A 72,089-nucleotide genomic window follows, 5' to 3' on the forward strand; every position below is an offset into this window, starting at 1 on the left:
ATGTTATATTTAAATATAATAAATATTTTATATTTATTAATATGAATAATAAGAGCATGAGAAGTCGGCCACACATGTGTTGTTATAATGCCGTGCACTAATGCATATACGAAATAGGCTCCTAGGAATGTATATTCTTACGGAAGAGGTAATAAAACTCTGTAAAGTAGGTTCTTTACTGCTTTTTATTGACGGAACAAGGCTTAAACCTACGTTGTTATAATGCCCTGCACTAATGCATATACGAAATAGGTTCCTAGGAATGTATATTCTTACGGAAGAGGCAATAAAACTTTGTAAAGTAGGTTCTTTACTGCTTTTTATTGACGGAACTAGGATTAAACCTACTCTAAGCCCAGAAGGTCGCAATGCCACATCCCCTAACAATAATTATAAATATTAATAAATATAAATAATATTTAAATATAAGCATACATGTTTTGACAGGAGCTTATATAACATATGTAACAGTGACAACCTATTAATATAGGTTGATTTATTAATTGATGTAATCAGTAATAATGAAAGACTTATTTCGATTAATTTTGTTTGCAGTCTAACGATCAAAATAAAAATATATAAATTTGGATCTTCTAATTTCACACTATTTCTTAAACTAAAAAAAAACAAAAAACCATAAGGAGCTATGGAACATATTGTTGTAGATTTGTAGGCTCTTCTTCTGTTTACATGAGTCATTATTAATAATAGATTTGTGTATTATTAAAGATAACAGTTTGAAGAGATCCTTCCTGTGCAACCATTGGTATTTATATGTTTTTTAACATGACTCGTGTTAATGGTTCTAGATTATTATTCCTAATTCCATACTTCATTAGGAGTTTAAGGATTCAACAAAAGTTTTTCAACATTTTCTATTTCATGCTATTTATCTTAATTCATTTAACGATTTGCCAGTTTCGTGAAGTATTGTTTTCATTCAGGTCACTTTAGATTTGCCCCTGTGTCGTATTCCTTTGAGGGTTCCAGGTTAGCGCAGTGTGCGTGATGTCATCATTGGATTTATGTTATGTATGCTCTATCCACCCATATTTTCACTTTCGTATATCATCGTTAACGGCTCTAAAGTAATATTTTTAAAAAGGGTCACCAAAATCTAGGTTTAGAAACAGGTTTTTGATATTTACATTATTCAATTAATCTAAATATCTGATAAAATTTAGTTAAGTAAAGTATCTGATTTTGAAACATTTTAAATATATTGTGACTACTATAAATATCAACTCTCATTCATTTAAATTATGATTCTAAATGGTTTGCAAAAAAGTCTCTTTTGACAACGGGTTTTAATATAATTAGCTTTATTGAATAACTGTACACTATGCTGTATGCCCACATAGGTTACTTGTGGCGCCTCTACTTGTTGGTTTTTAGTTAAAAATGTCCAACTCGATATCTCAAAAATTAAACAATATTGATATATGAGATATTGGAAAAAGTTGTTGAGTATATCGTATTACGATTTTTGTATATAGCGGTTTAAAACGGAGTCTATACTTAACCAGTTTCTTTCACTGATTTTATATGTTGAACACCCGATATCTATATGTGGCGATATGATATTTATAATACCTTGAATGAACACTTGGATTATCCATTCTTGAATTCATTTTAAACTTTATTTTACGTAAAGCAAGTCAAATTTGGACTATATTCTTTCAAAATGAGTCTATGAAATGTATCGTATTTTGAAATTAAAAAAAAAATATGTTTCTACGTATATCTAAATATTTACTGTATTACTATATTACAAGTCTATTGGTATTATTTAGTTATGATATACTAGAACACTAAGGAAAGGAAATTAATTTTGCCGAGTTTATGAATTTTATTTGAGCGCCAATTATATAGGTAATATAGGTAATAAGATTGTCACATCATATTAAAATGTTACACTTCTAATGTTTATTAATATAACTATCAACATATTTTTACACGTGCCATTTAGACATTTTCATTAATTTATATTAATTTTTATTAATTTTCATTTACTAGTGGTTAGTTGTATACAATTTGAGTTAATACTAGTAATGTCCAGTTCCTAATCAGAAATCCCATATTTAAATGCGTAAATATAGAACTAAATAATATATAATATAAAAATTAAAGCAATCCTATGCAAATTTAAATATGTATATTTATAGAAGAAGTACATTGATATATCAATATTTTAATTAATATATATATATATTTTTTTAAATTTATTAGAAATATATTTTATAACATATTTCATATATTGTATTTATTTAAATTTTATATTCTAAATTTTAATATATATAAAGATATTCATAATATATTATATATAATTATATTATATATTATATTATAATACAATATATATATATTATATTTAAAATATATACAATATACATATTATATTATATATATTATACATATGCATATATATGTATACATTAAGTATGTATATCTATTATGTTCATTAATATAATAAATATTATCTATTACATATTACACATTAGTTTTGCTCTGAGTCCTTCGCTAATATTGATATAAAAAAAATTATCCATGAAACAATCATATAGTCCATTTAATTAAGTAAGGCCACTAAACAACAACAAATTACATATTAAAAAAAATAGAAGAAGCCGGTTTTACTATGTATTTTGTTGTTGAGTAAATGTCCTTTACTGTAATGCGCTATATCTCAATGCATTCACATACACGTATCAATTAATGAACGCTCATATATCTGCAGGCATATACCCGCATTGGTATATTTAAAACATAACTGACTTTTGAACAGATTCATATATATATATGAATATAATTACTTAATTTTAAAGTGTTATAATTTGCTAGTAATAACATTAACTTTATATATTACAAATTTGGTTGTTCTAATATGACTTGCACAAATACTACCTGCTACGTTGTTCTGGTGTTTTATTTGCTCCAATTTGCAAATGCTCACTGAGTTGTTCATTAATTTAGTTTGTTCTTATATTTAGCTTTATAATACTCTAAAACTCTTTTTTGCACATATTATTATTGCTTTATAAAAAAATAAAAATAAAAGAATGGTGGTTAAAAAAAATTAACCTCTCTATTTAATATTCAAAATTCAAAAATTAGGTTGATTTAAAATTTGATTTTATATAAGACAATAATTTTAAGTAGTCGACTTTAAGTTGATAGTTAATATACTATATATAATATAGTATACATATTTGGTTCATTGCATTTTTAAAGCAGTTGCATTTTAAGATTTCTGCACCAAAAACTAAAGGTCTTACTTTATTCGTAGTAAATTAAGCTAGTTCTAGTACAAAAAAATAATTAAGTATTCTTCACAATTCAAATAAACTTCACGCTTATATTATAGGTTCACTGTTAAGAAAGCTACAAGTGTTCGCCAGTCCCTATTCAATAAAATATAGGATTCAGACGAAATTATTATAGGTACATACATATATGTATTTGCATTGGCGTAGCCAAAATTGTATTAAGGGCTACAATCTTTTTAGGAATATACTATGGAATATTATATAAAATATTGTAAAAAAAAAAAATATTATTATCTTATTCTAATAAAAGTTAATGGAATGTACCAAACGGAAAAAGGCAGATATACTTCAAAATATATATATACAAATTCTTATATTCTTCTCCTTAACTCCTTTTTTTAAAATTCACTTAGGTAATTCTTGTAAGATTGTTGTTATTTATTTAAATACAGTCTTTGGTCAAAATCTAAATCTTACTTTTATAGCGTTACTTTTTTCATAGATATTTTCAAAAGTTTAAGAACCTCTACTATTACTTCTAACTTTTCATTATTAAAATTCGTAGCTAATATTAGTACTAAAATATAAATTCAATAATTTATTAGAATTGTATAACTTCTATTATCTTTATATAGTATTGTCGAAGAAATCCATCTTTTTGATCATTCTAATCATTAAATATGCTACGGCACATTTGATATCCAACCCATATATAGTAAAGTCATCTTACTCATAACGAGAATGGGATGAAAATATTGGACATTACATCTAATTCTTCATGTATTATATGAAAAATTGAACTTGGATAAAAAAAAAAATTTCACAAATAATTGGACACCGTCTATATGTCTATAACATATTATGCCATGTGTATATGAGGTGTTTTCAAATTTTTGCACTCGAGTTATATTATATATTATGTATTATTAATTACTTATTATATATTATAATATAGAAATAAACAGGGTACCGGTTTCTGATAGAGCGAAATACCGCGAGCATAGGTGATCTTTTGTGCTGATATATTATAATATATTAATAATATATTACATATTATAAATTTAACATTGTGTATTATATTATTAAGTGTTATATATTATATAGTATATAGCGTTTTTTATATATTAAATATTATAAAATATATATTCCATATTGTTTATATGTTATGATACGAAAAATGAACTTTGTTTTCCATATTTTGTTTTATATTATGTACTTTTCTTTGTTATAGAAAATAATAGTTATAGTGCTGAAATTTAAAAAGAATGGGTTTCTACATTTATACATGTTATAACATATAATAATATTTAATATAATATAATATTTCATATTATGTATTATATGCTATATATCACATATTATACATTATATAATATATATTTTTTATGTTGAAGTTATTTGAGGCAGTGCACTTGAGCACTTTTACTCTTACTTAACTCGAGGTATTTTCAAAATCCCTCTTTACGCCTTGACTGGATTATTGTTAATCACTTCTTCAGACTAAGCAATAATTGACCTCAGATCTGCATGCCTCCCCGAGGAGCCTGTAACCATTCTGAGATTTGATAACGCATGTTGGTAAGTCTGTCAGTTTTCGCAATATATGGTATATTGTTTATTGTATATTGTATATCAGTTATATTATGAATTAAAAATAATTATTTTTTATATTTTGTTTTATATTATTTATGTATTGTTCTCTATAATAGTTAGTTATATTGCTGATTTTTTATAAGAATGGGTTTTTACACTAAAAATTAAAATTTTCACTTGTAATATATATAATTGTTTTTATGGCTATTTTATGGGAATTTTGACTAAAACTGATATATGTATGCTTTGAAAATAATTTGTGTATTTCTATAGAAAGAAATTTCTCCCTTTACTTATATAGTATGTTAAGTATCCGTATTGCATAAAATATGTAATACTCGTAATATTCGCAGTTGTGTAGGCATAGTCTTGTGCTCCTCGGAATATCTTCGGACCAAATGCGTCCACCTATGTTAGTGGGGCTCTTTTTGTTTACTAAAATCAGCCAATAAGCAGATTAGCTGAGAAGAGCATGTAATGTATCTGATGCTTAGGCTGGCTGCACATTGAGCAACAGCAACAGCAACACATCGACACATCGGCAACAAAAACAGAGTGCAACAACACAACCTAAAGAATAAATCATTAAGAGCGATCTTCTTGCTTTTACTTGTCTGCAAATCCTCCAACGAAATGTATAACAGTATTCCCTTCCAGTCGTTATCGGATCGTGTTGAAGTACAGACGTGAATTACGAAATTGTATTTAGACTGCAGCATTTGTGCAAGTTCAGTAAGGAATCGGAATGTGTAAAAAGTGATTTCCATATAAATTATAATCAACGAATAAAAATATTTATTTGAAAAAAATAATTAAAAATTTTTTTTTATTTAATTAATTTTAATTTTAAAAAATTGAAATTTTATTTTAATTGAGAAAAATTTAACGAAGAAAAAAAATGTAATGAAAATAAATTTCATTGAAACCCGCAACCACAATAAATTCGAATTTTGTGTTTTTATTTTCAAGAATTTCTAATAGATTATTTCAAGTGATATCTCCGTGTCAAATGTTAAGCAGTAAATACACATTACTATGTGATGTACATACGAAATACAGAGCAAATGCATATAACACAACGCAAACGTTTAGAATTGTTTATACAACAATAATTTGAAGAAATATTGACTTCGGTTGATAATTTAAAACGTTTCACATTTCACATTTCCGTTTCATATTTCATGTATTTTTAAGTGTTTATTTTCGTTACTTGTGATACCGAAAGGCGTACCGCAGTGCACGCATTTTACAATATGGAAACCCCAAACATATGTCGTTATCGCTAAACTCTAATCTCGCTCAATGTGTGGAAAATATTTTCCCAAAAAGACAATTCTGTCTCCGGAGTCAACGTGTAGTCCTGTGCGTTAGGCAGGCGTCACCGAAAAGTCATAAAATTTTGAACTCAATAATGTAGATAAAAGTATAAAGTAAAAAGTAAAAAGGTCTCTAACTAAACCAGATAGATATTCACACATATAGACATTATTTTATTTATGATCCAATAAAATATCACAAATACTTTAAGTGTATAATAAATATAAAATATATATGGTAAATATCTATATAACAATTGTCCTCTTCCAGTGTCAATTTAAAGTGTCTAGTGTCTTGTAATGATTTCAAAGCAAGTCACTTAAGTGACTTCGTTATTAATTTATGTTCAAAGTGATTTGATTGATTGATTTCGAATTTTATTAAGTGTGAATTTGAAAACGTGAAAATATACATTTCAAGATGGCTTCGTTAATTTATACCGTTTTAAGTATTACTAATGTAGCGTCAGTACATTGTGCTGCACGTCCAGAAATCTCTCCATGCACTTGCGACTCAATTTCATTATACAACCTGAAATTCTTAGAACTAACTTGTGAAAAGGTCGATTCTTTTCATCAGATCGTCGACAAATTGTCTAATAAATTCGATCCGAACTTAAATATAAGTTTGAAAATAACGTATTCACAACTTGAGGACATGGAAATGTTATCGTTTAAGGACATGAATTTAAATGTGAATAAGTTACGTTTGCAATGGAATAATTTGAGGTAAGTTCCTTTTAAGGAGTACTATCTCTTCAATACAATAGATATCACAAACTTAATGTTATTGAAAAAAAGCAATCCTATGGGATTGAGTTATTGATCATTTAATTAATGTAAAAAAAAGTGAATGAAAAAGATTAATTAAATAAGCAAGCAAATTTGTGCGCTGACTCTGAGCTTCTCAAATTTGTCAGTGCACGAGTTGAAACATTGGTACTTATAGTTTCAAAAAGGTATTTACGTATAATTAAATATAAGAAATAATTCCAAAATCATTCGATTAATGTACAAAAAAGTGAATGAAAAAGATTAATTAAATAAGCAAGCAAATTTGTTAATAAAACTTTCATAGCAAAGTAATAAAACTCTAGAAAAATGTGCGAACATAAAAAGTCAAGTACGGCTTTGTGTCAGTTGGTTAAGGTGCGCTGACTCTGAGCTTCTCAAATTTGGCAGGCACGAGTTCAAACATTGGTACTTGTAGCTTCAAAAAGGTATTTACGTATAATTAAATATAAAAAATAATTTCAAGACCACTGATGATGGGTATACAGCCAAAAATTCAATTAATTAAAATAATATCAAATAAATTTTTGTTGTTGTAGTTCACTACTGTTCGAAAAAACCTCTTCATTAAAAAATATTTAAATGTTATATAAATAATATATAAATAAAATAATATATAAATAAATAATATATATATAAATTCAATTTTTATAATTTACTAAAATAATAAACTTCTACCAGTATTCCTTGACTCCCTCTCTGGCTTTGGAGTGCGATCAGAGCCAAATGTGTTTCATAGTCTGGTGGCTGAAATCCCTCCTCCTTTATAATTTTTTTTCTCTTCCCTTTATTTATACAACTGCCAAGATTTTGTATCTAGTATTTGTTTTAACAGTAGTGGAAATTACAATAATAATTCAAATCAATATTAAGAATTACATGTTGTGTGTGAAATATTAACAATAAATAATAAAAAAGTATTTAAATTAAATAAAATAAGATAATTAAATATTAAGAGTAGATGAGTCAATAAATAGATTAAAATTGTTTTATGTGTAGTTCCCTATGAATTGTTATATTGATAGTTCAGGTGGAAATAAGCGTTTCAAGCGTCTATTTTATGTGGTTTCGTCATTGGGTAGCTGCCTCATTTCTGGGATACGGTGACAGAGTACTCTATCTATTTTTACTATTTTTTGGATAACGTCTGCGACGAAGGATCTTTTTGACACGATGAATGTCATAGTTTAACACTCAAATAAAATAATTTAGTTTATTAAAAAGTATTGTTTTTAGAAAATATATTCCGGCATAGGGTAGGAGAGTAATCTATCTATTTTTACTATGTTTCGGATAACGTCTGCGAAGAAGGGTATCTATAAAACACGATGAATGTCATAGTTTAACATTCAGACTAACCTTTATAATTTAAATATTAAATATAATTAAAATTGTTAAAATGTAATGACTTTTTTTTAAAAATGATAAAAAAATGAATATATAAGTTCTTTAAAATATACAGTTTCTTTTAAACATGTATTTTAGGTTATTTATTAGTAACTTTATTTATTTTTGAGTTTTCTTTATTTATTTTTGAGTTTTCTTTATTTATTTTTATTATATTTATTTGATACTATTATTTATTTATTATTATATTTATCAATTTAACTAAACATAATTATTTTGGATAAGCTGTACAAGACGTTTTATATGGAGGGAGGGTATGGACTATGTCCAGTGACATATCCTAATATATTTATATGTAATGGTGTAAGCTAATCATTTATTTCAAGAGGGTCGTTGGAAGTCTGCTAATAACATAAATTGGTAAAATATATTCTTCAGTGATATATTATTAAAATTTTATTACATTTAAATAGATAGAAACTGTGTTATATCTATATTTATTTCAAGAAGGGAGTTCCATTATTACAAAATTCAGTAAAGTAGAACTTTCACTGATGTGTTATTAAAATTTTTTAATATTTGGATGGATAGCAAAGAAATTATTGGGTACTGCTTACTTTGGAATTCACTTTATAAATTTTTGTACTCTTTTCTTTCATTTTTATGACAATATTTTGCATTGAGTCATAAGAATCTTCCATTTTTAGTTCTCTGAACGTTACATACTTTTAGAAATAAGTGTTCGTAAATAAATGTATCTCAAAGGAAGTATATCATTTAAAAATTGTTATTTGTAGTGAGGTCAACTAATAACAATTGCATGGGTCAGTAACGGTAAACGTTCTATATACACCTCTGATTTGTTACGGTGTGACTTTAACGTTTTTGCAAGAATGTATTTCTCCATAATAAAAAATTCAAGAGAGAGAGTGAGAGAGAGATATATATAATAAAAAATATTTAGTTTTGATAATACTTTTGTGCTTCACGGAATTTTGGTGTTATGTTACATATATACTAAAGGAAGAGAATCTATATACCGTCTTCAAATATCCTAATATTCTGTGAAATATCATCGGAAACTAAAATAAATGTTATTGTGAAATGATATTGTACCATTATCATAGTATTATATCTATTGTATTTTATATCTAAATAAAACTTTATTTCATATCTAAATAAGAAGAAAATTAAAAAAAAAATTTTTTTAAAAATTTAACAAACAAAATGAATCACTTTTAAAGTTATTATCGTATCCTGGATCTTGCTACATCGATACATCTGAACTAATAATAAACATCAGTTCTGCTTGTCATATTTGATATTTAATAACATTCTCAAGCTGTAAGCATAAATCAAACTAATTTATTTAGGTGTTTGATAGACAGAGGACAGAGGAAAGTATCTTAAACACTACTCTAAATGCAATTATTAAGAATCGAGGGGTATGTATTTGCATTTATTGATAGTGAGTTCAATGTATAGACCTTCCTTTTTGAAATTACATTTTTAGAATATAGCCTAGTTTGAATCTTAAAAAGAAATACTTAATTAAAACTCAATTATGCAGGATCTCATAAGAAGAAAGGTCACGTGAGTTTCATATTTTTCTCTGATTATGATTGTGAAACAGGGAATACAGCCAGTAAAATCATAATTGCTAAATTGTTAGTACTATTTTGATACTTTTTTGTCAAATTGAGTAATATGCTTGTGTGAAATTTGGGAGTGTGAAATTGGGTGAATGTTGAGGTATGTTATGGTGGATATTGACCTAAGTTCGTCTAATGTTCTTTGCTTGTAGGTATACACTTTTGACTCCAAGAAACCACAGAAGGTGATTTCTTGGGTGAAATTGGGTAAATGTGGAGGCCCGTCGAAATCAATATTTTTTAGTATCAAGTGACCGCCGAACAATGAATTTAAGAAATCGATCGAGACATGAGATGTATGAGATGTAGCTCCTCTTTTGTATGAGATGTAGCTCCTCTTTTGTTGAAACCAAAAGTGCTAAGTATCATTTTCTCGAACCATAATATTTTACGATCAAATAATTGGTTTCAATAACAGATTGAATGTAGTTACTTTGTCACTATCTTCTTTGAAAAAATATGGTCCGACGATAATGTCAGCACAAATCCTGTAACACACTGTCAGTTTTTAACTATTAAGAGGCATTTTTTCAATAATTTGAGAATTTTTAATAGCATAGAAGAACCGACATTTTTGTTGTTTTAGGCTTTTTTTTAAGTCGGATGCCACTTCTGTGCAACATAAGTAGCTCCCTAGTTCTGATTTTTGATCGATACGGCATGGATTCTTTGACTTGTCTGCAGGCTATTGTATTATTCCAATCAGTCTGAGCTAATTAGATAGCATATGTTGTTTCTGTTAGTGTAATCTATACGAAAAAGTTCGTACCTTTAAACTTTGATGTCTCAAGAAGTATGCTATATCTGTATATAATTTTTTTTTAATTTATTCCATACTTCATTACGAGCTTAAGGACACAAAAAACGATTTCCAACTATCTCCATTTTACAAAATTTGTTGAAGTTCGTTAAACAATTTCTCAGTTTCAGTATTAATTGTTCTTGTTCTTTTACGTCGGGTTCCGTGGCGATTCCATGTCTTCATAAGGCCTACCCACCCAAATTTTCGCTTTTGAATTTCAACATTATAAAGATAGAGTTCTTCATTTAATATCGTTCTTGGCCATCATATCTTTATTATCACATGGACATATAGTGTAGTAAAATAAATAGCTTAAAACAGCTGAGTCTACTAACATCAATTATCGAAAAAAATTATTTTAATTAAAATTTGTCTTCAATCCACACAATTTGTAAATCCACACAGGGATTGACTCTGTGAAGACTTTTCAAAGTTCCATGGTACATTAGGACGAACGACATCCTTAGGGACATCAAGATTGATCCCATCAAAAAATACATAAAGCATAGAGCCCTTAAATTATTTGCGAAAACTGACAGACTTACCAACACCGCGTTATCAAATCTCAAAATGGTTACAGTCTCCTCGGGAAGGTATGCAGATCTGAGGTCAATTATTGGTTAGTCTGATGAAGTGATAGAAAATAATCTAGTCAAAGTGTAAAGAGGGGTTTTGAAAATACCTCGAGTTAAAAAAGAGTAAAGAGCTTCAACGTTATAACAATCTAAAAATATTTTAAAAAATTTGAAGTCTTCATATTACAAAAATTTGATTTAATTATTATTTCGCTGAAAAATTGTGTACTCTTAGAAGTGATATGATATCATTACAACTCAGACTAATTACACTTGTAATTTGGACAGTTGTATTGTAATTTATTTGTTTTTTTATTATTATTATTATTATTCTTGACTGTTTAATTAGGAAATTCCCCTTTGACTGTGGTTTTGAGATGCTTTTCTCATCTTTACAACGTCGGAAAAATTAAAATTATTTTACACACGCGTAGGTAAATTAAGAAAAAACAAAATAAATTTAAAAAAAAATGGGAAATAATCAAATTAAATTGTAATAACAAATTAAAGAATGAGTTTGTGTATTTCTTTTGCAATTAAAATATGTACATACATATATAAAAAATATAATTATTTCTTCTGTTTATTCATTTAATTACTTTGGGCTGATAAATCTCGTAAGTACAACAATTATTTAATGCGCGATTCCTACACCAAGCGGCATTTTGTTTTTATTGATGTACTTTCTTATCAAAATTAACAAAAAAAAATTATAAATGTTAATAACGAAAAAAAAAAATATGCAAAAATAAATAATAATAAAAAGTATTCCATTGAATTAATATAATTAATAAGAAAAATTCTGTTTTAGAATAAAATCAATATACAAGACAGCTTAATACATATAATATAATATTAATATAATATTATATTAATTAATATTACCAAAATATTGGCATTATCGTAACAATTAAATAATTTTATTTTAATATACATATTTGTAAAAGTATACAATTTAATTTCAATAAAAACTTTTAATTTTTATTAACTAATAAAAAAAAAAAGAAATAATTTTAGAGAAAAATCCCAACTTTAGAATTGCGCCAAATCAGTTTCGAATGCCAATTTCTATACGTATTGTCTTTAATTACATTTCTTGAGAAATGTAGTTTACTCGTTTTGAATCCGTTGCATATTTGTATACAGAAATATTAGAGATACAACACATTTAAATAAATAAGAGCAGAAAATTTAATTACGTCGTTAGCCTTAGACCCACAGTTGAACGATCAATCTCTTCTATTGATGCCAGCCAATTTATAACAATTGACCTATTGCCATAATGTGGCACTGACCAGTTCTCCACAAAAAACAACCAGCAACCCAAAAGATACTATATGTGTTCGTAATGATTTAATTTATATGTAATTGTTTCAGAATTGAAAGATAAATATGTATGTATGTATAAAAAAGAAAATATGTTTATTAAATAAATTTAATTGGTGACAAATTGAAATTGAAGAGTTGTTTTTATTATTGTTTTCGAATAAAAATTTCCACTAATTTGGCACAAAATCGCGGTTTTGTTTGTTTTTTAGTTTAGAGTATTTTTTTGAAAAACACAATATATTTATATATACAAACATATATTTGCGTTTACATATATATTATACAGTGCCGATTTTAGCACTACTTGCGCCCCATGTGAGATTACTTTGTTGTCCCCTATCTACTATCGGGATCCATGTCAACAATACTTAAGTTGCCATTCTGACGATTGAGCGATGAAAAATATATGCAATTCCCTACAGTAGTGCCACTGGTTATTGTACACTGCTTATTATGTTCTAAGTGTCTCACAACATCACAAGATTACTTTGTTGTTCCCTATCTACTATCGGGATCCATGTCATTAATACTTAGGTTGCCATTCTGATGATTGAGCGATGAAAAATATATGCAATTCCCTACAGTGGTGCCACTGGTTATTGCACACTGCTTATTATGTTCCAAGTTTCTCACAACATCACAAGATTACTTTGCTGTCCCCTATCTATTATCGGGATCCATGTCAACAATACTTAAGTTGCCATTCTGACGATTGAGCAATGAAAAATATATGGAATTCCCTACAGTGGTGCCACTGGTTATTGTACAATGCTTATTATGTTCTAAGTATCTCATAACATAGAAGCTTACGTTTTACGGACAGTAAAGACTTAAAGACTTAAAGGAAAAGAATTTTAAAACTTGGATCTGGCGCCCCTTCATTTCTATTGCCCGACCGTACCCAATGCGCTTATCCTCAATACCGCCACTGTATTTATATATACGGAACTAAATTCAAGTTATGTAGAAATAAATAAACTTTCTTGGAAAGTTGCTACATATTTTTATTCGATTAAACTAATATTATTGATGTGGAGAAACAATAGTCTTAGTTTTCTTCAGAAAGATTAAATGCCATGACGCAGTTTTATATTCCTTGAAAAATTAATATAGTAAAACTTTGCATTCATTATTATGTTGAGGCTAGTTGAGTAAGTGCACTTGAGCACTTTTACTTTTATTAACTGCGAGGTTTCTTCAAAACCCGCCTGTACGCCTTGACTTGATCATTGTTTATTACTTCATCAGACTAAGCAATAACTGACCTCAGATCTGCATACCTACCCGAGGAGCCTGTAACCATAGTTATTCAATATTTTTTGATGTATGATATATATCATATATATGATATAATGATATAGACTACTATATGGACTTAAATGTTAATCTGTTACATTAATGGATCATGAAGAAACCTACATTTATTGTTTCTACTAAAGCAATATGAAACTTAGCCATTACAGCGTTCTTATATGTATATATATTAAGCGTGCATTGTAAAGAAAATTATGTATTGTTAATATATTATATAAACCACGTTTCTTTTAAGAGTACAAGGAATCTTAAAAGATTTCAATACATGTCTTTTTTATGCCATTCACCTCATTTTATTACACAAGTTATTAAAAGTCTTTTAAAATAACCCTCTTTCAAATTTAATTGGTCAGTTCTAGTCAGTTTATACCTTTCCGATTCTATGTAATTGCATTTTGTCAACATTATTCTAATTTTCACACAGTACCTATTCCATATACATTTTTTCCGGATATGTACATTAAATTGAATTTTCATTATTTTACCTTTATTTAAGTAGTATTTCGCTTGGCTGTTATCCAGAATACCATCCGTCACAAGATTTTGTAAATGACTCCCATTTACATAGTATTTGAAGCTTTTTTTGTAAATATGTTAAGAAGAGATAAGTTGATATATTTTTGTAAGTTAAATCAAAACAAGGATTCTGTGAAATGTCATAGAGTTTTTCGAAAATCTTTTACATAGGTGCTCTATATGCTCTTTATCTCTATTGCATACACTACAATTTACTTAGTCATTTTACTAGTACTTTCTCTTTCCCTATAAGAAAGATGATAATCTATGTTAACTAGTATAATAAACATGGCTTTAATGTCTGCATATAATTTAATAATTTCAACTTAAATAAGTTGAAAGATTGACTTATTCTCCGCTTCAGATCCACAACCACGATAAAAGTTATTATAGGGTAAATCAAATGTCATAATATGTCTTTTTAGTACGCAATCATCTGTCAGCATCGATCTGTCAACCGCAGTGTTGAGTAGTTTCCGCTTTAGTTGCAGCAGTTGACAGGCATATTTCTTCACTAGTTTGAATCGAGAAGATCCTGAGAACAGAAAATAATGTATTCATACATATTAAATAGTGGATAATCTTAATATATTTACACGGATGACTCAAAACTCGGATAAAGTGGAGGCAGTATATTTTTGTACACTATTAATAGTCAATAAACTTTACATTAGCGGTTTATTGGAATATTTTTATATTTATTGAACTAAACTGTCATCAAATGACTTACAAATGTTAACATGTGGTCAAAAACACTGAATTGTTACGCTGAACTCTAAATGATATAAATAAAATATTTAGCTAATTTGGGTTCTGCATCCAAGTGATATCGTAGGAAATTGCACTGCTAATGAGTTAGTCAAACATGGCACTAATGTTTCGGTAAGAAAATAATATCAGATATGAAATTTTCTGTCTCAAAACGTTTTGTTGGACATAAACAATAAAAAGCAGAAAGTGACCGGTTAGAATAAAATGATCGAACATTTATTGTGCCACTGTCCGGCTCTTTCGAGACCCAAAGTTGATTCCTCAGATTTTAAGATGGGTTGGGAACTTGTCACCACGTTCATGCATCCTTTGAGGATTATTGAAACATTGATGTTGGTTTCTTAGGATATTTCTATTTTTAGAAACGAGCAGAGGTGGATGCAGTTGCCCTATTACACACAATTTCTGATTATTGAAACTAGATGTTTTAGTAGGTTGGTTATCATGCGTTATGGCTTATAGTATTTTCATTTTTAGGACTGCTAAGTCTAAGACCAATAACAATAAATGATATTTAAAAACTTCTTAAAGGTTAATTAAGGAGCTTTACATGTTCTTAAACATTGTAAATATTTTTATAAAATTCGAATAAATTCGGACGAATATTTATTTTTAATTGCTTTTAAAAATAATCAGATTAAATAAATGAAAATAAAAAAATTCTTTACTGAAAAAATAAAAATATTTATATTCTTCGATCGTAACAAAGTTTCGTAGTTGACACTCAAGTTTCTGAAGTAAATCCCCAAAGTTAACTACAAAAATTATCTGTGAATAGCGTGGCCGGTAATTCAACGATAATTTTAAAACGTTTTACAATTGGCGCCATAATAATTTTTAATGTTTATTTTAATGTATATTTAATGTTTTAAATTTAATTTCATCACTCAATATAAGTATATATTTATTTTATTTTTTTTTTTGTATTAAATAATTAAAATTAAATTGTAGCGGCAAATTGCACACCTAAAGCAAATGAAAAGTAAATATTCATTGATAACAATCAGGAGAAATTAATAATAAATATGTATATAAATAAATAAATAAATATATTGAGTTTATTTATGGTACGTTTGTGTATATGTGCTCTTCAGAGGAGAAAATCAGAAAAATTATAAATACGACTAAGTAATCGACTGCAGATTTATTTAAGCGTTCGCTTTGATTATAATTTCAAAACAAGTTCACTTAATGCCGAGAAGCGAAAATACTTTTATTCCTGCGAGATAAGAATTAGCAAAGTACGATAGTGGACTGAGCCAGCCCGGTTGCCTGCCTACCAATCAGCCCATGTCATACATTCAATCGCTTCTTTTGCATGATCATATTCTGTTCAATCACATAAGTTTCGTTTGTTTGTTTATTATTGTTGTTATTATTGTTGTTATTATTATGGCAATTATCAGGCTTAATGATCTTCAAAGTGCATAAATGTACGTACGTACAACAAAAAAAAAAATAGAATAAAATATAGAAACATTTCTCTTTTTTTAGCAAGACGACACTTTCAATAATTTATTGATGAGTAATTATTATGGAATATTTCCAACCGTTCACTATCACTTTAAACTTTGGATTTGCATTGTAGAACTGTAGAAATTGCTTTTTAGTAAATTGTATAGTGAAAGGCTTTCATTATGCCGCAAATTTAAGTAAAATATTTTAAAACCTCAATTTTTTTTCTTATACGACTATAGAATATAAGCAATGGGTCTTCAGAAAACCCATTCTTCAGAAGTTTTCACCACATTATATTAATATACCATATACCTGTGTATTTTTATGCTAGTAAATTATGCTCATTGCTATTTAATGAAGGATCTAAGTTTAGACCAGTTGATCTTTTCTTATAAAGTATACATTTAGCGTTGCATGGTCTCAACCCCAGGGCTTTGAACCTGAACTAAACCAAAAATAGAAACAAAAACAAATATATTTACCGAACTGAAAGTCGAAATCGAAACGAAAATAATATGTCGGTTTATATCGGATCAGCACTGTATAGTTCGGTATCTGTTCATTTCAGCACCTTCCACTTAATTTGTTGTTTTTTATATTGTTTATAAATATATACTTTTAATTAATTTAATAAGTCAAAAAGTCCCGTAAACCAGGAACCTTTTTGTGGTTAAGAGGAGGTAGCTTGCTTGCATCCATTTAAAAAAGATACAAAAAAAGGTACAACATACCAGGTTTATCTGTTACCATAAAAACGGAGAACTTAATATAATGAAGCGAATGAGACCTTGAAATGCTAGTAGTTTACCTGGTACTGATGCATATATGAACGAAAGTTACGGGCATCTTATATAAGATAACAAAATATGACTCTATAAAGTAGATGTATTAACCGATGTATAAAACAGTTTATAGAGGAAGTCAGAGATATATTTATTCATAAAAATATAAATATTGCTATATAATTATAAATCACTATATACCATATATATACATAAATGTATGATTTTAAAATTGTGCTTTAGTGCAGAATATTTCGTTTAGGGTCAGTATAGGCTATAAAAATTTAATTAAAATTTCTTATTGCATTCAATCAATAATCGCGAGGGCAACAATAGGTCGTGTGACAATTTTATACACTTTGTCTACACTTTCTTGTCACATATTTTTGAAAATATTTATCAAGTTCGAAAAAATATTGAATGTTTTTTTTTTGTATTTAAATACAATATTTTAACACGAGTACACAATAAAAATAACAAGAATTAATTAAATGAAATGATCCTACAGTCTCTAAAAATAGACTCAGTCCAATCGCAACCGCATAATTCTTTAGACATCGAACCATAACGGAATTCGTGGAATGCGCAAAGTGACAAGTTGACAAAGGACGTGTCTAAATTTTCCATTTAACGTGTTTGATGAGCGGAGTAAGATTGTTCACCTTGTTATGTTATTAATTTTTATTTTAACGCACAATAATCACATAGCGCCACATTCCCATATGAATTATTCATCTCGAAAGAGAGTAGCATCCGTCCTTGCTGACAGACTCGCTAGATGCAGGCGCCAAATGTTTTCTTTTAACAGCTTCATTAATTCAGCTAAACATGTTGTGATAAATTATCAGGCTAGACGCTTGCCATAAAAAGAATTAAAGATTCTTCCACTATAGAAAGTCAAATATTCTTAGAGTGATGCGTTCAGCGCCAACTGTAAGTGATGGAATTTCTAATGGTTGTGATCTATTTTTGTACGAACTAAAATAAATGTTCTGCTTAAATTAACTTGACGTAAAATTAAAACCAGTGCTACTGCCACTATATCAAGAGGAATATAAAATGCAGAAATATCTTTACTCAACTTCCCTACGCCCATGAATTATATAGTAACTTCACAGACACCAAATTAAACTTTCATAATTAATAAATTAGCTTAAGAAATAACATATTTTACAGAAATATTTATAATACTAAAAACTTAACAATTTGTATTAGATTGGCAGCACTTTTAGCAGACTGAAGCAATAAATTTAATGTTTCGATAGAAATCTTAAAAGATACGACACTTTATAAGGGGTTTATCAATCACCTAGTCAGTCTACTCTTACATATCTTTAAAACACAGAGACCACTAGAAAAATGCCTCACATACGACCTATATGTGTGCCTAATTTATTATTTTTCAGTGCCCAGGCAATAACTTAAGGGATGGGGTCTTTGTTTTCAAGGCGACTAGAGTTTGACATGTCTGCATTAACACTATCGTCTTGAGCAACCTTACAAAAATATTCTGATGTTTTGTGGTCCTAATCGTAGGCCCAGGTAGTTTAGTGACAAACTGCATGCAAGTGATTCATTTTCTTCATCATCATGATAATTAGATTTATTAAAATGTTTGAAGAGGTTTTTCGAACAGTAGTTAACTACAACAACAAAAATTCATTTTATATTATTTTAATTAATTGAATTTTTGGCTGATCATACAGCTGTTTCGAGTATTGCCAAATACCCATCATCAGTGGTCTTGGAAATAATTCTTGTATTTAATTATTCGTAAATAATTTTTTAAGACTGCAAGCACCAGGAATCGAAATCGTGCCCTGCCAAATTTGAAGCTCATAGTCAGCCCACTGTAACCAACTGACCCAACTACGGTTGACTTTTATGTTCGCACATTTTTCTGGAGTTTTGTTACTTCGCTGTGAAAGTTTTATTAACAAATTCACTTGCTGTGTTTACATTAGAATGAAATCATAAGATTAGCATAATTGTTATTAGGTCCTAAATGAACCATATAAGTTTTAAATGGACCACCTAAGTTTAAAATAGTTTTAGATAGTCCATTTAGATCTTAAGCTTGTTTCAGAACACTCTTTCATTCTTCTCTATTTTTAGCCTTCGTTTCCTTATTGGAGATATTTATCTCTCTGACATCGTGCCGCACGCTACCAGCCCATCTATTACTTGGTCCTTGGTCAAATAAAATAATATTTCCAAGAAATTTCTTGACTTATTGAAATCATATATCTTCAATATCCATATCTTTAAACTCATGCCACAAACGAAATTCATATAAAATGTTTGGTATTTTTAGATTGTATAGATAAATTATTGTTATCACGAATATATAGTCTCTCATTATTTTTTTTATAAAAGCAATTAAATAGATTTTATCGAAAGCGTCCTTTATCAGGCGTATTTTTCTACTTTTCATAGTTCAAGTTTATATTGAACACAACGAATTCACTTGTTTCAAAAAACACATACCGTAGTTTCTACCATCTTTTATAAATTTATTATTTTTTGCTCGATGAAATGCGAGTCAGTGTCTAAATCACATTTACTTGATAGTGTCTATGGTCACTTGGGGGATCCACTGTAACAACAGCTCCATTGAATTCTAATACTAACATTGTCAGGTGAATTTAAGCAAGTATAGTTTGAAGCTCAGCATATCTTTCTGATTCAGTATATAGTGCATTTTATATAAGACAATGAAATTCTGAATTAGTATGAGGATACACAACATCAAACAATTTCAGCGCTCTATCTTTGATATACCTTCTTCGCACACTCTTAACTCTCAAGTCTTTGTGTATATCTTCATTAAATTTTATATAACATTTAATACCACATTATTTTTCATTGGTGAGTACTTTAACCGACTTGGTCTGTTTCTTAAATTATGTTGATGTACCATACGTCATAGGATTTTTGGATTATTTTGGATCATTTTTTATTAATGCAGGCTAGTTATTTTACTATTTTAGCACTGTTAGCTTTTAAGTATATCAACAAAATCTGTTTTTTCTCTCCATTATTTTGAATATAGAGTTGAAAAGGTTTTGTGATCGTCTATATTAATTATATCAAAATATTTACTCTACACCACTTTAAGTGTTTGTTGAGCTAATAGAACTAATCTCTGGTTTAGGCAATTATGACATTATATTTTTTATCTGTTCTACCATGTTATTATGTTGTATAATTTAATACTAATATAGAACCATATATATACACGAATCAAGTTCGGCAGCATGTTGAAGTATTATATTTTTAACATATCTTTATTTCCGTCGTTTAACATGCGTTAGTGATGTTGAGGCTAACTACTGGATCTGAGTTCTTAATCCATATATCTTTTCTGCCAAACTTCCATTTATGCCTTGATTGATCATTTGTCAGTGTTCTTTTTTCATACATTTCAAATGTTTGCCTTTCTATTCATATTTTAACAATATATATATATTTATATATATATATACGTATATATAATATACTAATATGTGCAAATATTTTACTTGTTGTATTCTATTAACAAACTTTATTAGTGCTAATCTTTTGCTAGTGTATATTGAATAATGATTTAAAATAATTTAATTAAATAATTGACAAACCCATGGCTAATATACACACTTACCCATGTGTTTTTATGGTTATTATTTCTGGATATAAATATAAATAAACCCTGGTTCTAGAGTTTTAAATTTGTTTGGAAAATGATTAAAAATTTTCATTCATTGCATTTTAGTATTATTGTAGAACTATTAATCAGAATAAATGTATTTATTTAATTTAAACAGATGTAATTATCAAAGTATTAAAATAGCAGTTTTGTTATATGCGCTACTAATAATTAAGTGAAATTGTTTTTTTTATATATATTCAGCTTGCTTACCATAATCCAAACTTAAACTATGTTTACACTTTGACTTAGCAAGCCTTTTTAGCACACTTTTATATGGATTTTCTATGGATTTTGTATGAAAAATGACACATATTGCTGCATATTTGTCGAGTGAAGTACAACAGTCTTAACACTGCGTTACTGCATTTCGAGGTTTTCGACTTGAAAAATAGATATGATATTTTTTTCAAATATTAAACTTCATATTTTTGCTTTTAATAAGTCAAGATATTGTTTCTAATCCTTTATAACATTATATGTAATACAAGTGAATAAATTCCATCAAATAACGATGATCTGATCCAAAAAGTTTTAAAAATTATAGATGAACTTATGAATTGAGTTAAAATTATGCTAAAAAGGATTGTTACAAAAATGCAATGAACCTGAACTGTTCAGATTCGGTTCAGATACTTTACAATCAATCAACGACAATTATTCCTTTATCTTTTCTCACACATCCCAATGCTTTTTAATAACAATGAAAACAATGAATCATTTAAAGTCAATGCTCGTGACGTGATAGCCCATTTGATTATGTTTATCTGAGTCGGCTTATGTACATTTAACAACTTCACAGATATACAAAAACGTTAGTAAAAATAAAAAAAAATTATTAAGAAAAAAAATTAATTTTTTATTAATTAGAAATAAATTTTGTTTTTCTAATTTTAGAACTTTGCCCGAATTACCGTTTCGTGGGTTATCGAATGTCGAGTTTTTGAGTATTGGTGACAATGAACTTGAAACAATACCGAAACATATGCTCAGTCACATGCCGTTAATTAAGACGCTTGATATGGGCAGATGTCGTCTGAAGTCGGTGTTGCAAGATGATTTTAAAGGTACTCAAATGGTGAAGTTTTTGTTTTTGGTCACTAACGAGATAAAACGTTTGGAGAAGGGCACTTTCCCACAAAGTTTAGTATCGCTACATCTTGGCCGCAATCAAATCGAAAGTCTTAATGGTACATTGCGCAACTTAAATCAATTGGAATCACTGTTTTTGAATATGAATAATATTAAATCATTGGACGATGAGTTACCGGAATCGAATCGCTTACAATTGATAATTGCATTTGATAATCAATTGGAACATTTGCCGGAGAGTATGCGTTATATGACCAACTTGGAAACTTTACACGTTCATTCTAATCGTATTAGATCACTTGATGGAAAATTGAAGAATGCCAAAAAATTAAATGAATTTTACGGACATTACAATAAGATAGAATATTTGGCACAGGATGAATTCAAGTCTGTGGTTAAAATGGAAGAAATTAGAATGGATTTTAATAACATTAAATCTTTAAATTGTTCCTTATTACCAATGAAACGTATTACAAAAGTCAATTTCTCTTTCAATGAAATCGAAGAGTTCTCTATGAATGAGATACGCGGCCTTATGTATCTTAAAACACTTGACCTTTCATATAATCGCATAGAAACACTTACAGGACGTCAAGATAATAGCATTGATAAAGCTTCAGTACTCGTTGAATTTAATTTGGATCATAATCGTCTCAAATCTTTGGATGCTGCTTTAATGGGTTTGGATAGTTTACGTATACTAACTTTATCCTACAACGAAATCGAACAAATACTACCAGAAGATTTTATCGGAATGGTGCATTTGGAACTTTTGGATTTGTCTCATAATCAACTGTTAACTTTACAGGAATTAGAAACGGTAAGTTGTGTTCACTTGAATCTATGAATTATAAGAATTAAAAGAATTGCGTTAGAATTTGACTAAAACTATGTAATACATTAAAGTGTAGTCAAGTTAATTATATTTATTTTTTAATGTTAATTTTTTTGTCGTAAGTGATGCGTCTTATGACAAAAACAATTTATTTAAAAGTTGAAAGCGTTCGAATAGAAATGAAAAGACAACAACAAAAATTTTAGTTAATTTATTGAAGTTTCGCTGACCATATCACGTTGTTTCGAGAAAATACGAACAATAATATTCATCAGCTTTTCTTAATCGCGATTAGCGAACTGGTAGCGTAACAGTTATAAAGCTTCTCTGAAAATTGCACCCAAAAAAGGTGCCTTACATATAGAAAGTAAAAATATGTATAACATAGCTTTGAAATAAAAATAGGCAACCTCAAGAATTAACTTTCAATTCGTTGAACTTGTGTTTCTAATTCTAATTTAATTCTAATTTAAAGCACAGTGCTCTAGATAGTGTCACTTAAATAAAGAAATAAAAAGTGACAAAAAACTTGACTATTGAAAGTTTTTGGAGCCTTGGCTACTTCTGGAAAAATACGGTTAGTCAACGTTTCTATTTTGACAGGCACTATTTTTAAAAGTCTAGCACTTGTAGTCCAACAAATTATATACGGACTATAAATCCCCCTGCGGGGAAGGGGTCAGAATATACTTGCCGTGCCAGAATATATTCGAGGTGAGTATCTGGTACTGCGGGGGTCAGTGGGCCCGTAGCTCACTGATAGGCCTCGCATCGGGATAGGCCTCGCATCGTACTAAGATGGGGGTTATGTCTTACACGCATTTCTAATTTGGTGCCGGCGGAATTTCTAAGGATATTCCAATTATTGATTGACGCTTCGTATCAATACGTTGTGTTTTTGAACATCGTAGTGTTAGGCGTCCACGGCATACAATGTTGCGTAAAACAACTTAGACATCCAGATACGGACTATAAACTAATTAAAAAAATATCGAATATTTCCTAAGACCACTAATGTGAGTACTTGGCAATACTCGAATCAGCGTTGTATAGTTAGCCAAACTTTAATAAATTAACTAAAATTTTTGTTGTTGTCTTGTCATTTCTATGCTAACGCTTCTTTTTTTACTTTTATTTTATATTTTAAAGTAAATTTGACTAAATTACAGGCTAAAATATATTTGTATGTTAGTAACTATTTTTATTTGAAAAGATATTATTACGAATAGAATTATATTTCATATCTTATTTCTTATTTCATATCTTTTATTTTATTGATTTTTTGATCTTTAATAGTTTAGCACATTAGATCAGCACATCTAAAATATATATGTATTTAAAAGACTTTATTTAACTATTTCCTAATGTTAGTTTTAATTTGTTAAGTAATTATATTTAATAAGTAAGATTTAATAATATATAGTAATAATAATATGTGTTACTTACTATATAAAGAAGATTTGAATTGTTTTTGTTCTTTTAGACACGTCTACCAAATTTGAAAATATTAAAAGCACCGTTCAATAACTTAACAAAATTGGAACGAGATTTCCATGGATTACCAGTACTTTGCCAGGTGAATGTAACAAATAATCAAATTGCAACGATATCTGCCGAATTAGTGAAACAATCTCGCTGTCTTAGTCACAATGTGCTTAATGATTTGGAAATACATTTGGAAGGTATTTAGTAATACTACTCATATAAATTTTATTTATATTCTCTAAAATTACCTATTTATCGTAGATAATCCAATCATGTGCGATCAACGACTTAACGAACTCTGTCAAATGATGCAGAGACAGAATGCAAGTATTCGAGGCAGCTCACAGTGTTTCACGAATAAGAAGGAAGTATGCAGTGCACTTGAAGAACTTTATAAATCATACCCTTCATTTTTACTGCAAAATATCGATATAACAAACACTAAGGAACTAATGGAAGTTATAATACCTAGATTGATTAATCCAGATGAGAACTTACCACCAATAATTACACCACTTGGTAAAGCAGTAATTAATACACCACCGATAATCAAAACAATCACAAAAACAGTTTTCATACCTTCACCATCAGCATTAACTACGACAACGACATCTACTACTTCAACGACCACAACAACTACAACTACAACAACAACACCAGCACCCACAACAACCTCGACGGCGGAACAGGAAAATATTAATATTGAAAGTGAAGGAAATGAAAATACACAAAATGAAACCCCAAAATTAACTGAAAGTTCGATCGACATTAATAATAATAACACACATAATCAGGGAATAACAATGTTACCAATTGGTGCAGATTTTACAACAACAACTTCGAAAACCATAACGAATTTTGATATGGATATATACATTAATGAATCGAAACATATAAATACACCCGTAGTTTTTAATATTGATGAAGCCTCAATAATTACAACGAACTTAACTAATTCCACAAATCCGATTCTGAATGAAAATGATACAATTGCTGCATCGGAAAATGCTGAAGCCCCTTCGGTATCGAAGTCGGGCTATGCTACAGTAGAGTATATACCAAATTCGGGTAACTTTCTGTCAAGTAATAATGCGGTCAACGCGCTTGTGGAAGAAACAAATTCTAATTCTGTACATGAAGAATATCATTCAGTCATTCTCGCTGATCTGGATGGGGCACCTAAAAGCATTTTAATACTGAAAGAACCACCCGAAAATCCGTAAATTCATTTCAAGCTTTACTATATTTTAAATTTATACCAAAATTTATGTTTCTCATTCAAGAAACAATGAGTTTTAGAATTAGTTTTTAATTATTTAATAAATCTGTAACTTAGTAAGCTATTGTTAGTAACTAGACGATTATGTGTACATTTGTCATGATTTTTATTTTTTGTTTAGCATACGATAGACGCAGTTAATTGTTTAAATTAATTATTTTTTGTATTTTTATTTTATTTTATTTCTTTTTTTTTTTTTAAAGTGCAACAACTTAAAGATGTACGTTTTAGGTTAAAATTGGTTGGAATTGACCTACAAATAATTGTATATATAAATATATATAAATATGTTTTGAGGTATATTAGCACCAAGCTATTTAGGACAGCACAGAGTAAAACAAAAGAGTTCCAGAACATTTTTTATATATTAATTTAAATTATTAGAACTATACGCCAAGCATATGTGCTGAGGATCATTTGGAGTCGTAGAATTATGTATTGAAGATCACTTGATTAGAATTACTGACCAAATGTGATATCACGGAGAACATATGCGATGCTGGACAAAGATTTTATATTGGCATTAATTCTTTAATCTCATTATTAGTGAAGCAGTTGAGAATGAAGAAAATAGGAACAATCGATACAAGCGTATAAGTACTATTACAAGATGGCGCTACTATATGTATTATTATGGAATATGTTCTGTAACTTTTTTAAAAATATTAGAAATTACACTATCCGTGCATAAAAATATTGCTTTTACTGGTATTAACAATTAATTGCCTAAACAATTTTACAACATTTAATAAATTAATTGAACTTGTCAAAAAAATAGAAATAATTAAACAAAATAAAAATTACCCAAATGAATATAGGTTTATTTTAATGCAAAACATTTAGTTGAGAAGAGTGTGTAATAATAATTAAAAAATATTTATTTGAATTATTAAATTATATATTTCAAATGTGCGTTTTAAGTAGAGTAGAGATTATATCGATATATCGGAATAATTCAAATATATATAATTCTATACATATACATATATATATATGTATATATATATATAGATATGAGAAAATTATTCATATTTCGATTCAACACAAATTTAATTTATTTTTAGTGTCTAAAACATATTAATTAAAATTAAGCATAACATTTTAATAGCTTGTAAGGATATTGAAAATCATATTATGTATTAATGAATAAGTAACGAAAATTCCCTAAAGGGGTACTTGATGACATAGATGAAGAATATATAAGTATTTAATTCATAAATCTATATAAATTTATTTTTATAAAAAAATTTATATATTTTCATTAAAGATGACTAAAATATGTTATGTTATTATAAAAAATCAATATATAACATCAATTAAAATACATTTACATTATCCTTGAAGATGAAATTGTTAAAAAGTTAACTGAAATTGTATTTACCATAAAAATAAAATAAATAAAAAATAAATTTGTGTATTTGTGTATCTTGAACAGAAAATTCTCTTTAGGGGATTCTTAAAATAGGTAAAAAAAAAACTAAAGTATATTTAAATATTAAAGTAGTGTATCAAATATATATACAAGTTCCTTTTTTTTTGCAGTAGGTGGAAAGCATCGAAAGCCACAGTGTAAGACTTCAACCCACTAAAACCACCTCTTAGGAATGTAAGATTTCCACAGCAATGTGAAAACTTCATTCCAGTAATCATGGGAGAGAAAAATGAGAAAATGGACTTAATACCTAGTGAACTAGGTTTATCTAAATCACAAAGCAAGGGCATGAACTAGATAGGATGGGTGATATAGAAGGGAGAGGGGTTACGGCTAACTAGCGGGAGTGGGATCAACCATATACTTTGTGACTGGAGCCACGAAAGCCCCGGTTATATAAGGGGATAGTGGAGAGGTTATGGTCCACTTCATCGAAGTAGTGGGTCAGGTATTGAGGGTTTATAGCGCAATGCTAGAACAAGGTCTTCTGGGAGGATGAAAGTAGTAGAGACAAGAGAGTAGAGATACAAGTTCCTTCATATATATAGAGGTATATATATATTTATGCTTCCGACAGTAAATGTAAATAACTCACACTTCTGATTAAAATTTTAATAAAATTTTTATTTAAATATATAGTGGATCCTACCAAGAGGTGTGAAATACAGCATTATTCATTCGGAAAGTAGCATCCCCACTTTGGTTCTTAAACACACTCGTGTGGCTAAAAATCTTTGAAGTCAAATTTACTTTTCAACTATATTGTTTTGGATCCTGCCAAGAGGTGTAAATCACAGCATTGATTTTATATTTTGTACGAAAGTTATACAGTATCATGATAATATAGATAATGTCGATGTCCCTATATTTTCTAGAAAAAATCGCTTCATCACCTGTGAAGAAAATCAATTCAGTGGCATTGTCTTATCTCTACTCAAATTGGGAAGACTTAGTAGATAGTTTCGCGGCTGAATAGAATGCAGATCATATCAGAGTATTAAAAACTACGTACGAATAACGCAAATAATAGTCTCCCTAATTCACTTTTAACAATATCTCTTAGACAAAGAAACATGAATGAATAACAGAAAAGTTAACAAATAGAACAATGCATATGTCATGGTAACTTTTGACATATGGTTATTAAAGGACTGATAAGTCTTTTGGAGCATAAGCAACGACATGCTTTTGTACGGTAACCACCCTAATAAAGAATGTTATAGCCTATATTCGGCTTCTTTAGATGAAAGAATCAAAATTATTAATGGATGATATTAGAGTAACGCTGCAAAGATTTCAAATATTATGATGGTCGAATAGTTCGAGAATTGAAGCATTTGGATTGAACACTCCAAATATTGAGGGCCGAGCACTTATTAAAAAAAACTAATGTGCTCAACGTTTCATTTTTTTTTTCGTATTTATATATGCAAATACGAATAACAGCAAATGTACGAGCAAATATATGGTTTTTGATTTTAATGGCAGCAGAACTTCCTCTCTATCCAAGTGAAATATAGTCACAACACACCCGGTCATAAAAATTTAAGTTTTTAAACCAACCTGACAGGAGTTTATTTTTGATGATCTTTGTTTTAGATGTCCGTCAGAATCATTAGTTCATATACTTCCATAATGAAATATCTCAAAAAGTTATTTTGTATTTTTTTTCGTTTTGTTGTAGGCTGCGGAAATCTGCTTGTAAAAACCCTTTGAGAGGTAGTGAACGACAGTTGGTCGACGAGTTTGATGAGTGACTGCGGGACGTAGACCCGACCACTGTTGGAACCTCTTATTTCTTTTCTCTTTTATAGCTGATGTATTTCTGATTAAAAAATATAGCCTCGCAGTACTGCCACGAATTTTGCGATTTCGAACTTGGTCATGTCCAAAATTGCTTTTGAGCTCCGAACAACTCGAGTAAAATTTAAAACACTACATAAAATTTTATTCGAGGCAATGAATTTGGCACTGAAATAAACAATGAAATATATGCTGTTTAATAATATGACAAATAAAAATTTTATTAAAGCATTAAAACAATTTTGCATCAAAGAACATACGAGTATAAATAAATTATTTAACAATATCTAAATTCCAAGCATAACCACATTTTTTAAATAAATCAATCTTTTTTCCTATTTCTAACTCACATAGATACAAAATACAAGTTGTATTGATTATGTTTACTTTATTCTATTTATTTAGAAATTACATTGTTTTAATTACAAATAAATTTTTTTTTGTTTTGATTATATTTGAGGCTTTGCAATTATTTTAGAATTTTGTTTTTTTCAACAACAAAAATCTTTGCAATAATTTATAAAAACTAAAATAAATTTATGTGCCAATTTTCAAAAATAAAATTATTTATATTTTAATGCAATAGCCCAAGTTCGAGTGTTTAAATAGAATTTATGTTTGTTTTGTTTTAATTGTTTAATTTTAACTTTAATATATATGTATATAAAATTTAATGTACTTATCAGTACATCAGCTCCTACTTATTGATAAATTTTGCGGTTTGTGGATATTTTTCTGGCTTGTAGTCAGGATCCTTCTTAAGACGATCACGTACATTTGTACGCACTGCCTCAACAAACGAAGCTTGCACAGTAGCATCACTTGCGATAGAACTTGTAATTTCATCGACTGATTGTGGTAAATTAGATGCGGTTGAACTTGTTACGCCCACCGCTGTTATTGCATTACGAACGTTATCGGCAAGAAGAGCATTTGTTTCCGATGATGGTTTTGTGGTTTGTATAAGTTTACGACGCTTTGCAGACATACCTGATATATAGGCATCAGAAAATGGAGGCTGAGTGTTGTCAGTCTGTAAATAAACAAAATTTTATAACATTATTATAGGAATGAAAATTAAAATCAATTTTGCTGTTGTACTTCAGATTGGGTTTGTACATCACGGGTCAAAACTGGTAACCACTCATTTGGAAAAGTATTATGCCAGGGTTCTGTGCCAACTATAACATTAGGTAATGGATCCGCTGGTGTTTCATTCTCAGTGCATGCTTGATCATCAACAATGTTAGCTAACTCAGATGAAGTGCCATTTATCTCGATTATATCAACATCAGTTTCCATAGGCTGCAGATATATAATAAATTAATTACAGATAATAAAATTTGTTAAATGTAATGTAATATTACATATCTAATATTGTATAATATAATATTGTAAATATTGGTATTGAACTTACAACTTTGTGTATTTATTTTATTTTATTTTAAATTAAATAAAAAATATATTATATTATTATAAAATATACATTAGTATATTTATATATATATATATGATAATCTATATTTATTTAGAAATTTCAAACTTAAATTGTAATTTAACGTCAGTTATGACGGTAGTGACTATTTTACTTAATAGAAACTATTGTATTTTGATAGAGAGGTTTCGAAAAATAGTGAACTACAACAACACAAATTCTTTTTATATTATTTTAATTAACTGAATTTTTGGTTCACCATATAGCTGTATTGTAAGTATTGCTTAATGTCCATTATCAGTGCTCTTGAAATTATTTCTTGTATTTAATTATTCGTAAATAATTTTTATGAGACTGCAATTACCAAGGGTTAAAGTCGTGCCCTGCCAAATTTGAAACTAAGAGTCAGCATTCATTAGCCAATTGACACAAAGCCGTACTTGATTTGTATGTTCAAACTTTAAGTTTTATTAATTTGCTATAAAAGTCCATTAACAAATAAGAATAAAATATAAATCAGCTGTAGAATAATTTAATTAATTAAATAAAAGTCCATTAACAAATAAGAATAAAATATCATAAATCAGCTGTAGAATAATTTAATTATTCAATTATATATTTAATGGTATTTCAATACTATTTTTTTGTGGAGGCATTATTTATTGTATCTTTTTATATTATTCTTTCTTGAATACCTAAGCAATTAATTAAAATATTATAAAAATAATTTTTGTTATTGTAGTTCACTACTTTTCGGAACCTCTCTAAATATCAAACTAAACTTATAAGTAAAAAGTTGGTGTTTTTGATTTTTAATGAACGAGAGGGTTTATGTAACGAAATCACTCAATAACATCGATGAACATGTGTCAATAAAGGTTCATCAAACGTGTATTTAAAGGACTGATATAGCGCCATCACAGACTACAATAATAACAACTAAGGAATGATGGAAGTTCCCATAGTATAAATCATATTTGGTAAAAGCTTTTTAGAGCTCTGACGGAATCTATTTTTTTCAAATATGAATAAAATTATTTATTTTCTTTTTATTAGGATTTTTTGAAAAGGAAGTAAAGCAAGTAGCCTCTCTCAGAAGTGGTGAAACTCTCAAATAAATTAAAAGTCACGATAATGTATTCTACGACGAAGCACAGTTCCGCTAAAATTTTTAGTGGATTATTTGGCAAAAAAATCATTTTTCAAAGTTGGAAACGATTGATTAAACCCAGCGATGATGATTAATATCTCAATAGATGAGATATTTTTATTGTTTTTGGGAGTATAGGTATTTCTCTATAGTACTACAATAGTACTACAATTTATGGTTTTATGGTCGTTGGGCATACACAATTAAGTTATGACAAGTTTTTATCAAATGAATGATTTTACATAAATTCATTTCATCGGCTATAATAACTTCTTCGGCTATAATAGCTGACTTTTTTGTTTCTGTGTTTATACTTACGATAGGTACATCTACGTCATTTGAAGGGGCATTACGTAAAACAAGAAATTGTTCAGCATCCACAGTGTCTGTAGTAGTTGGTACAGCAGTATTAATATAGACACACAAAAATTGTAGGGCTTCGTCACGGAATTCTTTTTAAAAGAAAATAAAAAATATTTGAATTCAAAATTTTAAATAAATAAATAGAGAAAAACTTACTGGAACGCAAGGGAACTAATAGAAGTCTCATCAACTGTGCCCATAATTGCTCTGCATTAGATTCACCAACGCAAACAGTCAAAACGCTATACAAACGTTTAATGATGTCCTCACACAAACGTTTGAGGCGTTGCTCAAATTCCAATAGGTTCAATTGGTTATCATTCATTAAATTAAAGAACACTGGTAGCGTACGACGTAAAATGTTAGATAAAGAGTCTCGTGAATCATATTCTGGTTTCTCATACTGCGGGAGATACATAAGTGAGCCTAGGAACCAAGTTACAGCACGATTAACAGCATTCGGTATAGTGTCAGCATTAATCGACTCTCCACTAAATACGAACTCGTTCAGGAAATTTAGCAATTGAGTGCGTAAATTACGTTGGGAAGCATTGTCAGCAGCATTTGTAGTTGTTGGTGTAGCTGCATTCCGATGGAATATCGATGTTAAAGTTTGCGGAAACATATTACGTATAGAAACTATATTAGAACCATTGCCTGAACGTCGTGCTATGATATGACCTGATGTTGTCAGGCGCCGAATAGCCATTAAATTATGCAAGGAACGTCGATATGAATTAACTTATGAATTGACGGGTGGTATATGAGATAAAGGAATGGCAAATGTGGAATATTGGATGTGGGAATAAGAGTATCGTGTATACATTTTTACATATTATTTCTTTAAAAACCCAATCACACCATAATTGACATATATTAAATAATAATCAATAATGTAACCAACGCCAATAAAAATATATTATTAATTTTTAATTGGTGCTTTTGTTAATAAAAAAATGATATAGGAAGGATAAAGAAGCGGAAGTGTATAATGCATATAAAATACATAATCATACTTACGTCTAGGACGACGAGATGTTACGGCCACGCCACGAGATCTGCTACTGCCACCATTTGCGTTATTATCGGTATTTTCACGTATGTGATGACTGTTACAAGGCAAAAAGCGATCAAAGGATGAGAGCATACCATACGGCATAAGGCGACCTTGTGGTAAATTGCCAATTTGCAATTGAGGACGTGATGTAGAACGAGTTTGTGTTGATGTAGTTGGTAGTGTAGCTGTTGTAACGCGTGCTTGATCTCCGGTTGTTGTGGTTGCATTAGAGTCATTAGCACCAGTGGGTGAAGAAGCATCATTTTGATCAGTATCTGATACATTATTTGTCAATAATTCCTCTTGTTGATCTAATGGACGTGTACTTATCGCTAGAATATTTGGAGCGTTAATTTGTACATGAACTGCGTTCTCACCGGGTACATTAGCGTTAAAATATTCTTGCATCAACTGGGATAATGCATTAGCGCTTGTAAGGGTGCGATTATTAGCTGTAATAAATATTTTAATTATTTACATTATTATTTATAAACAATATTTAATGTTAATAAACTAGCTATATTTAAAAGAAATCACATAATTGAAAACGAATTTAAAAAAAACTATTAAATGAATTATGATAATGTGATATCAAAAATTTAGCTAAAGTGAACAAATTACTTTAGTTTTAAAAGAAATTAAATTACTATAATTTTCATGGTCTATGTATATATAACAAAAGACGAAAAACAAAAATATTAAAACAAAAAAGGATTTAAAATAAAGATTTAAGACAAATAAATATTTTTCTGTATGTTAAAATAATATATATAACAAAAAAATATATATAACTAAATATATATATAACTAAATATACATATAACAAAATATATATATAACTAAATATATATATAACAAAATATGTACAAAAAATATACATATAATAAAGTTATACATAAAGTTAAATTATACATAAAACAAATTTTACATATAAAAAAACTATACATAAAATAAATTGTACATATAATAAAAATTATATATAACACAAATCTTATGCATTATAAAATTTTATATATATATTTATATGTGGATAATAATTATCAATTTTATTTTTTTTGAAAATGCAATGAAAAAAATATCTAAGAAAATTTTTAAAGAATAGAGTTAATATTAATAAAACCCTATTTCCAGTTTATATTTGTTTGAAATAATGATCATCTAGTTTTAGTATCAAGACTTGATATCAATTATGATGACGAACCTTGTGATAACATATATATGTATATAATAAAACCGTAATACTTCACTTTATGAGTTGCAAACAAAAAAAAAAGCATTCAATCAGAATGGAAACAACAACAATGCTCAATTTGTCTCCCTCTCCCTCCTTTTTTAGATACCTCAATGGCTTACATACTTGCTACTTTTAAGCCGATCGTACTTTTCGTAATGCCTTAGAGTATACCCAGAGTTGGTCAGGTTTTATCGTACTTTTCACCGTTTTCTCTAATATGTCGTTTTTATTTTAGTGTAATAGCAGTATTGGATTTGTGATATATGCTGATGTATATGTTGAGCGTACATCAACGACACAACATACACTGTCCACGTAAAATTATGTAGATATAGTGTAACACTTTAGAATCTATATCTGAAGCGACAACAATAACTATAACGAAATGAATTCCTTGACGGCACATTTGTTTAAAATGAGCTCATTGTTCATTCAGTTGACATTCTACATAAGTATATTTGCTGACCCTTTTTAGATCTGAACGATTTACCACAAAATGTATTCTACTTACAACCAAGAAGCGTATCTTTTTTCGCTAAAAATTAATCTATAGTTTAGAGCAGCAAAATTGAAAAATCATTTGTTTTATTTATTATTAACATTTATGCGGATATTGATTGGTTTCAAAATTCCTAATCTATTGTTAAATGCTTTTTAAACATAAATTACTTCAATAAAAGAAAGGTGGAAAATTCAGACGATTGAAGTGATATTAACTATACGCAGTTATATCTGTGAAATTGATTATGCCAACTATGTGGAATTTATACAAATGACAGTTGTTGATATTGTTTACAATCTATCACAAGTATCCTAAATGAAATTCTATTATTCAATTTTTTTTTTTTTTTGCAACTCATAACCCAAAGATTTACGGCCTTTGGAAGAAGAAGTGGAGAATATGTTAATAAAAATAATAAAGGAACAATTTTACTTAACAATATTATGATGGATATTTGGCAATACTCGAAACAGATGTATGGTCAACCAAAAATTAATTAATCAATTAATTAAAAAAAATCAATTAATTAAAATAATATAAAAAAATTTTTTGTTGTTGTAGTTCACTACTTTTCGAAACCTCTCTTAAAAATATTATATGAATGTAACAAGTAGTAGAAATAAGCTTAGATGAATATAATTGAATTACAATTCTCTTTGCAATAAAATACTCTAATGTTAATAGAAAAATTGAGTATAAAAATTAATAAAAGAATTGAATAATAAAAATGATTTATATTATTAATCAAGGCTTTAGAAATTTTGTAAAGGTATAAAGAGTTGTTGTTTTTAATCAGTAATATTAGAAATAAGTGTCATGATACAATTAACGAATATTATTTGTTATAGAGTTGATTAGATATAAATAACAAATAAATATATTAATGATTACAAATCGAAACCCATGACTAACTGAAGATTGTTAAAATAGGCCAAAGATAGTTTGCAATTATTAAAAGAATATCAACAGAAAAATTAATTAATAAATTAACCGAAGAAAAATTATATATCATAAAGTACCAATTGAAGGACGTCCGTTTAACTGTAAAGTAATTTCCGCTATACCTCCTACAATTAGCATCAATCATAAATGAAATAAAAAATCAAAACCAAAAACAAAATAAAATATTTTACCATTTCCTTGCCCTTCAATATTGACACTGGATGCTTGTGTAGGTGGCATTACTTCAATAATTGGTTCATCAACTGGATCCTCTACAACGTTGTCTGCGTTAGTAGGTATTGGTACGATAGCTACATGAGCTGTGCCCATTCCTGTATTCTCAGTGTTATTAGCACTAGAAGAATCATTATTAGTAGTTAAAGTACTTGTGCTTGCTGGTCTATATCTATTATTTCTAGTATTGTTGGCATTCTGTTGACGAGCCGTAGCTGCGGCTTGGGCGGCAGCTGAAGCCATAATATAATTATTTGAAGTAACATAGCCACTTTGTTCGACTAATATTGGACGACAAGTTAAATGGCGTGGAGTAGCTTGCGAAACGTCAAGCATTAAATCAGAAATGGCATGTTGAGCATGAGACATGTAATGTAAAGCTTCGGAGACACGATCATATAAGCGTTGCGCTTCTTCACGTCCAGTTGTGTCCTATTATTAAAAACAATACTTTTATTAAAATTCAATTAGCATATTTTAGAAATTTCTTACATTTTCTTCAAAAGTTGGATCCTCATGTAAGAGTGTGTAAAAACGTGCAATAAATGGATTAAGACGTTCTTGCACCCGACGCATTTGTTCAACAACCTCTGCAAGTACTTGTGTACGTGTACGTCGGGGTGTGTCAGTTGAACCACCATTGGAAGTAGCAGTATTTGCATTGTCTGTATTTTCTGTTGGCGTTGTAGGGGAAGCGCCTTCAGCAGCATTACCATTTGCGTTAGGTTCTGCGTCAACTGGGCTATCATCTTCACTATGTGCATCTTCAATAATAAGACGAGTAGTAGGTAAAGTATTAATTGTAAGGTTGTTTTCAGCTGGATTTTCAACATTGTTAGGGTTGCGTTCTACATATTTATTACAATTGTATTATTACTCTACTTGTATATATTTGTCTTACCTTGACGTTGCATGGCAGCCGAAACAGCACCATGGACCATTTCCATAATATTTTGCGTTGGATCTGTTGGTAAATCAGCTGCAGATATACCAACTTCAACAACAGTAGATTCCATTGTCCAACGCCCACGTGTCAATATATCCAAAGGAGTGTTATTTAGACCCTAAAAATATATATGTCATTTTTACTGTTGTTGCAGAATATTTTATAAATAAGTAGATAAAAAAATTTATTTACACGTTGTGGATCTTCAAGATAATTTGCGATATTATTAGCACAATCCAACATATGACGAGCAACAGTAATACGATTCATACAAAAAGATGATGAAGATGTAAATGGATTGACACGCATTTGGCCATTACTCTGTTTATGAAGAAAAAGAAAAAAAAATAAATTAATTTAAAATGTTTAAGGTCATATATGTATACATTCATTAGTATATATATACATATATATAAATTAAATAAAATATATTTAGAGTTACAATATTTGAATTTACAGGGATTGCCATCGTGCCTACGACCAAACCATCCAATGCACGAAATAGTGGAGAACCACGCATTCCCCGAGTAGCTGTACGTGTCTCACGAGGTACATCATTATTTTGTGAACTGGAAGTTGATGGACCGCGTTGAGAGGGCGGAGGACGTTCAGCAACATGGACCACTTTACCTTCGACATCTAAAAGCAATAACAAATCTAAGTTATCGAAATTTTTTAAAAGAATTTAATATATTATAAGAAAAATTGAATATGAACCAATGAAGTAGCAATTAAATCAAGTGTAGCATAAACAATACTATATTGTCAAAAATAATATGAAAATTGAAGGTTGCGACGAGGATTTTTATTATTCTCATTTCCCCTCTCAATAACACTTAACCACTACCCATCCATTTCCCCAATCCCCATCCATGTAATGATTGGGTATATCCTTTTTATCTTATCTGTTTACTGGTTCCAGCGGATTACACCAACAATAACAAAGATTTTTACATATATTTGAGACAAATATATAGTAATGCCACTAACAACAGTTAGCAATATGAAGTAATCACAACAAAAACCAATGATCTACAAAGAAAACTCGGAAAAGCGTTGAAATGACTTTGAAAAGAAGTCCACTGTTCACGTCAGAGTGAAATTGTATCTTTAAAAAGAAAAAGTATTTGCTTTTTGTACATTTTAAATAAGTAAATTAAGAAAAATAATGTATGTATATGAAGAAAATAAAATTTTTCGTTATAATATAACAACGCAAAATATATTCCCCCCAATGATGAATATGACTACAATAAAGATTCCACCCCCAATCTATTTTTGTCCCTAACAATCTCACCTCTCACACTACGTTTACCTAATCACATCCTAACCCATGTAATGTATACGAGTTTGTAGTTCCTTTCATGTCATCTGCTTGACATGAATATTCTATTCTATATTCTTTTACGTGGTATATATGGTATATACATTAATAACAAGGTCTTATGCTCCATTTAGAACAGAAAACTGTAACCATCTGATCGTTCTGTAGAAAAATTGAAGAATTATTTTTGGTTCTCAAACTTAAAAATATAGTTAAGTGATAAGATATTTTTTTAAAAATAAATAATTGTTATCTGCAGTAGGTAGTTAGGTTAAATTGACAATCTCTAATCACCATATGGAAGTTATTGAAATAATTGATCGCTGAGTAAGATAAAACGAACCAAAAGGAGTTTATATAACTAAATATAGATATATAGAACTAAATTTTTTTTAAAGTTTGGGTTCAAAAGGTATAATAGGTTAATTTGTATAGTGTACTTAACGTCTTACTGAATATAATTATTTATTTTACCACTTTTCATTTCTTGATAAGTTAGACTAATATTAAAAGTTATAGTATTATATATATATGATGTTATAGGTGTTCTGATAGCTATTGACAAATTGTAAATAAATTTCATAAACAAAAGGTGATGTGAAATAAAGTCATTCTTGCTGCTGTAACCCGCAGGGATCTGTAAAGTAGATAACATATGAAGTCATTAGTGTTATATGCAACTACGAAGATTAAATTATTTGTATATCATTCTTGTTATCTGCTTGATAGATCTCCGCGGGTTACAACAACAACAGCGAAGATTATTCTTCAATGCATCTGCAGTGTTTACTGTTGTGCATAAACTAATTGTTCTAATAGATTAATATATCTTTCGTTTAAAACTTTATACTTCACTTGTAAATTTACACAAAACATATCTAAATTGAATCTTTTGTTTTAATTGTTTATTTATTTAGGAGCTGGAACACTCGAAAAAAATTTGTAATAAATTGATAGCAGAATTTTATTTTGCTATTGTTGTGACCCAACAATAGTACCCTAAAATCAAAACATGTACAGATTGTAAGATGAAAATATCCCAAATTCCAGCTTGGAGAAATATAAGGCAGATAAGTATTAAAATTAACCTAAGTAGATGACAAGAAACTTTGCTATCACAGGTGGTTTCTGTTGTTGTAACCCGTCGGGATCTGAAAGCAGATATTACGTAAGGACGAATACATGGTTTGGGATGTGGATGAGTGGTGTTTGGTTCAAGAATAGGGACAAAGGGAGAATAAAGAATATGTGTTACTTAATATAACGTAAGGATTACAAGACGAATACATGATTTGGGATGTGGATGAGTGATGTTTGGTTTAAGGATGGGGACAAAGGGAGAATAAAGAATATGAGGGATTGCAATTATAATCAATCCAACTCCAGACGAAGAAACGTAGCCACATCATAAGGGTGAGACCAAAAATCAATTGAACTAAGGTTTGTATGCGTAGAGGGATAATAGATAGGTCACGTTATGGGGGTAGGTAGAGCTGCAGTTTGGGCATACATTACGACATATTTAAGCGTGACAAGTAACTGTTTAGCACATGACTGTACCCTGATCTTAATTAAGTTAGGAGAGTTCTTGCTGCAAGTGAAAGACGTCGGCTTGTTGAGAATCTTGTTGAGAGTTAACCTAGGTCTTGAAGAGGATACTGCATCTGTGTGGAGTGTCTATAAGTCACTGATGTTGGCTCCACTGCAATAGGGTTTGATATGGTTATATCAGGTAGTCGCCATAATGAGTAGTAGAGCTGTTGTTAGTATACATGTTCCGGATAGATGTGTTTATTTGTAACAAGTAACAGCACGTGAGTTCATCCAAACCTCAATTGGATTGAAAAATTTTTTGCTAACCAAGGAAGTCGTCACAGGGAGAGCCTAGTCAGTGGAGTCTCTGTATATAAGATTGATTTAATTCAGTTTTTGTTTCGAACTGCATATCATGTGTTTCTGACGAAATATATTTTTAACTCATCTTTATTTAATTAAGATGAGTTAATAGCAAAAGTAACAAAACTCCAGCAAAAATATGCGAACATAAAAAGTCAAGTACGGCTTTGGATCAGTTGGTTAAGGTGCGCTGATTCTGAGCTTCATATTTGGCAGGACCCGAGTTCGATTCCTGGTACTTGCAGTCTCAAAAATAATTATTTACGAATAATTAAATATAAGAATTATTTACAAGACCACTGATGAAGGGTATTTGGCAATACTCGAAACAGCTGTATGGTCAGCCAAAAATTCAATTAATTAAAATAATTTAAAAAATAAATTTTTGTTGTTTCACTTCTGTTCGAAAACCTCTTTATTAAAAAACAATATAATAGTTGTCCCCAAGTAAAACATATACTATGGTCATTACAGCTGTTTTGTATTAGTCAACAATTCTCTCCAGAAATTATTTTTAATGTTTGTATTAAATGGACATTGTTTATGAAATAAAACAAAAGAAAACCATATTTATAGGAACAATTGTTTTGCTTATTTATAAAGTAATTGAGACCACAAGAAAAACAAACATTTGCAGATAGACAAAACCGTATGACACGACGTATTATTGTAACCACTAAGAATTGTATAGTTTTCCAATTAAATCTTTATCTTATACTGACACTTAATTCCTGGTATTATAAACGGCAATGATTACAACAAATACACAATTAACGATAGCAATAAAATCGGAACGCATAACAGAACTTTTTGCTCTGTTTTGTATAAAACAGAACTTAGAAAAAAAGAGACTATTTTCTTTAAATTTTTATGATAATTTAATTGTAAAATAACAACAAAATTCTAAACAAATGTTTTCGAAATATTTTCAACCCTTGCCTTTCTTACTAACTAACCGATTAGACTTGGTTCGGTGACTCACCATAAGTTTTCAATTGCTTCTCATCTGCCAAGACCCGACCGCAGTAAATGATGCGTTGCTGTTCCGCGGCAATATTCGTTTTTTCAGCGATTTTATCCTTGAATTCCCGCACAGTAATCTATAAATGAAATAAACAGAAAAAAAAAAGGAAAAAGAAAGTTTCATCAGAAAATCTTTAAATCGCCGACTAACTGTATATGGGTGTGGTGGTGGTGGTGGTAGGTTTATTTTTAATATTTTATAACATAACATTTATTAAACTTACCTCATTATCAACACTAAATTCGTGAGTTTGTGCATCAAGCGTCTTTACCTTAAGATTTATTAACATTTTGCATACAAATTATATACCTGAAAATTGTTGAAACAGACTTTTAATATCACACATCACAGGTTTTGTTTGATTAATACAAAATTTTAATTACCAATGCCAAAATATATATTTTCCACTTTTCTTTTCTTTTCAATTCAATATAAAATAAAAGTTACTTATGCTTATGCTATTTTTATTTATCACACACGTTCGCACGACGAAAAAATTTATTTTCTAAAAACTAACCACTCAGACGACGAAAACGTTTATATGAAGTGATGGTATTGTCAAAGCAACTTATAACAAAAAATTGTATGACATTTTTGACAACTGAACTAAAGTTTTTTTCCCAACAAATATTTTTCGTTTCTTTTCCAACTATTACGGTGCATAGGCGACACGTTTGCTGTATATAGCGGTACTCTACTAACACATTAAACGCGTAGGCATTGCGGTTTTGCACACTTGCTTGCGAATAATTTAATACTTTCGGTAGCACATATTGGAAAATTTTAATTTAAACACTAAAAGTATTTCTTCTATATACTTTTCTTCAGCGTTACTCACCTAATTATTGTTTTTTTTTACCGATTTTATCAATTTCTATGCTAAATACTGCGCACTTCCAACTTTCAGACGTTTTTAATACAATCACAAGTGACAATGAATTTTCCACAATTTTAATTTATCTCAACAGCAGTGTTTGCAAAGACTTTTCGCAGGGTTGCTTTTCCAAAGTTCAACTGTTAATGAGAATTTTAACATATGTTTGTCATCGAAACACATAAATATGTACATATAAATATCGATATACAATATTTATTTCAAAATTATAATTTATAAATATTTATAAAAAAATTTTAAAATAATTTTTCAAATACAATGTTTACTTTAATTACTTTCATGGTCTTAAAGAAAAAATATTTCTGTAGTTACATTCGAATTCTTACCACTCAAAGTCAACTTCACCCCTAACGTTGACTATGCCATCACCAACGCTCTGTTTAGGCATACTCAACTGTAAAATGCACTTCGTAGGCACAACCAGCTTAACTGCAAAGATGTAATGTGTTCTGACAGTCAAATTTCCTTAATTTCGTTAACATGTTATTAAGTTAGTTTGAAAAGCGTTCATACTGAGTCAAAATATGGGAAATCAAATGGTTTTTGTTGTGTTACTCTATTTAAAATTAATAACAGTTATCGTTTCTTCTCCATATACAAATTTAAAAATTTGCACTATTTTCAAAATATTTTCCCGGTTTTATTAAACTTAACCGTCACTGAAATTTATTTAAAAAAAATGTAATTTTTTCGTTATCTCAACTTTGTCTTTTGCTTAAAATTTACGTATAATTACATTTGAAATGTCCTTTAATTTGAAGCTTCTTTTCAACGAAATTAAGTTTATTTTCCTTAATTTCACTCTAAGGTTGAATCTAAATTTCGTATGGAAAAAACAACTTAATTTCGTTGAAAAGAAGACGAAATCAATATTTTTGGTTTGTTATAGACAATTTATTCGCCTCCTGCTCATGTACGCTTTCGCTTCTACATGTCCATACTTTCTGGTTTAGATATTCCTAGCCTGCTAGGTATTTAATGTTCTACTCTCATTTCTCTTTTCATTCATTGCTAAGCGATGGTTTTAGTGGATTCAAGTCTTACACTGTGGCCTTCGATGCATTCCACTCTACCGCAAAAAAACCACACAAAGCTGGTTTCACAGTCTCAACTTACGTCTTGATACTAACATAAAGGTCACTAACCACGGTCAGTTCACTTGATCGTACATTTTAAATTCATCAGTGAAATATATTTATTTTTATTCACCGGAACTGAGCTTAAAATGTTTAATAATATATAAAAATATGTTGATTTTACTTCATACAATTTGTTATTGATAAAAAGTTAGTTTGAACAGGTATATTGGATAATCGCTATACGTTTATGTATTGCCATAAATCAATATCAACTTCAACAGGCTATAAGTCATTGAATTAATTTGTACTTAAATCAGTTTTGGGACTTAAGTAGGGCCTATTACTCAGAGTATTTATATATGATAGTAAAAAATTTAAAAGGACAGCAACAGATAAATTATTTTAAAAATTTATGAAATGCTCTCAATTACAGACAAATATATAACAACGCAAAATCAATAAAAGTTTGAAGAAGAAGAAATATATTTATTTTTTAAAAAATTTTAAATATATCATTAACTCATTTTCGTTTAATTAGTCAAAAAAGTTTAATGGTAATGAAATTAAAATTATTTCTTTTTTATTAATGCAGTTGTTTTTGTATTCGTATTTGTAAATATATTTTAATTACACTGTATATACACAAGTGCGTTCTACTAGCAAATTTTGGGGAAATGAGAGCAACTAAAAGAATGTAACATCCCTGATGTGATTTGAAAAAGCTACACAGGCTCCCACATTTTATTTCAAGTAAATTTGTGTTGATGTTGAATCAGCTGTTTTGGTTTGAATTTAAATTTTTGTATTGTTTATTCGCGCTGCACTGGTGTTCTTATTAGACTTTACACAAATCGGTTCTATGAAAATCTATGTAAAGGTAAAATTTGGCATTTTATTTTTGTTACGCTCTCTGTTTGTTTTACTACGTATAGCTCATAGAACAGACGTATTTTGTTTTTCCAGTTAGATTCATAATACATTGCACGGTTAATTAGTTATCTACGTTCTTAATTCGAACTGCACTAGCGATATTTGATACATGAACCTTAAAATGGTGTTTGTATGTGATAGATTAGTTAAAGTAAAATTGCTGATCTATTGTGAATAGTATTCATGACAAATCAAATAATATTTTGTCGTAAGAGGGTAGTTGGCACTTTTTTTTTTAAAGTTTTTTGAATTAAAAATTTTGTTTAAATTTTTTGTGTATATTAAATAAATTGATATTAAACTTAAATTTTATTTTGATGTTAAATTTTTTATTGCGAATATTAAATTAATTTAATGTTAATTTTTAATATTTTTGCATCTGAATTTATTAGTAAAGATTGTAAACACTTTAGAAACACTTTAGCAGAGGGTTAGAGGCATTATGCTCCAATAGAATATGAGAATGAGAGAGAGGAAGGATTAGATTATTTTAAAATAATTTTCTAAATATCGCTCACATTTTTATTGCCCAGTTATATGAACTTTTTTTAATCTCATTATTGCTATGTTTTGGTAGGACTTCTATTATTCTTGTCTATTTTTAAATTCAATGAAATTTTTAATATATTTTGCTTAATTTTCCATTTGGGTTTTTAATATAAAATCTATAAGTCGTAAGAGGCAGAATAGTGCTAATCTCCTTTCCTCTTCTTTTCGTCTTTGTAGGTTCATCAGATATATAAAGCGATATATTTGAACTTTTGGAATCGGTTCCTATTAGATAATATTTCCTCATCAATCTTATTAACACAAGAAGTTATTCGTCAATATACACCTAAATTCCAAGAGAGACTCAAATCTCATCCAAATCCTCATGTTCGATATTAATCTTCTCCAACTGCACTAAATCGTCTTAAAAGAAAATCATTTCTGAATATGAATACCTCAGCTCAATAGCATACATGTTAGTTTCTATTTTCTCAATTAAATTCTAATTTCTTATTAATTTCTATTTAAGAAGATAAATAAATCAATGGAAAAAAAGTCTTATACTTGCACCAGACAGAAACTCTATTTTTTTTGTATTATTGGTTGGAAAATATTTAATTTTAGTTGGGTTAGATTCTTCTTGAAGATTATTCCTTTGGAGGAGTGCTGATCGGGCGAATTTCTCAGTTTCTTTTGTAAAGTTAAAAATACTCCTAAAGATTTGGTGTCTTCTTATAAAATTTTGTCACTAAATTAATATCATCCTTCCCAGAAATATTACTATGGATTGACACTTAGATGGCACAGATATTATGTTGTTTTGTTATCTCACTAAGAAACAATAAGCAGTTGATGTTGCTTATTGTTTGGTTGACAGAGTTAGTGGTCGCAGAGTTTCAACTGCTATCGAAGTAGAGCATAGGCGCCTATTGTTAACACGCTGCAGTGATCAGGAAGCTTACAATATTTTGATATTTCCAGTTTCTCAGAGAAAATTACTCAGTTACTCACCTCTCAGTAAATACCGCTAAACCCTCTTTTCTGGACGACAAGTCGGCAGTGAATTTTGTGTCGGATTTAAGAGTAAGGAAAAGCATTTAAGTAATGATGTGTTATTTTTTTTTTAAATACAATCACGATACTTATTTTTTATTTTTTAGAATTTTTTGTTAATTTTAAAAATAATTATTTACAACTGATTTTAATTCCCAACAATAATCGAGTGTAAAATACTTTACGTATGACCATTTAAAGCTACCAGTACAAGTCCCTATTGACTCAGTGGCAGGTCTATTTTTCTGCAATTTGAAACATGTTCCTACCGCTGACTGCAATCTGTGGTATTTTGCATGAAATCCACATGGAGTTGCCTTGCATTGATATCCAGTTTTTTTCCTTCGCCAAAGCTCGACTAGCTTCGCTACAAGACAAATGAAGTTGTGCAAATTTTATATATGCGAGCATATCAGACCAAATATGTATTATTTTTTATTTCTACTCGCTTATAACCCTGAAAAGAAACCTTCGCTGGATGGTTATTTTCTGCTGAAATTTGCATACTCGAGAATTTGTCCTTGTAACTTGAAAAGTGCACGGGCCGAGCCATCCGGAAACTTTGTCTGGCAGTGGATTTTGGCTCATTTGCAATGTAATTTACAACAATTGCCATAAGTTAGTGTGGATTTTTTACTTTTCCACTGTTTTTTTGTTTCCAATTTAGTATTTTGAGTTGTGAATTTTATTCCAAACACAAAACAAAAAAAAAACAAAAACGATTGCAACATATGTAAAAGGATAATAATCACGAAGGACATTTTAGCTTTAAATTTAATTTTAAATCAAATTTCTTGGCTCTTCGTTAAAATTTCTTGAAGAAAGCTTTGTCCTTTCGCTTGATTGGCTGTGCGTTTGTCTTTCTGTGTGTTTCGGTTGACTATCAGTTGCATGCAACTGCGTATCCTTTTGTCAGATTTCAGGCGAACCAATATTCCTAAAGGCATAGCTCTGACGTCATCCGGGTCGTTTGTTGTTTGCTGCTCGGCGTTCGTCTTTGTTCTGCTCGTTTTCTTGCTCTTGATGTTGTTGACGTTGCATCGTAAGTTTTGATATCTTTTGTTTTTCTGGGTTTGAGGTTTGTCCTTTGTTGTCAAAATGTTGTAAAGCCTTCCAAATATGCTGACAATAAAAGTTTTTTTTGTATCAAATTCATGTAATAATTTATTTGACAATTTTTTTCTAATGATACAATGTTTTCATTTTATAGGGAACTGTACTGGAAATAGAAAATTACGATAATAAACGATAATAAAATATTTTAGAAACTGGAAAACACTTTGAGAAGGAAAATTTACTTAACAGAACACTGAAGGTCAAGATGTCATCTCAACGAAATGACCTTTCAAAAACCAATATCTGTTATTTCTGTAAAATGAATGACCAACATTGAGCAGTAGTAGACTTATCCATCTGACGATTCCCTGAAATGGATGCAGAAGCGCCACTAAGTAGCATAACTCATCGTTCTGCCGATTATATGAAATGGATGTTAGACTTATTCGTCCTGTAGGTAGATACTTTTGCTGAAAGTCCAGAGATCCATTATGACTTATTCATCTGCTGATTCCCTGAAATGAATGTAAAAACGGTTATTTAAATTGTCTGAGTATATGAATGTAGAAACGTCACTGAGTTAGAAACGTATAACTTTATGCATTTGCTGATACTCGAAAAGGGATAATAAAACTTTGAAACATTAAGCAGTAGTAGACTTGTATGTCCTGTAGATATAATAGATACTTTTACTGAAAGTTTGAAGATTCCTTATATATTATCCATCTGATCTGATTCTCTGAAATGGATGTTAAAGCGTCCAACTTATTTCTCTGTAAATAACAAACACTGAGCAGTAACAGATTTATTTATCTTCCGATTTTCTTAAATGGAGGTTGAAACGTAATGAGTTGCATAATTTTTATAGATGTTAAATCATCTAAACATATTCCCTGTGAATGACTAACATTGATCATTAGTAGATTTATTCAATATGTAGGTAAATACTTTTACTGAGAGTCTAGAGTTCCCTTATGTCAACTAATTAGCATATTAGGCCCAACTGAGTTGTGGGCATAGTCTACTCCACATAATAATATTAATGATTTTACATACTCTCTAGCCTCACAATCGATGAAAATAATAGAGTACTTAATCTAACTACAAAGGATTTTTATAGATTTTGGTTCCGACACATATTGCTTTGTTCGCTAGAGGACTTGTTAGTCTATTAGTTAACAATTTTCTACTTGGTCATACTGGAATATCGTTTGTTTCACATTCCTTAACGATTATATTGCTGCATGTGTTATTTAATCTGAATCTTTCCAGTGAGTTACTACTTTCTCGATTGGTGTTTGTTTTGTCGGTTATATGACACAAGCAGTTAGTGAAAACATTTTATACTTTTTGGGATCTTATTACCTTTGTCTGTCATCTGCATAGGCAAAGTAACAAGGTCATAACTGTATATTAATTTTAATACAAATTTACAATTACATCAGTTTAAGGAATCAGTTATAATTCTCATTTACTTTAACTTCTACAAAAGATTATGTCAAATCTTTAATTTTTTTTTTGGACAATAACTGGACAATAACTTAACGACTATTTGTTTTAAAAGTGTTGAGAGTTTAAAGATGGTACACCTGAACTGGATCTTTTGTATAACCCCATAACTCCAATTCATATCACAAAAATATGAAACTAGACTATCTGGAAAGTGCTTGGGCTTCAAAAATAGTGCTTGTTGAGTGGGTCTTAAAGCTACGTATCTTCTATATCCATATCCTTTAATTTATGTTATAATAAATTAGTAATTATATGGTTATGACGAACAAAACTGATGCCTTCGTGTCATATCTTCGTGTCATATCTACTGCATTTTAAATCTTATAGCGTCGTATGAGACACTTTTTGTGGATTTAATGGTTTTACGATAGTTACTTGCCAACTTTCACTGAATTATAAGGGAATTTATAAGGGAAATCAAATATAAACCTCATCACAATAAAAAATAATATATTAAATTTATTAAATAAAAATTTGTTTTAAGTTTTTACAGTTTCGATGTGTACAGCGGTTGTTAAACGTTCCATATTCTGGAATAGTGAACCTTTAAAGAAATACATGTATGGTGCTTCGGCTAACAAATCTATGGAATAGGTAACAGTTTATTTTGAATATTTTAATTTTTTGACAAGTTTCGTAAAGATTTATTCGATTAAGTCAGAAGTTGAGAGACCCCAAAGTACTAATGGATAGAGAAACAGACAGTTAACGGACAAATAAGCAAATATTACTAAAAGTATTTATCTTCCTGTGTTGATCATGAATTTCTACGATTGAAATCATCTCCGCTGTCTTCTTCTTTAGGTTGCAATATTTTGATCACTTAAACGAAAGATATTCCCTAATTTGTGGAAATAGTGAGAATACCTTTCCGATTAAATTAAAGTTTACACCTATAAAAATTATTTTAAATTAATATTGAATTATTCCAAAAATTGTCTGCAATTGTCTGCCTCAGCATAAATATAGAAGTTTTTTATACTGTGCCTGACAGAGTCATCCGCACTTTTTTTTACAAATATTCTTAGCGGCACATCCACGCACATATCTATATGCACATACATGTTCAAACATGCTGCTTTGTCTGTACAGTATAACTCATGAAGCAAATGAAGCAATGAATTTAGCTTGAAGGCATTTTTGAAAGTTTTTCACACAAACCACAACGTATGAAAAATTTTTCCAACTATAGAACGTCTACCTTTATGAATTCCTTTACTTCGTCCTTTTTACTATACTTAACCTTTCATTTTATATATTTTATTTTGTTTTTTTTATTTTTAAATATTTCATTTGTTCTTTTCGCATCACATAACTAAACTCGAAAATACTTTTATTTGATGCGATTGAGCATTTCCCACGAGCTTCTTTCTTTCATCTTCAGTCCTTGCAATGTGAGCCAAGTGCTGAGGAATGGAAAAAAAATATGCAATGCAAGTTCCTGCATCCTGTGGGAATTCACACTTTTCTGTTGTGTGCCAAGGCAGAAGGAGTACTCGTAAGTTAATTTTTTTTACCTTTGCGTATTCATAGGTGAGTGCATTGCGGAAAACGTTTGAAGAAATGTGCGGAAATTTGATTTAAATAATGTTTGTTGGCTTACTTCCGCCGCTCGTTTCTTGGATTTGTTTAACCGAGGTTAAATCTTGCATAAATCTTTTGAATTAAAAATGAGAAGTGAGATTTAGTCGGAATTAATTGAGCTCCACTTGACTGCTATGGTGTATGATTAACGATTTTCCATAGGTAAGTTTTAAAGCCAATAAAGTTTAAGGAGTTCAGATTTTTTAGAGAATAAATGCAATTGGGTTATTTTGTTTTACTTTCTATTATGGGAAGGAGTTGAAGAATTGTATTTTAAATATATATTAATTTAGCACATAGGTTCACGGTTCAAAGTTGATAGTCCTGACACTGGTAGTTCAAAAATTGTATGCGAACAAATCATATTTGTTTAATATGATTTTTCTAAAATCACTAATAATGCATAATGAATAACAGTAAGAATGGCTTCTTCAGATTTGGCTCTCAGTGACTATGAGAAAGAGTAAAAGAGAAAGATTCCAGTGTAAGAGATTTGCATCAAGTGATGAAATGGAATGAGAAACTGAGGTGTATTTCGGAGGACTTGATAAATCGTATTTTTTAAAAGGAATCCAAATGCTGAGATCGTTGGATGCAGTGTGTAGGCGTGTAGGCTAAAAAAGGACTATAACATAATTTTTCAAAAAAAGAAATGCGTTTATATTACGTACGCCGGGTATTAATCGATCCATTCGATTTGCATATTTGTCGGCAATTTTAGATGCCTCTTTTTTGACTCTCCGAAATCTGAGTTGTTGGTGTAATACAGCTACACTATACTACTTCTATACTACTTTTTATTGATACAACAGGGCTTAAAGAATTACTTTAAACCCAGAAGGGCACAATACACCCGATGGTAGCATTATCACATCCCCTAACAATAATAATAAAGTATACAGTTTTGTTGGTAATATGAGTCGCGATTTGCGATTAAGCGTAGTGTCTCGGATTAAAGACGTTGAATTATTACTAGTTTTGTGTCTGTCGTAACTCTCTATAGCTATAGTCCTTAACATCAAATGGTATTCTGTAGACTATTATCTTAAACCTGTTCTTTAATATCCAAATGGGCTGCTGTACACTATTATCTTAAACATGTTCTTTAACTTATTATATTATATATTATATTGTATCTCTCTCTGGCTATGGGATAGCTATGGGATCCATAACTCCGGATTGGCTTGGTTACAGTATTATAGAACAGAAGTTTATTTTCTCATTTTTTTATTTAGTATTTTGATTGAGAAAACTATTTAAGTTTCATAGTTTGGGACCTAAGCATTACGTTAGATTAAGTGAGTCCATTTAAGTGATGTGCCTATATGTTAGAAATAGTAATTTCTTCACTAAGTTAATAGTAGTTGATAATTGCTATTTTTTATTGAGAAACTGCGAAATAATGTCTATTTTTATACTCAATTTTATTTAAATATTCCACTAATTTCCAATTTCTGAAAATTTAATTGACCCGCTACTGATGTCCCGCATTATCCAATATTTTTTTGCCGATTTCTTTGACTCTCGTCATTTATGTGACTTTTCCGCAATGCCTCAATGAATTCGCTTTATTGCTTTATTTGCTCTAACTGGTCGAGAAGAAGTGCCAACAATGAGCGAAGTTCACACTCACCTAAACAATTACACACACATGCACATACACATGCACATACACATATTTTTGAACTTTGGACTTATGTCTTCTGCTCCATGTTGTTGTTTAGAGTTATTGTTGTTGGGCGGCACATTGTTATTGCTCTTTTATTATTATTGTATCCAATTACAAACGTTGCAATGTGCAATACAAACACAAACACAAACACAAGCACAAAACAGTAAGAAAGTAGTAAAGTCAATTACAAGTCGTTCGGCAACGCATACACTGACAGCCGCACACAACACTCACGTCATCAACAACAATTGCAGTGACTGGCATATGTATATGTATGAAGCGTTTACGGTATATCCATTAAGCAACCGTCTTAAGTACTTTTCAGTGCTCGGCGCAAATGACCATGCATAGACGTGCAACGTAAAGACGTACTTGGAAATCGTAAAATGCACTTTCTTAGCTAATTGGAATTGAAACATAAATTAAAAGTCGGAAACAGAAACACGTTTACCGCGAGACTCCCGTCCCCCTCCCCTTTTCACACATACGAATAACAACATCGCCATGAACGTGTAGTTTAACTACGACGCCTTATTACGCCTTCCTTCTAACGCTTTGACTGCCTGGAAGTATTGTTGTTGTTGGTTTTTCTTTATTGTTTAGTGTTCAGTGTTGTTTTGTTTTAGTGTTCGTTGTTGGCAGAAGATTAACTATTGGCAATAATTTCGTTCATTTCTCCTTGCATACCACAAGGCGCAGAAAACTGTTTCAAGGTATAGCCAGCCATTCGCGAACTGCTGTCAAAGATGAATGTGTGGGCTATAAGCCTTTGATTGGTTTCAATATAAAAAATTTACTACCGAAAAGTTCATTTCTGACTTTTACAGAAACTAATTCCTAGTAATCTAATGTGTTATTTCTCATACGTGAAGGACTCTATTTCGATTGTTTAAGTGAAATATTGCAAAACACAAAATGTTTATAAGCGGAAATTTAACAACCAACGTAAACCATTACATTTTTTTTTAATACTTTAAGAAGTTAATTCCTAATCCAGATGTTCCAACTTGTATAAGTTTCAATTATTAACATTAAATAAGCCGACATTATTTGTTGTTTAATAACTTATAAACAAAATCTACTTGAACACTGGAGAGCCCAAACAGGTATGTAGCAGTCAAGAAGATTCATTGATCCTGAACATATCAAAGTTGGTGCTATCTTTGGTCTTAGCAGAAACGATATTGAAATCTACACTGAATTTCTTACAGGACACTGTAGACTTGATTACCACATAAAGATTATAGGTGTGGTAGAAAGTGATTCCTGTCGATTCTATCATAAGGAGAAAGAAACATTAGAACATATTCCATGCAACTGCCCAGCGGCGGCAAGATGTGGACTCGACTACCTTGAAATCGGGATCTTAATCCCAAATCTAATAGATAAAATTAAGCCCACATCAATCACGAGATTTGTTAATATTCTAGAATTATTTTAGTTGGGCCTTTAGGCCCACAATAGATTTTTTAGGTCGGAGTGCATTCATAGCCCAAAACAAATAGATAAAATTAAGCCCACATCAATTACGAGATTTATAAATATTCCAGAATTGTTATCGTTGGGCCTTTAGGCCCACTATAGATCTTTTAGGTCGGAGTGCATTCATAGTCTATTATTTAATAATAATAATAATAATTTATTCTTTAATCTAATCTCATTGTGCCTTTTAATCTGTAAATGATGTAAATAAAAGAATAAGTACTTTTTTAATTTCCTTAATTTTTATGTTTGGTTGATTGATGTATCAAAACAAAAAAAAAAAACCAAAGAAACTAGTGTTGGCATCCATGAAGATCAACATTCAATAAAACAGATTGGCTTATGAATCCGCAAGATGACACACTGGCACCACCACTATTGATACATCTTATTATTATTATTGTTAGAGGATTTAGCACTGCGACCGTCGGGTCTATTGCGCCCCCTTCTGGGTTTAGAGCAAGTTTCTAAGCCATGTTGCGTCAATAAAAAGAAATATAAAACCTATTTAGTGTAGGGCATTCTAACAGCACATGTGTGTCCGACTCTTCATTCTCTTCACAGAATCTACAGTGTCCATCGGGAAGTATACCCAGTCTTGTATTGAAACATCAAAGTGAATTTTAAGTGATAACTATTAAAATTTTATGATATATAAACAATCTGTTATATAGTTACAGCTGTTTTAGTAAAGCTACTTTTTACATTTTCGACACTATGCCACTATGGATTTAAAGCATTTACAATAACACATGCTCTGAGTTTATCATTTATTTCTGATGAGCACAAATATTGTGTAGGCGAAAGCTTGGCTTGATAAGTACTACCTGGACTACCTGCTCCATCGGGATAAACGATAAAGAAGTGGTTTTTCTTGACGGTTGACAAAAAATTCAATTTAAATCAATTGTTTTAGAGAAAGATAATGAAGAATTGATTGTCTATACTTATTGTTAGTCTTAAAGTCAAAAGATTTAATAAATAAAATTAATTCAAGTTAGTAACTATTAATTATTGGTTACTCGAAGTGTAGAATTACTAATCATTGAAACATACGTCCGTTTTAAAGTTATCGGAAACTATATCTCGATTAATTATTGGTTGCTCGAAAGATTGAAAAAGAGATTGAAGAACTAATCATCGAGACACATGCCTGTTTTAAAGTTTTCGAAAAATCGCTCTTAATGTATAGGAATTTTAGAATTCCATTGGAATAGTAACTTTAGAGTAAAAGGATAAGCCAAGCTCAGATTTCAAGAACTCATGAAAAGTAATCGCGTGAATACTTTAGGGCTTACTGCAATTATATTTGGTCACTGGTATGTAGAGGAACCCATAAAAAACACTTTACATTCCCTTTTAATACTTACTGTTGAAGTTATGGAAAATTACAGGAAAAACAAATAATCCCGCTTTCTTTCCATGAATACCCAGCTCTGGCTTTCAGAAGAAATACGTTTTTAGAGAAGTACTTTTTTGACAGTTTGTAAGACTGTTCTTGAGTAAGTAGGAAAGATTTGTTAGATTATCTGAATTCGACCGGATGGATTTAGGTTTTGTCTTTTTATATTTTAAGGTTTCTTGCAAGGAATATGGCAGTAAAATGGCGAAAAATCGCTATTTGTGGTTATTGAGAAATTATCTGCTGACCTGTCACTGCAATCAACTATCAGAGAAGAAGGCATTAAAGAATAAATTTAAATGTTGTGAAAAATAAAGATCGTTTTGAAATATGGGTATTTTGAAATACTTATTCATGCGCTAATATGGATGGGAAGATCCCTAATCGATGTACTACGAAAATTATTTGACATTTAGACAAGTAGAAGCGAAATTATTCCAACTCTACATATTGGCTTAATTGAGAACAGGAGCTATTATTATTATTATAAAAGTTTCAAATTATCAAAATTATTTTTGACTTTTTAATGCTTTTTTCTATCCATTAAAACATTGAAAAATTGATTCCTAAGGGACGATTTTAAATATACCTACTCTCGCTGTTATATATATTATAAGCACAATGACATAAATCGTTTAACTAAAGTATTTTGCGCCCAATGCACATATTTATAATAGTTCTCCACAAAAATAAGAATAAAATCATATAAAGTGACATTTATATACCTCAGTAGGAGAACAATAAAGTCGCTTTTAAAATTATTCCAATGCTGAAGATAACAAATTTAAGAACAATAAAATATCAAATAAAAACACCAAAATCATAAAGTAGAAAGCAATTATGATTTCATTTCATCTGATTTTTATATAAAATACAAGGAATTCCCAATCTATTTATGGATCGAAAATATAATTCGATTTGAACTCAATGCAATGTCCTTACATGTGCTATGCTTACTACACTCGCTTGTATCCGAAATCAGCATTATGATATTAAGGTAAATGATGAAGAGAGGAAACTGTGTGTATGACCACATTGCCCAACATTGCTAACAATGCCAAAAATGACCATTGACTCCACTGGTTACAAAGCACAAGTGTGTAAGTCAAGTGTAGCTCAATAATCCAAAAGTACGAGTAATTCAACAAAAATACGGAGGGTGTTGTGTAAAGCCAATTTCTCAGACTTTTGCTCCACATAAGCCAACAAAGTGAAAGAAGCAAGAAAGAAGCAATCAAGCCATATACATTTCTAGTGCCCACTAGTCCACCTTAACAAAATTATTACATTTACGAATTGTTCGATAACTCAATTTTCCATTACAGCTCAGCTTGAATTTTATTGCCCAAAATCCGAAATCCATAATAGCACGAGTAGTATAAAAAATAATAATAGTAATAATGCAATAAATATATAAAAATATTAAAAAGAAACTACAAAGCTTCGCACTCAACATGGCAATAAATTTTTATTGAATTTCAATAAGAAATACGTAAGTTTTCTCCAATTGAAAACAAAACCTTTGTGCTGAAGTTTCCCTGAAGTTTTCCGAAACATGTTGAATTGTTGTCTTAAGTGCATCCGGATACAAACCTTCTAAAATTTCTTTCTTTGAGAATTTTTCATTAAAGTAAACTTTAAAGTGTGAAACTTAAGTTGTATGCACAAACAAACAGATCTACTTTGACACATCGTGAAAACTTTAATGCATCTCATATGTACAATAAATTGCAGAGAATTTTTAAGGACCTCGAGTCCTTGTAAGAATTCCTTTCGTGCAATGCGTGTTCAATTGTTTTGTAACTCGCAACTCGCAACTCAAAAGCGAATAGCAATAAAATATACAAAATAGAATTTACAGATAATTTATTTTTTTATTTTGTTAAAGTGTACATTTTTTTTTTTGCTTCACTTTCGAGTTATCAGCAGATACGAGTATTATTTAAGTATTACTTATTTCATAGATATATTTTTGGTCGGCAATTCATGTGAACATTGCCCTTTTACCTTTACCATTAGGACCTGATAAGGTTGGCAGAAACACAAATTGAAAACGCGAATTGTGCACACTTAATGGTCCTTCTGTTGACAGAAGAAGATACATTTGCCTACTGAATAATGTGAGTACCTGCAGTGCGACCGCAATTTGTGTTCATCGAATAGGCAAGGGCACAAATTTGTTTTAAATTTTAAAGAAAAAAATTGTTTAGTGTAATTTATTTAAACGAATTTCGAGTTTTAAACACCTTCCAATATATTTTTAAATAAAATTTTGATATTTGATATTTTATTTAAATTACTAACAAATTAATATAATTATTATTATATGTTTTATTTGAGTATTTTAATAATAAAACATATTAGGAAGATACAGATTTTTTTAATATAATATTGTATCATACGTAATAAGCCAATTTTATAGAAATATACGTAAACACTAACGACTGATTTAAGCATTTTTAAGCATTTTATTTATGTCCTCGCAAACTAATATTACCACATTAGTTGGTGAACATAATATGTTAAAATCTGGTGCATACAGGCGTTCAAAAATGTCCAGCATTGCAACTGTTCCGTATTTGCGGAATGCAAAATGCATCAACTGTACACCACAGTGTGCCAAAACAGAAATTAGCCGATTAAAATACTGTATTCTCTGAACCAGTGCAGTTATTAAAATGAATTATCCTTAAATGTAGTTATTGAGATAGGCTTTCTTTTGAATGCATTTTTAACTCAATCGGTTTACCTGAACCCCCATTCAAATTTAGACCCAAATTTAGACCCAAATGCATCTGAACATTATGTATCATAAGTTCGTTGTTTTTCAAATAATTTTCTTGAAATTATTGGAGGGGTTCCGGTAAGCCGATTGAATTCATATATATATATTCAATATCTTATTGGATACTGCTCAAAAACTATATAGGAAAATTTTATTTTAATATCTTTACTGGTTCAGAAAATACCAAGTTTTGATCATCAAATATTCATTTTGGCACACTCTGCTGCGATCGTTCTGATTGAACTATTACATATCGATATTCTGACAACCTTAGAAATAGTGGAGTTGTGCTCTAGAGCAAAGGCGGAGGTTTGTTTTATTTTATCAAATCATCAAATAAAGGAGATTAAGTCTATTTTAAACAAAAATTTTTATATAATGTGGCAATAATTCATGAAAATGATATAAAACACATATACAGCAATTCCCTGACTACATAAAGTTAATCTACATTAGTAGATTTAAGTAATGTAAGGAGGTTAATTTTTTTTCTTTTCCATACTGGATTAATTTAGAGCTCATTGACATTAAGTTTACTTTCCTTAAATCTAATAGTAGTATTCGGTGGGTGACTAAATTAGTTGCAATTTAGAGACAATTATAGATATATATATATATATAAGACTCAGACTCAGAAATCACAGCGTCTTTGAATAACGCTTTTATCATATCTATAATGACAAAAGCTACAGAAAAAGACACATGACAATGAGACAGGATAATAACACAAGACAATAATATAGAACAATGATACAGGACAGTGGTATAGGACAATGAAACAGGACAATGGTACAGGACAATGTAAAAGGTCTTACATAATGACTTTAGACCAGTCTAAGAAAAGAATTAGAACTCACTTAAAGTCTTTTTGCTAATGACACAGGACAATATTTATCGAATCATGTGCTGTGTCATTAGCAGAATGACTTTAAGTAAGTTCTAATTTTTTTCTTAACAAAGTCTGTTATTAATTTAGCTATTTTATCCACATCAGCAAATTAGACTATCATTTTCAACCCTAGTTATTAGGTAAATAAATATGAATTGCTGCTCCTGTATAGAATAGTGCTGTTAATAATAGTGTTTTACTCCATGCCCATTAATTTCCGATATCGCGGAGATCGAATTTAAGTTCATTTTTAATTCATTATAAAAGCTTATAAAATTAAGTCAAGATGTGAATATTTTTTTGGGTAAATAATGTAACATTTTTACAAAAAGTATTTTTAAAATATTGCAAATTAAATAAACAGTATAAATTTCATATCAGAAACACATCCGATTTATTTTTAACACATCAGTGTCTACAGTTTACAAGAAGAGCTCCATATTAATATAGCTATCTTTGACATTATGCGTAGATGATATTAATAACAATAGATTTGTCAATTACTTAGAGGTAGCTAGTAGTCGAATGTAATAAACCATCGCAATTTTATATGAAGGGTCGGATATATATATTATTTCACTTAACTTCTTTGTGGCGATGCCCTATGCGAGTCATTGATGCCTATGAATTTCATACATTTATTTTATATATTCTTATATATATTATATATCTTATATATATAATTCTTCTGTACGTGTGTTGACAGTGAACTCCTCCTAAACGGCTGAACCGATTTTGATGAAATTTTTTGTGGGTGTTCAAGTGGATTCAAGGAAGGTTTAGATTCACAATTTGGCCCACTGGATAATGTCTTTTTAATTAATTTTTTATTTTTTGGTATCGATACACATTTATATTAGAAATTTAAAATTTATTCATGCTTACTTTGATTTGTTTAAAAAGTTTAAAATCTTTAAAATGAATCGTAAAACTGCCGTTGCATTAAATGTCTAATATAAATGTATATGGATACCAAAAAACTGTATAATAATTAAAAAACCGTTATCCAGTGGACCAAATTGTGAATCTAAATTATCGTTGAATTCACTTGAATACACACAAAAAAAAAGAATTATATATATAAAGATATAAATTACGTACAAAAAATAATGCCACGTCTTCGTGGACGAGGAGGAAATATTGGTCGACGGAGTTAAATAGATCAGCAGAAAACAATGAAAATGTAAGAAACCAGAATACAATCACACGTACTAATGAAAGTCAAGAGCAACGCAAGGAACGCCAAGAAAATTAATTGCAAGGGGAAACAACGTTCGCTGGGTCAGCTAGTATTAATATATGTATAATTATTTTATACTGATTTTATTTTCATACAAAAAGAAAAATCACACATTTTTGTTTAAATTTTTAAATTGTATATATTAGAAATAATTCTCTTTTTAATAAGATTATTTAATATTCCATTTAAACAATGTTACATTATTTTATATACACATATGGTATTATTGATGGAGTCCTTAAAAATTAAATATCCTGAAATTTCTGTTTGTCTTTAAGTTGACCTTTTCACAAAATCCAATGACTTAATTTGCCAAAAAGAAATCAACCTCATCCCATACAATAGTTGAAGACAAAATGTTTTTCCTATAATGTATGGGAATGGTATATGTGCGTGTGTATGTTTTATGGGTCTGAGGGGAGTTATACTTCAATTTCATTGTTGCTTGATTTAATTTGATGAGAGAATTGGGTAAAATTCCTTAAGAAATCGTATTTAATAAAATGCAATAAGAAAATAAATTGTTTTTGTTTATTTATTTACTTATTTAGAGTGAGAAAAAAGTTATTAGAAAAAAAAAAACAAAAATAAATTAACATTGAATGATTCACGGAAAATATAATTATAATTCATATTATGTAGAAATTAAAAAGTTGGACATCAAATTTAAAATTTCTGAAGTTTATTTCGACTGAAATACTGAACAAAAGTCGGTTAATAGATTTTCACTTGCAGGCCAAGCCATCTGTTATATTTGAATTGGAAACTTTATTTGAAAAATTAAGAAAGAAAAATTCATTAATAATAATTTTTGTACATAATTACATTAAACACATTTTATTATTTTGATTATAATTTCAGTAAGTAATTTTCACAACAATATTTTTACACCCCCCGCTATATTATGCTTGTTGCAGGGGAAAGAGGAAATGTTTTACAATCAAAATTTCTAGTACTTCGCAAAGTTGGTCAAGTAACGCTTAGCTTTTTTTTCTGGATTGAGTTGAGTGGTTGCGATTTTGTGACATTTTCATTATGATCACTTAAATTCTGAGCGCTACATTTCTTGGACTGGTATGTAGAGTTCAACACATAGTTTTTTTTTTTTTTTGTAATTGTTTAATATTAATATAATATTTTTAGGTAGGTAGGTTGGCTGCTACCCTTTTTTTTTTAAAAAGTTCACTTGAGCTCAAATGTGGCCCATTGTGATACCACAGGAATAGCATTGGTACGTACATAGATTTAAATCAGTATACAGCCATCGCCGAAAAAGGTAACGACTCCCTCATTAGGTAAAGGAAAATCAACCTGACAGTTCTATAAACTTGGCCAGGTCCATAACATTACAGGATGACAGCTTAGTCAGATCGGTGAGAAAAAGGAATCCGAAGATTTTTAAACTTCTTTTAGCTAAAGAAAGACACTAACACATAAGATAAATAATGTTTCTAAGAAAATAAAAATCTTTTAATAATTTTGATAGTAATGGTTTTAAATTGTTTTTATTCATAGAAAAAATGTGATCAATGGTCATAAATTAAAAGAAATAGTCAGTGTTAAAAAGTGAGGTTCGTAAAATAGAATAAAAAACTTTCATAAATCAATCCAACAACTAAATAAAAACTTGTAATTTTTTTTATGTTTTGTTTATTTTAAAAAATTCAATAGGAGTTTTGATGTTTATGATAAGAAATCCATTTCGAGTAGAAAAATTGGAGGATGACTTGTTGTGGTTTGTTAAGTGGCGCTACATATAGCGCTATAACGCGGAAAGTTCTTATCACTCGAATTTAGTTGTTATTCCACAAAACTTTGAATAAGTAATCACAATCATTTTGAATGTCCGTTGATTGATTTTCAGTGAGATAGGTAAAACCTTTAAAATATCAGAAAAAGTATAAATAATATTATGGGCAAGAATTTGATGAATGAAAAGGAGTGTTCAGAATGCGGTACTTCATCTTTGATCACATGGGATTAAAAATGACAATATGTTGATAATTTCAATTTCTGTTTAGAGCTCTTTCAATAGACTAAAATCAGGATTGTAGATAAATTAGATTAAAAATAAAAATATATTAATAATAATATTCAATAGACTGCAAATTGGCGATAACACGAATTATTACAGTGGGGAGTCAAATCTGCAGTCAGATAAGAGAAAAGAACCAATAATTTGTTTTAATCTCATGCTCACATTGAATTAAAAATAACAATATATTGATCATTACAATCTTTGTTTGGAAGTTTTTTAATAGATTAAAATATAGTTTTTTTGCGAGAAATGATAACAAATAGAACATTAATTATTACACTGCAGAGTTAAATTTCAACCAAGTCAACTGAGAGAAAAGAACTGGTAAAAGGTGTTTATAGCGATCAAATTGCAGATATTGGATGTTAGTTAAGGTTTTGCTCTATGAATTTTGGTGTGTACGCAGTATTTTATCAATAACTACTTTAAGGAAAGGAAAGCAATACTTTATAACGCTCTTGGTGCTTTTGATGGATCACTAATGTTGGAAAAAGTAGTAAACTGTCATCAAGATAATATAGCATATTATAAAGTCGGTAATAGAAGATTTAATTCTAATATTTAATACTGTTTTTATACAAATATCTTAAAAATTTAAAAGGAGTAAAAGAAAATAAAACAAAAGTGATGAACCACGCAAGCAACATTGATTAACTAATATGAGGACTCAGCGTCAGAGTAAAAGAAATACCAGAACAATATAATTCGCTGTTTGAATTCTAGCAATAATCGTGCTTGGCAAGTTTTGTTATAATGTTTTTATTATATAAAATAAATTCTGTGTACCGCTTGTTTAAAGTCTTAGATGATTCATAAAACACCTCTTCCTTGGTTCAAGACTTGTTAATATTGAAATTGCCATTCATTCGTACTGTTCCTGTATTATTTTCAGTTGATTTTCTTGTAACTTTTATATCTGTTGTTATTCAATAAATTCATATTTCTGTTTTCATTTTAATTTTTTGTGACTTTCCACCTCGACAATTTCATAGATGCAAATGTCCTTGGAAGTGGGTGTATCGGTTTGTTTATTTGCGTTACTTTGGCACTGGACACATTTAAATTGTTATGGACGCAAAGTCTCATTTCCGATTCATTTTATTTTAAAGGGCGAAGTTTCTTCTTATTTCTTGTAGAAAGGAAAAAAATTAAAAAAGAAAAATAATAATAAAAAAGCATAATAAAGCGAAGTTGAAAAACGCGTCGAAAACTCATTAAAACTTTTTTACAGCCCATTTAAAAGCAATTTGTAAATTGTAAAACTTATGCAAAATGATACATGAGTATGGATGATAGTTAGGGGAAAGGCGCTGAAACGAACCAGTTTTTCCGACAATTATTCAAAAATGTGGCAGTACGGATTTTACTTTGCTCTAGATACACTCTGCTGGAAATATAATTATGTACATAATTACTCTACTTTTCAGTAAGTTTATTCAAAATAAAAACAAACAATAAATAGAAATTTACAAGTTATCAACTTAAAAATTATGTATGTATTATCCAAGAGTTTTTATTTTTAGAAGTTCTATTATTATAAATTTTTTTATTAATTATAAATCAATTATTCTACAGCTAGTTTATGATTTCATTCTAATATAACACAGCAAGTTAATTTATTAATAAACTTGCACAGCAAATTAACAAAACTCCAGAGAAAACTGCGAAATACAAGTCAAGTATGGCTTTGGGTCAGTTGACTAATGAACGCTCACTCTGAGCTTCAAATTTGGCAGGGCATGAGTTCAATCCCTAGTAATTGCAGTCTTAAAAAATTGTTAACGAATAATTAAATACAAGATAAATTTTAAGACCACTGATGATGGGTATTTGGTAATACTCGAAACAGCTGTATGGTCAGTCAAAAAATTAATTAATAAAAATAATATAAAAAAGATTTTTTGTTGTTGTAGTTCACTATTTTTTGAAACCTCTCCATAAATAATAATATTTTTTTTAAATATGTATTGTTGTGGTCTATATCTTTTAATTTTAGAAATGTATAGCGAACTATTGCAATGTGATCGGTATATGGGCAATTGTTAATATATGTGACGCCCCTTGATGTCACTCAATTTCTTTTTTAAAAGCTGCTCTAACAAAAGATAATGTTTGGCATCTCGGAACAAAATTTTCAAGTTTTTAGAAATGAGGCTTATTTAATCGGAATGTTACGCATATTGTAATTGACTTCTATCTATCAATTATATAGTTATTTTTTTTTTTAGTAATTTGAATACATATCACAACTACATTAAATTATATAATTGATTAAAAAATGTATGAATCGGTTTTAGCCGCCTCCCAGGACTCATGCGAAGATTGTGTAGGTATATGCTTCTGCATTTCTGAAAAAACGAACGCAGCCGCTAACTGTCTCCTTTTTAATTAACTTCTATATTTTAGTGATAGAGAAAATGTAAGATAGTAATATGTACAAATTGATTTAGCACGATAATTTCCGTTTCAAATTCTTCGTCAAGCTTTCTTTGAATGGTGAACGATTGAAGAGCTGTAATTCTCGCTTGAAAATAGTTAGCATACGTCCATTCTTTATGTGGTTTGCTAATCGCTGAGTCTAAATCTACAACATGTGATTTAAATGTTTCTCTTAGTTATAGATCTCTGCATAATATAATTTATCATACCGGAAAATATTTTTGAAGTAGAAATAACTACGTCATCCGTATGTGTTAAGACGTTTTCACACCGTTCTTTTTAGCAAGTTTGAAGTAATACCTATAATAAGTACCCAAGAAAGGTATAAATCACTTCTGCATGTGGTGTCCCTCAGCTAACGTGATAGAGTTAGTTAGATTTGCATTATCTGAAAAGAAAGTATCTACTACTATAAAAGTACTGGCCATAGTTTTTATCCATAGCATAAGTTGTGTTCAGAAATATTAAAATTAAGATGTTTGTTCCAATCATACTTTGCCGGTTAAATATTTTTAATGTATGAGAGTATCTAAAAATAATATTATATAATTCTGTAAAATATATAACAAAATACGAAAAAATTACTAGAAAAACCGCATTTGCTAGATAAAAACTCATATAATTTATTGTCATTACAAAACAAAAAAACTTGAAGTGTATAAGTGTATCTGTGTATCTATGTGTCGCACCCACAACCTGCTATTTGCGTTACTAATTGTTGGCAATGAACTGCGACAAATTGGCAACTAATGTACTAATATTAATAATTTTTGACAGGCTTTTACAGTTATCTCGAGCACTTTGAAAAGCCGGCGTGGTGGCCCGCTGCGTACTCAATGCGAATGACTACCACAATTTGATAGAAAAAATGCTGAAGAAAAAAACTGATAAAATGAAAATATAAAAAGATACAATTCAATCTATTAAAAATCAATTTATTTAAGGTAAACTTAAGCCGATTGCCGGTTATTTAATTTTGTACCCTCGCAATGCCACGCTTCTTTGGCAGAAATGTATCTATATTAAAAAAAAATATAATAAACAATAAGATTTATTTTTTTTTTATAAATATACACATTTTTTTTATAAAATTAATGTTTTTTAAAAAGTCAAGCAGAAATTGAAAGTCACGTTAAATCTATAGAAAAAAGTATCTAAGCAAGCTAAGGCAAGTGTGAGTGCGTATAGTTTGAAGATAAATGGAGCAGTAGTAGCAAGTTCATTTACAATTACAACAATTAAAAGTAATAAAAAAAAAATAATAAAATTTTTAGCCGGCAACATTGAGTTAAAAAATTTTTATATGCATATTTTGTTTCAGAAAAATAACCACAAAAATTGCAAATTACAAAAAACAAGATTGATCACGAAAATAAGTATAAAACTCGGGTAGTCGAATCGATAAGGCATCAGTTTCAATTTGTCGATAGTCGCAGCTACTACTGAACAAATAAATCAACAAATTTTTGGATTAAAATAATTTTATCTAACAAGCAAAAAAATAATGGCATTCAAATTTGTTTTAATATCTGCTTTATTGGCTGTAGCCAGCGCTGGTGTTCTCAGTCCAGTTGCTTATCACACTGCTCCAGTGGTAGCAAAAATTGCTAATCCCGCTGTTGACGCAGTAGCTTCGACACATCAAAATGTCGTACGCTCTTTCGGTGGCACTATTTCTCAATACTCGAAAGCTATAGATACACCTTACTCCAGTGTACGCAAAGAAGATACCCGCATTAGCAACAATGTGTATACACCAGCTATAGCTAAGACTGTTTCATATGCTGCTCCAGCACCAAGTGCTGCCGTCTACACGCATGCCACACCTGTAGTTAGCAAAACTGTTTATGCTGCACCAGCTCCAACTGTTTACACTCATCATCATGAAGCTGCACCAACCGTTTACGCTCATCAAGAACCTGTACATGCTGTTTACTCACATCAAGAAGCTGCACCAGCTGTTTACACACATCATGAGGTTGCACCAACCGCTGCTGTCTATACACATGCTGCTCCAGCTGTAACTAAGACTGTTGCTTATGCTCCTGCTCCAGCTGCTCATGTCTATCAACACCACGATATTCCAGCTACCGCAACAACCACCTATAACCATGGACCAGCTGCCACCACTTACAGCCATAATGCTCCAGGTGTTGCTGCTTATGGTTCCAGTCAGACTGTACACTATTCTCCAGCTGAAATGGTATCACATATGAGCTTCGATGGATTCGGCACTCACTGGGGCTTCTAAGTTATACTAAGCATTTGTTTTAAAAACCTCTGCATATTTCATTTTTTGTTGTTTTAATTCATGTACACATAATGTTGTTGAGTTTATTTTAATATCTATAATTTGAATAAATTAAAAAATAAAATTATTTAATAATAACAAGTCATAATTAAATTTTTTTAATTTGAATATTTTTTATGACTGACAAAGGACAAAGGACTTACAAATGAGCAGTGGTAACAGTTCCTAGACGACAACAAGACAACCAGTAGACCCTTAGGCGTAAACTCTGCCATCCTTTTAGGAGCAATTTTCTTGATTTATATATAATTTTATTCATTTGTCTAAATCAATCTTAAACACAAATTACAAAATTATAGAATTTCCATCTTGAATGGAAATGACTAGGATGTCTAGAAAAAATTGACGTACTTGACCAAACCAATCAGGTATGTGTTCTGTGATTTTCGCATTACAGGATAAGGGTAATGGTAGATAAATTTGCAAGCGGCCAGACTCTAATCTGTTAACGTGTCATTTCTTGTTCATTTCATATCGATTATGGAAATCGACAATCTGCGAAGCAGGTGCTAGAAAGGTTTCCTGTTTTGATGCTCAAACGGAAGAAACATTAAAGTGAACGCATAACACACGTTGGTAGATTTCAAGCTGGGTGAAGTAGGATTAACACAACCATGTATTGAGGAAATAGGACAAACTTATGAATACCTTCTGCTCAAAAAGTACTTGAATTTTGTAAATAAATCACACAAATTTAAATTTTATTCCAAATTTATTTTATCTTCTTCAAAATATGCTCCTTCTGAAGCGATACACATATGTTAACGCTTAACCCAATTTTTCCATACACTTTTCGTAGGCCCGTGCAGGTATGGCTTTTAGTACCTTCGGCGAATTCTCTTTTACCGATTCAATAGACTCAAAACGCTTACCATGAAGGGGCAATTTGAGTTTTGGGAACAGGAAAAAGTAGCACGTATCCAGATCTGGCGAATATGGTGCCTGAGCGATGCCAGTGGTGCCGTGTTTGGTCAAAAAATCGCGTACAACAAAAATTTTCCATAATAAAAATCGCTAAATGCATTTGAGGTAGAGTCACATTAATAGCTGCTGTAAACAAACTAATAAATTTGTGTCATATGTCAAGAAAGAGTGTACCAACATAACAAAAAAAATATGTTTGAAAAAGGCCTATTACTTAAGGAGTAGTTAATGAACAAAATCCGGATACTTTTTGAACAGAAGGTAGTATATAAAAAATTTTCTGGCTTTGCAATGAAAAAGTAAAAATCGCGAAGCAGGTACTAGATGGGTATCTTGTATTCATGCTCAACCAGAAATAACATTAATGTGAATACATAATAAACCTTATTGCATTTAAAATTCTGTAAATTATGACAAATAGTACTATTTATTGAGGAAGTATAACTATTGAAGTCATTTCAAATCCATTAAAGAGATACCATATATCTTAGAGTCAATGTGCTGTATCGCCTTTGTAATATATTAACTATAATAATATAGTAACAGTTTGGTAAATAGCTAAATCCTAATTAAAGTTAGTTTACGATAGCACTTTTGTTGAAAATTTAATAAAATCCTTTAATATCATTATTCTCTTAAATTATATACTTCAAAATTTAAAATACATTCACATTTTTGGTTAAAATCATGTCTTAAAAAGTCACGAGCTCAATTATCGCATGCCGCAAGTCATAAACAAATCATAAAAATCCAAACAACCCACAAAGTGTTAAACAAACGGCATAAACGCTGCATAACTCCATTTCTCGCAGGATAATGCAATTTTTGAAATCAGGCGAATATCTTTCATCCATTCAACTCTATTTACCCTTTCAGCAGCGTTAAGGATACGTGATTTTTTGCTGCAACATCTTAAATGCGAGGAAATCGGACATCACGAGACGTGACTTGACTATGGAAGTGATTTGTTGAGTTTTTCAGCAAGGACCGAGGGACTCAGTGTATTGTATTCGACAAGTTAAGTCTCTGCATAACAACTTACATTACAAATTATTATTTAAAGAAGTTGTAGTTTGTTTAATGTTTTAATTCACTTTTAATTCCTGGAAAGTTTTTAGTGTTTAAGTGTAACCCAAAAATGTTTACAATATTCTTACTTTTCAGTTCTTTATAAAAAAAAAATTTAGAATATAAATACAGAAATAGAGATATATGATAAGTATAAATTATATATGATAATTTAAACATTCATATTTACTGTTCATTATAATACCTCATAATATTACGAACTGATAACTTGAATGTAGCTTTATGAGATTGACATTTAATTTCAAAAAAAGTGAAAGATATTTGCTACCACAGTTGTTGCCTTCAGGCATATATCTTTTATTATTTAGACAGTCATAATTAATAGAATGACTATTATATCACATATTCATTATTTTACACTAAAAAAGTGTGAAAAGGTTATATTAGGTTGTTCAAGTTCCTTGTAGGAAGTTCCGCATTGAAGGAAAAGTTTTAGAATCCATAATGTATACATATTCTTTATCACTTCCATGAGTTGAGTTCATTTAGCCATATCGGTTTGTCCATCAGTTCGTTTCGGTTTAAAGTACTCTCTCAGTTTTTGAGGTATTCAGAATAAACTTTGCCCCCATGCTTTTCGGAAGCAGATTCTGGTCATTAGTCAGATTTAAACTAAGCTAACATCGTTATTTTTTTAACAGTTGATATTTTAATTGAAATACTCATTTTATTTGAGTTAGTAACATCTTAACAATAAGCTAAGTAAGTTATGCTATATACTTTCAGTTTTTAATGTTGTCTTTAATGTAGTCATACTTTTAATAATAATCTTAAATTAGACGGGTGTCGAAAAGTAGTGAATTACAACCACAATATTACCAAATACCCATCATCACTGGTCTTGGAACTATTTCTTATATTTAATTATTTGTAAATAATTTTTTAACTGCGCAAATACCGAGGGTTGAATTCGTGCTCTACCAAATTTAAAGTTCAGAGTCAGCACTTGGTACTTGCAGTGTCATAAAAAATGTTTACGAATAATTAAATATAAAAAATAATATGTATGTAGTTATAAAGTTAGATTATGTTTAGGTAATAGGATAATTTAAAACCAGGTGGGTATGATGGATTTAAGCCAGATGTGCAAAAGTATAGATATAATCCAAAAGCATGTTCGGTTGAAAATAGTGCTGCTGTTACTAAAAGAGTCAAATATGGTATGTTCGAAATTTATTCATTATATGTTATTAAAACATTTAGACTTTCTGTGTATTATGGAATATTTTGGAATAATGTTTGGATCTCTCTCTAAATATTATATTAATTATAAATATAAAATAAATATAAAATAAATATATATACACATATATATACATATATAAAATATAAAAAAATATAAAATATTATAATTCTCATCCTGTTTAATAAGATTTGCTTATATTTTTAAAAATTTTCTACCAGTTATTGTATATGAAGTATGTGGCTTCAGTTTTAATATATAGGAATTGATGGTATAAGGTTCGGCGGAGCTGCCAATATCCCAGAAATAAAAAATTTTAATATCTTAAAAATAGTACTGTTATGATATTTTTGTATTTTAAAACCGTAACACTATTTACTTAAAGAGTTGATTCATTTAGTATGTCCCTAGTACTAATTTGATTTTTTGTTTATACAAATTGAAGACTTGCAAAAGATTGAATGGCAGTCTTATTTTTTTCAATTAATACTGAATTTATAATAATATTAACTTAAATATATACAAAAATATAGATGAATTTGTATTTGTAATATCATCTGAGTTTTATACTTATGTATGAATGCTCCAAGTCACTCTTAATTTATTTCTAAATTAAGTTAATTTCCTTTAACTGTTAACTTCATCAGCATTGAGTACTGCGAAACTAGGTTGTATATATAGTGGTCTATTATCGGATGAACCGAAAGAAAGATATGCAGTCAAATTTATAGTAATACCCAAAAGAGTTACTTATATACATGGCTTTTAATACACGAATTGAAATAATACACTAGAAACAATGTACTGTCCGGATTAAAATCTATGTCAGTCATTTGGAGGCAACATATTTAAATACAATTTTAATTTTAGTGTAGTGCAAGGTTTACCTAATCTCACACTATTCTTTCGATCACAGTACCTGGTTTCTTAAGACAAAAATTTCATAACTAATGGGACTAACTAAATAGTATAAGATATATGAACAATAATATGATACTTCATTAACATTACCTATTATTTAATTTTGTTTCACTCGTATTATCAGTTCCAAAATAGTATATAACTGCTATAAGAAACCATAAATTAAATTCGTTTATCTAACCGAACCCAGTAGAGCAAAAATTAAATTTGATATACGAACGAACTGATGTTGAAAAAAAAAATTTTTTTTTATTAAACTGTCAAATAAAATTGATTCATAACTCCATCTCTTATAGAGTTTAATGGCGTTGGACCACATAATCGTATATCAATTTTTTTTTTGTTTTAATTCAAATATGAAATATTAAAATTTTTTTTGCTCAAGATGAGGTAAAATTTTGCATTTGAATTCGATTAAGAATTATATTAAATTGTCTTTTTCAATTTCGACATTACTTTTCGTAGATGTAACTGTTACATTTCAGATAAAATTCTATTAGTTCTGAATTACTATGAAACTTATTTTTTTTGAAACTATTTTACATTTATGTTAGGCGCTACATTTATTACGACGCTCGATAAATTTTGCGGAATGAAACAAAAAAAAGTTTATTAATTGTAAAAAAAAATTTGGTTTGTGTCCCTTAACTTCTATATATTCATTTCAGCGATCTTTTCATGTTGGATACCATCTTCGCAGTGGTTTTCCTAAAGGTCTGTAATATAACAGTCTTTGAACACTATTACATTTCCACGTTTTTAGATTTCCATGAAAGCGTAATTTAAAATATAAGAAAAGCCGAACTCAGACAGAACTTAATCTGACGAATAGGTTGGCTTTTACAACACTTCATGATATAAATTATTTATAATAGAAATGGTTTTAAAGCAGTGCGAGCAGACGATCTGTGTAGCGCGTCTTTTTTTATAAATTTTTACATCCGATTGGTTTGCAAGGTTGTTCGATGCAGGGTGGAAACAATCTAATAAAAAGAAATTGTTTTGTATTCTAAAAACTGACTAATATCCGATTCTTCTGTGTCTGCATGCAAATTCACTACAGAGTTAAAAAGATGGTTTCATATCACTCTTTAGTTCATCTTTTTGCTGTGTTATTTAGGTGGTGGGTAATGGCGATGAAACTATCCAAAAAATTCTATCTAACCTTATCATACCGCTCTATATGTTGTCGACAAAGTCACATTGTTTTTTATGTTTTACTGAATCTTTCTAAATGAAATTAACAATAAGTAATATCAAATCTTAAAAGCTAGTTGAGGATACATATCAAACAGAGAATGCTTTAAGGTATTAACCAAATAAATCGGAGAATATATTACAAATTTGCTAAGGGTTCAGTAGCTGTTTCCTACTAAGACGTAATGCAGTTGTCTGGCTTCGAAGTTTGAATACGTATCTGGCTTCAAACGATACTTCGCAATAGGAATTTGAATAACATCATAAACATATGTATACAATATATAATATATATAATGACATCATAAACAATATATAATTAATATGCTTATGCAAAAGCAATCGTATTGACTTGATAAAAGAACTTCTCGAGATATGTATTTCTAAGGAGAAAAGCAAAAGTATTGTCAGATCCATAACAACTTCAAAAAATGTAGCGCCTTGAAATTATGCTTAAATTCTTGAAATTGTAAAATAGAATAAAATTGAAATGAGAAATGAATGTGCTGAAATATTGCCTGAAAGTATTTGTGGACTCAATGCAACACAAATAGAGCAACAGTTAGGAAATCATTGAATTAAAAGCACCAAAGGCACAAGAACGCCAAGTGGCGGAATAAGATGTCCGGGATGTCAGCCAACAAAATGCAATTCCTGCCTCGAGCTTCGAAATGCAAAGTGCCGAGAA

At 29.5% G+C, this 72,089-nt stretch overlaps 3 protein-coding genes across 8 annotated transcripts; 2 read left to right on the top strand and 1 right to left on the bottom strand.

Moving 5' to 3' along the window:
• The first annotated feature begins 6,446 nt into the window (after positions 1-6,446).
• Positions 6,447-26,030, top strand: LOC119670322 (podocan-like). The gene is made up of 4 exons (XM_038080536.1): positions 6,447-6,904; positions 22,096-23,110; positions 24,609-24,807; positions 24,872-26,030. The coding sequence occupies exons 1-4, from the start codon at positions 6,597-6,599 to the stop codon at positions 25,831-25,833; spliced, it is 2,484 nt and encodes an 827-aa protein (XP_037936464.1). The 5' UTR covers positions 6,447-6,596; the 3' UTR covers positions 25,834-26,030.
• A 3,698-nt stretch (positions 26,031-29,728) lies between these two features.
• On the bottom strand, positions 29,729-42,283 carry LOC119665929 (large proline-rich protein bag6-B). Of its 6 annotated transcripts, none has more exons than XM_038075289.1 (14): positions 42,070-42,283; positions 41,455-41,540; positions 41,190-41,307; positions 37,445-37,626; positions 37,180-37,308; positions 36,943-37,105; positions 36,534-36,889; positions 35,999-36,473; positions 35,885-35,932; positions 33,093-33,581; positions 32,229-32,753; positions 32,028-32,161; positions 30,226-30,429; positions 29,729-30,157 (listed from the first exon to the last, which is right to left on the bottom strand). In XM_038075289.1, exons 2-14 carry the CDS (start codon positions 41,518-41,520, stop codon positions 29,822-29,824), a joined length of 3,225 nt encoding a protein of 1,074 aa, XP_037931217.1. In that variant the 5' UTR covers positions 41,521-41,540; positions 42,070-42,283; the 3' UTR covers positions 29,729-29,821. The 6 variants fall into 6 exon arrangements, with proteins under 6 accessions (XP_037931217.1, XP_037931311.1, XP_037931349.1 ...); XM_038075383.1 differs by having other exon boundaries at positions 36,534-36,805; positions 37,430-37,626; XM_038075421.1 differs by having other exon boundaries at positions 32,229-32,654; positions 37,430-37,626.
• Positions 42,284-65,280: 22,997 nt separating this feature from the next.
• On the top strand, positions 65,281-66,027 carry LOC119665835 (pupal cuticle protein C1B-like). Its single transcript, XM_038075085.1, has one exon. It carries the CDS (start codon positions 65,281-65,283, stop codon positions 66,025-66,027), a length of 747 nt encoding a protein of 248 aa, XP_037931013.1.
• Positions 66,028-72,089: the final 6,062 nt, after the last annotated feature.

This window comes from Teleopsis dalmanni, chromosome 1 (genome assembly GCF_002237135.1).
Source record: "Teleopsis dalmanni isolate 2A chromosome 1, ASM223713v2, whole genome shotgun sequence".
Taxonomy (NCBI): domain Eukaryota; kingdom Metazoa; phylum Arthropoda; class Insecta; order Diptera; family Diopsidae; genus Teleopsis; species Teleopsis dalmanni.

What these genes read in the sequence shown, in the direction of transcription:
- LOC119670322 (XM_038080536.1), top strand. Translation starts at nt 6,597, where the DNA reads ATGGCTTCGTTAATTTATACCGTTTTAAGTATTACTAATGTAGCGTCA. An exon ending in CTTTACAGGAATTAGAAACG is followed by an intron (nt 23,111 to 24,608) that starts GTAAGTTGTGTT and finishes TTGTTCTTTTAG; the next exon opens with ACACGTCTACCAAATTTGAA. An exon ending in TTTGGAAATACATTTGGAAG is followed by an intron (nt 24,808 to 24,871) that starts GTATTTAGTAAT and finishes TATTTATCGTAG; the next exon opens with ATAATCCAATCATGTGCGAT.
- LOC119665835 (XM_038075085.1), top strand. Translation starts at nt 65,281, where the DNA reads ATGGCATTCAAATTTGTTTTAATATCTGCTTTATTGGCTGTAGCCAGC.
- LOC119665929 (XM_038075201.1), bottom strand. Translation starts at nt 41,520, where the DNA reads ATGTTAATAAATCTTAAGGTAAAGACGCTTGATGCACAAACTCACGAA. An exon ending in AATTTAGTGTTGATAATGAG is followed by an intron (nt 41,308 to 41,454) that starts GTAAGTTTAATA and finishes TTTCATTTATAG; the next exon opens with ATTACTGTGCGGGAATTCAA. An exon ending in ATTAGTTCCCTTGCGTTCCA is followed by an intron (nt 32,162 to 32,228) that starts GTAAGTTTTTCT and finishes TCTTTTAAAAAG; the next exon opens with AATTCCGTGACGAAGCCCTA.